Below are 72089 nucleotides of genomic sequence, written 5' to 3'. Positions count from 1 at the left end.
TTTTTCAGATAAAAATACCCCTAACCTTCATTCAATAGTTGCATAGTTTTCTAGGGACTAAGTAGTTACTGTTGAGGGTCAAATATTACATATCAGACCCAGTTGCTACATAGATTTACACGCATGATACCGCTTAATGGTCTAATTTAATTGTGTTTGTGATACAGAGTGTATTTACGAGAATGGACTGAAAAAGGGTGGTAAATGCAAGGATTTGACGCTCCAGGAGCACCAAGGCAAGGGACGGACTCCAGGGGACCAAGATCGACGCCAGAAATCCAAGAAAACCAAGAAACTGAAGCTCAAGTGGCCTGAAAGTCGGTCAGAATGAAAGATCACAGGGTTTTCACCATCTGTTCGGCTCAAAACTTTATACATGGCCTGAGGACCATAAATGAACCGTACACGTCGAATTTCAGCTCCTGGATCTCTGTGGAAGTGGCCCAACGGACAAATCAGCCAACAATTCATTTATCTGGGGCCCACCTGCAAGCTGGATATGCCTCGATTTTGGTTCCAACTGTTAAAATGATACAACAGATCGGATGGAAGGATTGGATTTCTCATATACATCACATCGGACCCCACCTTGAGTGGTGTGTGCATAGTGCACAAGTGCACTAGCCGTGTACGGCAACACCAAAGATGGTCGAACCGCCTTTGACTGTAGAAATTCGAAAGAAGGAAATTTCCTTCTTCGTGCACTTACGCAGCCCGTCCGCTGGGAGGGTGAGTGACCCACTTGCATTCATTGGACGACTGATCCAAACCGACCAGATTGTCCACGGGAGGGCGCCTACCAAAACCCAATAGATTCCAGGATTCCCATGCAGACAATCAAGACGGTAGCAGAAATTCTTCCTGATACATTGATTAATGGTGTGGCCCATCCGACACACGGATTCACTTCGAATTTGGACTCGTGATCAGGCATGAATACAGAAGCTAGTATAATGGATTTGATTCTCCATAGGATTAGTCAAAGTGGACCCCACCAAGCATCAGCGCCGACCACTTCCGCAAGCCCTGTTGCGCACAGCCGGAACTTCCGGGCCGTTCCGTGATCAGGACGGTGATCGGATCAGCAATCCGAATCGTTCATTCTCATCAACAGGGAGCCGTGACCACCTCCAAGAAGTCCAATTCTGCTTTTGGACAATCAGTCGTTCGAAATCTCTGTCCGAACACAAGATGCTTTTGCGTTTCTGCTGCCGCGCCTGGCTGCGTAAAGAGGAGTGTCTTCGCACCCTATTCCGGGTAGGACTCCCGGACGACAGTCCTGTATAAGAAGACGGAAGAAGGGGAGAAAAAGGGAGAGAGAGAAGCACGTTCTGGGGAGAGTGTTCTGCTGCTGCTGTACGTGGAAACGGTGAGGTTCTGCTGCTGCTGTACGTGGAAGAGTAGCAGGGACGTGGCTGGTGGCGAGCTTGTTTTTTTTAGCGGGGATTGGAGCTTGATTGGCGGAAGGTTTTGGATGTGGGAAGGCTGGAAGGGACGTGAAGACAGGTGCTCGTTCTTGGTTCTCCCTCTTCTTCCTCTTCTTCTTCTTCTTCTCTTCCTTGATATTTCTTTTATTTTATAAGACTTAGCCCATTCATGTGTGGCTAAACCTCTTAGCTAGGGCTAAGAGGTGAAACCTGTAGTGAGATGGGAGATTTTACTGTGTGCCTTTAATTCATAAACTGAATTTGATATATTTGATTATTAAAGGAATATTTTTCCTAGTCTTTTATGGTCTGTTGTGACTGAAATTACAATGGATTTGCAATGGCTGTGAGTATTTCTTTTCCTTTTTTTTATGAAGTCAGGAACCCCTGTTGTTCATCATTGTCCCATGGGCATGGTAGGATGACAGTACCCTTCCTGATCCTCATACATTGATGATTGGTTGGTAATTAGTTTAATCCTGTTGTTTGCTTTGTCTCCTGGGCACGGTTAGATGATGGAATCCATTCTAATTCATATACCTTTCACCCCTTGAAAACTATATCAAAGGAAATCTAGTAAATTTTCATGATTTCTGAAGCAGGCATAAGTTCTCCCTGATCTCTACAAGTGGATCCTCTGAATCCCTAGTTTCCTTCCTCTAAATTCCTTAAGTTTTACATTAATCTCTCACCATTATTCATCAATTTCTATAAGTTTTAGATAATTATTCCACAATTACTCCTTAAATTCTATTTGGTTTAGATCACATCTTAGTCTAGTTCTAGTTCTACTTGGTTTCAGACAACGTACAGGTATCAGTCCCTGTGGATTCGACCTCGGTCTTACCGAGTTTATTACTACATCACAACCCTGCACTTGGGGTGTGAACAGTTACATTGTATTTAATGCTAATAAAGTGATGTGTACGGAACCCTTTTCGCGCGTGGGCAAGGACTAAACTAGTGGGGCCCATATTAATATATGTGTATAATCCATGCCGTCCATCCTTTTTACCGTGTCATTTTAGGGCTAGGGCCCAAATATTAGCATAATCCAGAGCTCGTGTGGGTCACATAATAGAAAATAATGGTGACAATGGAACCTATTATTGAAACTTCTAGGCTCACCGTGATGTTTGTTAGAAGTGGACATTATTCAAGTCAAGACTTTTTGGGCCCACAGCGAGCTGACCGACAAGGTGGACAAAACGGATCTCCCCATTATTGGCCTCAGCCTATTGTAGCAATAGTTATCCTTTCTTTTGGTAGTAAAGGAAGTGAACATGTAACAACCGCGACCTGGGAAAACTACGACTCATGACAACTACGACCCATGACAACCACGACCCATATAACATGATAACTCTGACCCTTATTACATTACAATCATGACCCTTACCACATTACGACCACGACGCAGGTATGGGTTGTGGTTGCCATGTTATATGGGTCATGGTTTTCATGAGGAAAGGGTCGTGGTTGTCATGAGGTAAGAGTTTGGTTGTCATGCTATGCGGGTTGTAGTCTTCATTTTATAGGCCCTGGCAAGGAACAACTAGTGAGGCCTAAATTGATGTATGTGAATAATCTATGCTGTCCATCCTTTTTGTCATGTCAACCACGACCCTTACCTCATGACAACCACGACCCATTTAACATAACAAACACGACCCATATCACATAAGAACCACGACCCCATATTACATGACAACTACAATCCATGACAACCACAACACATGGGATTTCCCGTTGATGACTAGGGGCGTACCATTTCTGTCATTGAGCTACAAAGTTGATTGGGTAGTGTATCACAGGATATCTCCGACTCTCATGTTATATGGGTCATGGTTCTCGTGTTATATGGGTCGTGGTTCTCATGTTAAATGGGTCGTGGTTTCGTGTGATATGGATCGTGGTTCTCATTTCCTGCTCTCAAATTGCATGACAGCCATGACCCATACCTCATGACAACCATGACCCATATAACATGACAACCACGACCCTTACCTCATGACAACCATGACCCATATAATATAACAATCACGACTCATAAAACATGAGAACCACAACTCACACATGACAACTATGACCCACCACCATGTATATGTTTCATCCATGCCGCCCATCCTTTTTGCCATGTCATCTTAGGACTAGGGCCTAAATATCAGCTCGATCCAGTGCTCGTGTGGCCCACATAATAAAAAATAATGGTGACTGTTGAAAGTTTCTAAGATCATTGTGATGTTTGTTAGAAGTGGACATTTCCCAAGTTAGGATTGGGCCCACGCCGAGCTCGCCGACAAGGTGAATGGATTGGATCACCCCATTGTGGGCCTTAAGTTATGATACCAATGGTTTGATAGAAAAGAAATTAAATATGTTGAAAACCACTATCCACGCAATATGACAACCACATCTCATATAACATGGCAACTACGACCCATGCAAACCACGACCCAAATGGGCCGCGATTGTATGGATCGTAGTTTTCATGTTATATGGGTCTTAGTTGTCCTATTATATGGGTCTCAGTTGTATGGATCGCAATTGTCCTATTATATGGGTCGCAGTTATCCTGTTATATAGGTCACGGTCGCAATTGTCTGTTATTTGGGTCACAATTGTCCTGTTATATGGTTCGCAGTTGTATGGATCGCAACTGTCTTGTTATATGGGTCGCAGTTATCCTGTTATATGGGTAGCGGTCGCAGTTGTCCTATTATTTGGGTCGCAGTTATCCTGTTATATAGGTCGCAGTTATATGGATCGCAGTTGTCATGTTATATGGGTCGCCGTTATCCTGTTATATGGGTCACAGTCACAGTTGTCCTATTATTTGGGTCGCAATTATCTTGTTATATAGGTCGCAGTTATATGGATCGCAGTTGTCATGTTATATGAGTAGCTGTTATCCTATTATATGGGTCACGGTCGCAATTATCCTGTTATTTGGGTCGCAGTTGTCTTGTTATATGGGTCGCAGTTGTCCTGTTATATAGGTCGCAGTTGTATGGATCGCAGTTGTCATGCTATATGGGTCGCAGTTATCCTGTTTATGGGTCGCGGTTGCAGTTGTCCTGTTATTCGGATCGCAGTTGTCCTGTTACATGGATTGTGGTTGTATGGATTGCAGTTGTCATGTGATATGGGTCGCAGTTGTCCGGTTATATGGGTCGTGGTTGTCATGGGTAGTGGTTATCCAATCACCATTGTTTTCCTGTGGTGTGGTCCACTTGAGATTTATATCCTTCTCATTTTTGGGATAAAACTCCAAACTAATCTGTAAAAATGGATGAACAAAATGGATGTAACACATACATCATAGTGGGCTCACAGAGCATCGACCACCAACCACGGAGCTGTTAGCAGCTGAAGTGGCCAATCCGTTTCCGTCACGGATACGGACGTGGCAAGTTATGTTTGTCTAATCACGACCAAACCATCTATCCATTTGGCAAGTTCGTCTTAAGGCTTGATATGAAAAATAAGACAGATATAACTATCAAGTGGACCACACTGCAAAAAGCAGTGGGAGATTGAACGTCTACCATCCAAACCCTTTTTAGGGTCAAAGAAGTTTTGGATCAATATGAAATTTGTTTTTCTTCTTCATTCAGGTTTTTGTGACCTTACGAACAGATTTGATGGAAAATAAACGTTATGGTGGGCCCTACCAATTGTTTAATGGTAAAAATCATTATCTCTGATGCTAATTGTGGTGTGGTCCACATGATCTTTGGATATTATTCATTTTTTGGATGATGGTTTAAAATGATCTCTAAAAATATATGAATGGTGTAGATATAATAAATACATCACTGTGGGGCCATGTAACTTTGATCTACTTTGAACCATTCATGGAACTCGGAGCTGGAGCGTCAGTCCTGGCAGTCCTCGCACGACACGCATCTACAGGGTCTCGGAATTCCTGCGAAAGCCTTTCGCACCAAGATCCTGCGCAAGGATTCTTGGTCGGTCCTACTGCGATGTTTGTGAGAAATCAAATCCGTCCATCTATTTTTTGACCTCATTTTGAGATACGCTAAGATACAAAACTCAAGTGGGCCATATGAGATGAAACAGTGGGGAAAGGAATGCCCACCTTTGAAACCATCCAAAGCCCCACCTTGCTGTTTATATGCCATCTAAACCATTTATAAGGTCATTTTCACTCCGATAAAGTGAAAACACCAGAAACGTAGACCGTTACAAAACTTTTATGGCCATATAAATGTTTCAACGGTGGTCACTAAATCTTCATTGTTTCCTCTCGTGTGGCCCACTTGAGTTTTGGATCCTCCTCATTTTTGGTGTCACGTCATAAAATGAGATTAAAAACCAGATAGAGGGGTTGGATTTCTTACAAACATCTAAGTGGGCTCCACACAGAAACCTTGCCTGCGAAAGGCTTCCGCAGGAAATCCGCGTCCTACGATACAGGGACGCGAATTGAAATCGGATTACGTACTGAGTAACTATCGTACTGAGTAAACTCTGTTGGGCCCACCGTGAATGCGTGTGGTTTATCCACGCTGTCCATCCATTTATAGAGATCATTTTAGGCGTTGAGATCAAAATTGAAGTATATCCACACCTCAACTGGACCATACCACATGAAACAGTGGAAGTATTGGTTTCCACCGTTGAAACCTTTCTGAGGCACTCAGTAATGTTTATTTTTCATCCAACCTGTTCATAATATCAAACAGAAATGGATAAAGGGAAAATAACAAATATCAGCTTGATCTAAATCTTCTGTGGCCCCTAAGAACTTTTCAACGATAGAAGTTCAATTCAAACTGTTTATGTTGGTGTGCTCCGCTCGATCTTTTTATAGGCTTCATTTTTGGGTTAAAGCCCTAAAATTATCTGGTAAAATAGATGAACAGGTTGGATAAAATGCATGAATTAATATGGGCCCCACAGAGTTTACTCAGTACGCTTAGGGTACTGAGTAGTGAGTACGCAATCCGCTTCCACGCGGATCGGATACTGACAGGTTGAGTAGCGTGATTCGCTACTGAAGTGAGGTTAAGTATCGTGATTCGCTACTGAAGTGGCGTCACCAAGTTATGTGGGCCACACCATGATGTATGTGTTGTATCTACACCGTCCATACATTTTTAGAGATCATTTTCGGGCATGGTCCAAAGAATAAGACAGATCCAAGGCTGGGTTGGACCTCACTACAAAAAACAGTGGGCAGAATATATAGCACCCACCGTTGAAACCTTCCAAAGGTCCACCATTATGTTTTTTTGAGATCCAACCTGTTTATGTGTTAACGCAGACATGAAAGAAGGGAAAACAAGAATATTAGCTTGATCCAAAACCTTCTTGGCCCTTAGAACTTTTTAATGGTGGGCGTCACTCTCCCCACTGTTTTCTGTGGTGGGATCCTCTCGAGCTTTGGATCTGACTCATTCTTTATAACATGGCTTACTATGATCTCTCAAAATGGATGGACGGTGTGGATACAAAATATACATCATGGTGGGGCCACATCACTTGATGACGTCACTTTAGGAAATCTGCTGCATGGGCTCGGACGGGATTGCAAGCGGATTGGCTGGTGTATCGATGTCAGTAAGTTAAGTTCTGTAGGTCCCATGATGAATTTGTTATATCCAAACCGTCCATCCATTTTGCGAGCTTGTCGTAAGGTTTGAGCTGAAAAATAAGACAGATCTAAAGATAAACTGGACCACACTACAGAAATGTTGGATCAAGCTTATATTTATTTTTTTCCTTTTATCCATGTCCTTGTGATAATATAAAGAGGTTTCTACGGTGGAAATCACTATTCCAACTGTTTCATATGGTAAGGTCCACCTGATCTTTGGGTATGATTAAATTTTGGATCCAACTGCTAAAATAAGATGGAAAAACGGATGGACGGCATGGATAGACCTCATACATTTACGGTGAAGCCATGCGGATTAGAAGTTACTGGACTTACGTGTAGCTGTAGGAGTCTTCGAGGAGTTCAGATTCCGAAGAACTCAGGAAGACTATTTTAGTAAGTCACGTTATTCGACTTACGCATCCCAATATATGTAGAGATGAATGGTCTTATTGGGCTCATTGTGATGTATATATTTTATCCATGCCATCCATTCATTTTGAAAGATCATTTTAAGGAATGACCAAAAAAATGAGGCATATCAAAGGCACATGTGAACCACACTATAGAAAGCAGTGAAATTGAAAATCTACTATTGAAAACCTTTTGGGGGATGACAATCACGACCTATATCAACCACACGACCCACATAATATGACAACCACGACCCATATAATATGATAACTACGACTTGTGACAACCACGACCTGGATGATAACCACGACCCATAAAACATGACAACCACAACCCATATAACATGACAACTACGACCCACAACCATGACCCATATAACTTGACAACTACGACATATGACAATCACGACCCATATAAATGATAACCACGACCCATGTAACTTCACAACCACGACCCATATAATATGACAACCTCGACCCTTGCAACATGACAACCACGATCCATTCAAAGGGTCGTGGTTCACATGCACAATAGATCGTAGTTTTCATCCACAAAGGGTCATTGTTGATATTTGACCATACCCCTAAAATGACACAACAAAAAGGATGGGCGGCATGGATTATTCACATACATCAATATGAGTCAATTTGGGTCGTGGTTTGTATGGGTCCAGTTGTCATGTTATATGGATCGTGATTGTCATGTTGCATAGTTCGTGGTTTGTAACGTATTCACTTCCTTTTCTACCAAACCATCGGTACCATAGCTTATGGCCCACAATGGGGTGATTCGATCCAACCACCTTGTCGGCTAGCTCGCTGTGGACCCAAAAAGTCCTGACTTGAGCATTATCCACTTCTAACAAGCATCACATGAGAACCACGATCCATATAATATGACAACTACGACTCACGACAACCACGACCCATCATAACTATGACCCTTACCACATTACAACCACAACCCATATAATATGACAACCACGACCCTTACCACATTACAACCATGACCCATATAGCATGATAACTACGACTCATGACGACCACGACCCGGATGACAACTTCGACCCCTATAATATGATAAGACCCATATAACATGACAACCACCACCTATATCAACTACGACCTACATAACATGACAACCACGACCTATATAATATGATAGCTATGACCCGTGACAACCACGACCCTTGCTACATGACAACCACGATCCATTTGAAGGGTTGTGGTTCACATGCACAATAGATCGTGGTTTTCACCCACAAAGGGTCATTGTTGATATTTGACTCTACGCCTAAAATGACACAACAAAAGGGATGGGTGACATGGATTATTCACATACATCGATGTGGGCTCATTTGAGTCGCGGTTTGCATGGTCGTAGTTGCTATGTTATATGGGTCGTAGTTTTCATGTTGCATAGTTCGTAGTTTGCAACGTGTTCACTTCCTATACAGGTCGAAGTCTTCATTTTGATAGGCCTTGGCAAGGACCATCTAGTGGGGCCTACATTAATGTATGTGAATAATCCATGCCACCTGAGGCCAATAATGGGGAGATCCGTTCCGTCCACCTTGTCGGCTAGCTCGGCGTGGGCCAAAAAAGTCCTGACTTGGACAATGTCCACTTCTAACAAACATCGCAGTGAGCTTGGAAAGTTTCAACAGCGGGTTCCATTGTCACCATTATTTTCTATTATGTGACCCACACAAGCTCTGGATCAGGCTGCTATTTGGGCCCTAGCCTAAAATGACATGGTAAAAAGGATGGACGGCATGGATTATACACATATATCAATATGGGCCCTACGAGTTTAGTCCTTGCCCACGCGCGAAAAGGGTTCTGTGCACATCACTTTATTAGCATTAAATACAACGTAACTTCTTAGTCCCTAGAAAACCGTGCAACTACTGAATGAAGGTCAGGGACATTTTTGTCCGAAACAATTTCTAAAAGCTATCAGAAGGCCCTTTAGGGAATATATGGAGTGTCATAGCATTCGAGGTAATTTGCCCAAACTTCGAGGTGAGTACGGGCAATTTTCCTAAATATTATGCCAATTTCATTGGTCCAAAAGCTAAAGAAATCAACCGAGGACTTGATGTCGACCGAGGTCACCGTATCTGGCTTCGCAAGAGCCATTACCAATACAAAAGGAGTCCTTGCTGTAGAGTTGCAGGTAGGAAGCAACAACGTAATGACCATTTTCTTCATAATTGAGCTAACGATCAGCTATAACACGCTATTAGGAAGTGATTGAATCCACTCAAATTGGTGTATCCCATCGTCTTTACATCAATTCATTATCCTTTGGAACATAAGCAAAGTTGCGATCATTTGGGCAAACAAACAATCATTTGTTGTAAATTCAAACGTGGCCAAAGCTAATTTTTACAATGGAAGATACAATCCCTGCTACGAGTGGTTAGTCGAAATAAGAACTGGTAGCCAACAGGGTCACAGTTACAATGGATCTTGTTAAAGATCTTGATGTGATGATTGCCATAAATCTAGCCTATGATTGGGATTCTCTTATCACTAAGGTGGACTTCGCAAGAGTAACGAAAATAGAGAAGCCAAAATTACGGCTGGCTTGAACAATATCTCAACAGTACTAGTGATCACAATGGATGTCACTTCTGTTGGGGGCCGTTGCACAAAACCTTAAGATCTAGCCTCCCAAATACACCAGAATTATGGGATAATAAAGCAATGAAATAAATCAAAGCACAAACCACATGACACAAGGAATTTTTACGTGGAAAACCCTTAAAGAGGTAAAAACCACGGGACCTAGTCTAGAGCAACAATCTACTATGAAGTAGAATGTTACAATCGATCACAGGCACACACAACTTGGATCAAACCTTCTTCACTCACGCAAGAATGGATAAACAATAAGAGAACAAAAAAAAGAGATCTCATCGATCACGAGGACGTATAAGCGCTGAGATGTAGACTACGAAGTAGATCGCCTCTACGAGCAGAATCTCCATTCCACAAGCTTCCTCTCTCTCTCTCTCACACAGCTTTAATAGCCCTAAACCCTTTTAGAGTACCTTTAGAGAATCTTAGAACACCTTAGAATACACCCCAATCCCGCATACACCCCTTTATATAGATTTAGAAAGAAGAATAATCGGAATAGGAAACAAAAATCGCAGAATCTGTATTTCCACAAAAGAAACTGCGTAAACCTTCGATGTCATCAAAGGCCATCGATTATAACCTTCGATGTCATTCAAGGTCCTTCGATGATATCGAAAACGGACCAAAACTGTCCAGCGACCAGTGGTGAAAAATCTCAATAATACTCGATGACATCGTCAAGCTTTGAAGTCATCGAAGCTGGTTCGATATCATCGAACCCTGACTGCAATGAGGAGAAAATCCCCATCAAATGTCATCGAAGGCCTTCGATGATATCAAAGACGGACCAAAACTGTCCAGGGGTGAAAAATCTTGAAAATACTCAATGACATCGTCAGGCTTCGATGTCATCAAAGCTGGTTCGATATCATCGAACCGTGATTGCAATGAGGAGAAAATCCCCATCAACTTCGACATTACGGAATGCTGGACAAAGGAAGATAGAGTAGTGAAAAATGGAATAACATTCCATGAATTAGAAACGACACCAAGGTCGATGTTCAAGACACCATCATTGAGGTGAATCTTGGAATGGAAAAGGATCATTGGCATACATACATCAACATAGAACTTAATCCGCGAGCACATATGGAGATGATCTATCTCCTCAACAACTACGTGGATTGTTTCTCTTGGGATTACTAGGATTATATTGAAATAATCAGTTAAGAGTACCATCTCACAATCAAGGAGGGATTCAAACTCGGATGACTCCTAAGGTCACCCTCAAGATCAAAGAGGAATTCGAGTGACCATTGAAGGCTGGATTCATCAAGCCGATCACGTATGTAAAATGGATTTCAAATATAGTCACCATAATCAAGAAGAACAGGAAACTGAGGATTTGCATAGATATTAGAAATCTGAATTTGGCAACCCCGAATGATGAATATCCCATACCGATGGCAGATCAACTTGTTTATAGGGCTAAAGGCCATAAGATCATGTCATTCATGGACGGCCATTCCGGTTACAATCATATCTTTATTGCCGAAGAAGACGTTGTAAAAACAGCATTTCAATGTCTAGGGCGATGAAGACCTACTGCTAGGTTGTAATGCCTTTTGTGTTCTAAAATGCAGGCACAACTTACCAAAGGGTGATGAATATCATCTTCTATGACATTATGGGCAAGTTTATGGACGTATAAATCGACGATGTTGTGGTAAAATCAGTCAATCTTGGAAACCACTTCGCCGACCTAAGAAGATCATTTGGGCATATGAGGAGACATAAATTGAAGATGAACCTCTTAAAATGCATGTTCGGATTTCTCATAGAAAATTTCTTAGGGTTTCTCATCCATCATCGATGTGTCAAGGTCGATCGAAATAACATGCAAGCAATTTTAGAAGTTGCCCCTCCCAAGAACAAGAAAGAGTTGCAGAGGTTCATCAACTAAATAAATTTCTTATGTCGATTCAACTCGAACTCTGCAGGAAAGATCAACCCATTTTCACCATTGATTAAGTTGAAGGCTGACCAGGAGTTCATCTGAAAACCGGAGCATCATGCGCCCTCGACCAATTGATAAGGTATCTCATGAAACCTCTGGTGTTGATCCCTCCAAGAAAGGATCGGCCATTCAGGTTGTATATCTCAGCCATCGGCTAGTCAGTTGCGGCATTACTCGCACAGAAAAATAACGATAGGAAAGAGTAAGCGATATACTATTTGTCTCGTACATTACATAATGTTGAGCGGCGATACTCAGCTATTGAGAAATTATGCATACTGTTGTTTTTTGCCGCTACTAAGCTTCGCCACTACTTAATGGCAGGGACAGTACATGTTATCTCGTCGAACAACATAATCAAGTATACGCTTACATGACTGATTTTACGAGGAAGGATTGGCAAGTGTATTTGTCAAAGTTTTCGTTGATCACCCGATGAAGGTTAATGATCAAATCCCAATAGAGGAGTTGGGGATCCATGCTATTCACCTTGTCCCATGGCTAATATTTGACAGATCACAGACAAGGCGTTCCCCTGGAACAAGGATCATCATTATCTCCCCAAATGAGAAAATGGAAGATTACACCTTCTAATTGGAATTCGAGTGTATGAGTAACTGGACCAAATATGAAGCACTGATCATCGACCTAAAAATTCTAATGGGGCTAGGTGCTAGAAATATGGAGATTAATGGTGATTCCTTACTAGTAATAAATCAACTAGTGGGATGTACAAGTGTATGAATTAGGCTTTATTGCCCTACCATGGAACGATCATGCAATTAATGGACAACTTCGATGACATAGAACATCCCATGAGAATTTGATGTCGATGCCAATGAAATGGCACAAATTGCAGCAGGTCTGAAACTCCCAGAGGGATTGTCCAAAAGGTTTCTTACCGTTTAGAAACACTCACTGCCAGTAACGCAACAAGGGACCTTGACTGTTGAAATAGCTTCGTTGGAAACATCAGTGGATGACTGGTAGTTTCTAATCATTTGATACCTAATGAGGCTGAGAATCTATGGAGATAAACGAAGTTATCTATGAAGCACACCAGGCTGGCAAAAAATGTGGTGGTTGATTCGAAGGCATGGTTACTATTGACCAAGTACCAAGGGGTATTAGGCATGACCTGCTACAGCATGTTCCAGCATCAGAACTCCATCCCATAGTGAAGCCATGGCCATCTTAAGGATGGGCCATTGATATCATTGGATGGATATATCATCCATCTTCAAATTACTATAGCTTCATCATCATGGTGATGTACTACTTCACCAAGTAGGTAGAAGCTTGGCCAATGAAAGGAGTTGGATAGGTGAACGTCATGGATTTTATCAAGGAACATATTATCCACCAGTTTGGTATCCAGGGATCAGCATTCTAGGGAGTCCAGATTCAAGCTTTTGTCGCTACGTATAAATTTAAGTTCATCTATTCTACATCGTATTATGCTCAAGCCAACGGGCAGGCTGAGTCGACCAATAAGATCTTGAAGAATGTCATTAAATGGATGATAGAAGACAATCCACGGTCATGGTATACAACATTGTTTGAAATATTGTGGGCTTACAAGACATCACAAAGAACCAGTACGGGGATGACACCATTCACCCTGATGTATGGTCATGACATTATGTTACCCATGGAACTTAATATTTTTCCTTAAAGGTAGCCTATTCAAATAAGTTAACTCTTGAGAAATTTAACGAGGCTATGCTTTTGGAGTTGGAAGAGCTGGATAATGTCTAGTTGAAGGCTCTGGATACAGAAGGTTTACAAGCAAAAAGTGGCCAAAGTGTAAAATAAGAAGGTGAAGGGAAGTTGGTGTGGAAAATCATACTACCATTTGGTGCGAGAAATTACAAGTACAATAAGTGGTCCCCGACATGGGAAGGACCACTAAAATATTATAAGCAAGTTCTGTATGGAGGAAAGCATGAATCTTATCAACAGACGGTACGTGAAGATATAATACCCAGCGTTGTGGGAGTCAACGCAGACAAAAGATGATCAGCTTTGAAGCAAGCTAATCAGAATGAAGAGAAAAGCAGAGAAAAAGTAATTATCGGCCGTCACAGAGACCTCATACGAAACGTAGTTTTCTCTTGCAAGAAAATCTACATAGAAATTAAGAGAAACAAAATATACGTCTTTAGCCAATTGAAACCTGAATTTCATCATCATTCTTTGATAAAATAGTGGCCAAGCCTCGAGCTTCAGCCAACTCCCATTGAGAGCGCCATTTTTAAGTCTTTTTTGCTTCATGCATCCAGGGAGCATCCATGGTAGAAAGGCTAGTTTGATTTGAAGATGACAAATCAAAATAAGTCGTCACTATTCACCTTCGCATTAAAAGTTGTCAATCATGCTAGGTGATTTTCAAAGTTGGCATTAATGTGCACATCGGTCGAGAGTGAACCCATGCCACCACGGTCACATGTTAAAGCGGCTGCTAAAACTTGAATATCAAACATCCAATCGCATCTCCCGATATAAAGGGACATGTGGGGCATTGTTTGCACCCATTTTGGCTGGCCGACGAGGACCAATAGGAGGTTGTCACATGTTAACACAGTGTTCGATGCTGACAAATTTATACTCGCGTCCGATGATATCTTTCACCACCTTTTCCTTGGCGATGTCTTTCATTGTTAATGCAGTGGTCATATAAACGTACGCAAGCCTTTAAGGGATCAAAACATCAAATGACGTGTGGTCATTCAAAAGAGGAAGTGTACCCAACATATCTATAAAAGACATGCCAAGGCAAGGATCTTATAACGAATCTGTATATATAATGCTCGATAAAGCCGTCTCTCATAGTCTTTCCAAAATATGAGATTTTCCCAGAGACATTCGAAACTCTCCCAACGAATACAAAGATTCTTAATATCTAAAGATCGGACCAATATTTGAGTGGATGGGCATCAATAGATTGAACCCAAATTAATACAAATTGGAATAAAAAGAATGGGAGATCAAGATTTGGTGGATTCGGTCCCACCAGTTCCACAATCAGAAGGGACACGATAGAAGAAATGGTAGAGTTAGCTCTAATCAAGGTATTTTTAGATGGAGCATTGTTTTGAATGTCTCCAATAGTAGAGATCTATATAAAAGTGGAAATCTGAAAACTAATGGTTTTATATCTATTAGATCTCTTATGAGAAGACTACATCAAAAACTATAGATGCAAAACATTCTAAACTATTAAGGAAACTTATCGAGAGTGTTGTTGCCTAAACAACCTATAAAAAGAGCATGCAATGAAGAGCCTGAGGCTCACGCTAAAAATAATATATTTTTTCTTTACATTAATCCTAGCATAACTGTAAAATATCTACACCCTACATTGATCCATCTCGATCATCTGTTCATACAGATGGATCAGGCATTTATCTCTCGTTTTTGTTTCATTCTTTAGTTTATTTAATACTCCCTTAATTGTAATGAGCTTCATTCACATATTAATAAAATTAGCATTATTTCAACATTTTTTATTTATCCATCTATTTTTATTCTTTTAATAAATACATTGGTTGTAATCATTGGTGAAAGAAAATTCCTTAACGCAAAGCATAAAGAATCCACTGAGAAGGTCTAACCCCTACCTATAACATTAAATTTCCAAACCCAGTCTAACTCGATCATCTTAGTGGGGGCACCAACATTCAATCAAACGTAATGCCGAATACAACTCTGGCACGCACGCACTTTTTAATTGCACACGCAAACCATATACAGGCCCTCACAAGTATAGCATTGTGTTTGATTGAATTGTTCAAACACATGCATGTACTGCAGCCAATTAAATTAGTACAAGAGTAAAATCTATAAACTTAAGGCAATTTCCAATCAATGATTGACTATGTTTAAGTAACAAGGGTGGCCCACCTATAAAGGGTCCCTCTTTTCACCACTAAATGGACTAGAATAGTGGGTCCCATGGATAAGTGATCTTGACTGTTGGACAGATGGGCACCACCAAAAGTTCTCCTGAGGCCAGCAAATAGACGGTTAAGAAGAAAGTACAGATCATGTCCACACATTTGACAAAATAGAGACCAAATATTGAAGGTGACTCGGGTCCTGGTCCGTACCTATCGGGTCCCATTGAAATAGTGGTCTGGATTACTGATTCATGAGGCCCACTTCGTGCATTCTCGAGACTCAAAGGAGCCGTGCCCCCAAAATTCCCATTGTTGGGTCATCCAAGCCGTTTTGATCTCATGGACCCAATCATGGATGGACCACGTTCCCAAGTACCTAAATTGCAATATCCTAGCCATCGGATTTTAGCCTTTCTTGGCATGTTTGGATGGCCATCAAGAGGTTCAATTGTCCAATTGAAGATGTTTTTTGGGCATGGCCCATTGTTAGATACTCTTAACAATCATCGCTTTCTACCATGGGCCCCACATTGAGTGATGTAGACCATTGGTACACTTTGGGGGGGCACATCATGGGACCATCCACCAAAATCCACGCACCCAGTAGCAGGAATGGCAAAGGGCCAGGTGGCGCGGCACAGCCAAGGGATCCAACCCTTCAGGTCCAGGGCCTAAACTCAGCCAGAAGGCCGAGCCCTGGCTCGAAATGAGCCAGCCCTGTTCTAATGATGAATGAGTCAGTCCAGGTCATTGCCCAGATCCAATCATCAAGTGGGCCACCATTGCTTCTTTTTTGTTAATGAGCGGACGGTCTGAAACAGTTGTGAGCGATTCCTATTCAACGTACATGCTTAGTTTCAAGACACTTGGATTCAAGCCAATGTCCAACCATCCAAACCATTTATATGATGGGCAGATCATGTTTCAAAGATCGAAACCATTCATATGATGGGACTCATATGAGATGTAGGACCCCAAAAATAAATTCTTCCATTTCAACCATTTCAAACCTTTTGATCACTTAGACCTACAGCCAGGGCCTAGGGGACTAGGGCCAATCCCATTCCAGCACTAGCCTGGCCCATTGCCACCCCTACCATGTAGGGGCTTCGTGCTAGATCCAGACCGTTCATCAGATGGGCCTGTGGAAAATTTCAAATCCAGCTGTTATATCAAACTTTCCTGTAGTGTACTCTCTTCAGAGTTACATAGTAAAAGGCCATAACACATGACAATTACATCGTTTACATCATAGAATAATCTCCATTAGTTCAAACATGGCCACACTCGCCAACCAAGCATGCATGCAGGGCAACTGAGCCGTCATCCAACCCAAGAATCAGGTGGGCCACAAGTGTATGAACACGATGGACACTTCATGCAAATTGCCAACGGTCCCCATTCAGCATACACGCATTGCCCACCTGACAAATCTGCATCTCCTATGCAGTGGGGCCCACCCGATTAACCATTCAGATGTCCTAAAAACATGCGAGGCTGGCACATGCGGCCGCATTAGAGAAGCACTGACTCGATCTACCATCCACAAAATCAAGGGTAGTAAACCTATTACCTCTGAGGAGACTTGTAGAGAACCACAGTGACGTACTTGGCTAGAAACCGGTGGGTCGAACCAAGTGCCACCGCAGGCTGACCGCTCTTCCCCTTCTGCACGTACAGATGATTGAGCACCACATGTTGGGGCCTTGACAAAGGGGCCGGACCGTCCATGTAAGATGGAACGTTGAGCAACGTCAGCTGCAGGTGCGGTGGGACTGCAGGCGGCTCCTTCGCAAAGTCCTCTGAGCCAAGTTGCATGTTGTTGTAGCTGGACTCTGGCGACTGAGGAGGCTCGAAACCGGCAATGCTCCCCAAGTCCTCAGGCACGAAATCCTGCACCACACATCAAGTGGATTCAATTCTGATCTGGTGGGCCAGATCCTAAGTCTGAGACCTTTGAAATATACAATGTTTCATCAAAAGTATATACTCTGGCCAACCAGCTGTACATGTGGGGCCCACCTCTGAGTGATCCAAGTTGTGCTCATATGGTTGGCCCCGTGGTGGATTGCGAACACCCCAAAGAAGTCTACATTCTGGTGATCATAACTGCTTAACTGACACTGTTAAATGTGGACCCTTGGCTGTAATTCTCCATTTTCATCAGATGGCTGCAACCATCTAATAAGGGAGCTATTAGGGAATGGCCCATCCCATCATGGGCCCCACCAGATCAAACGCTTAGTCGGTTAATAGTTATCAGCAAAATATTTGGCGCCTGTTTGGTTGCCACGTAAAAATAAGTTACCTCGTTTGGCTAATCCTTACCAAAAAGAAGTGATTTCTAATACATAATAATGACTGACTAAAGCACGATGAACTCATTTTTAAGTAGGGCCACCTAAAACCACTTAAAAAGTAAGTTCATCCCATTTTAGCAAATCTAAACAATGTATTAGATCATGACTGTTGGTAATCAATGCTATTTTTAATCTTTACCAAAAAGAATGCGATCTCTAATACAAGATTACAATTAACTAAAATCATATAAACTCATTTTTAAGTGGGGTCCACTTAAAAATGTGTTAATTTCATAATGTACTAGAGATCACAATTGTTGGTTACTAAAAAGATGCGTTCATCTCATTTTTATATATTAGAGGTCATGATTGTTTATCAATACTAATTTTAATCCTTACCAAAACTAAATGTGATCTCTATTACATTATTACAATTAACTAAAATGAGATGAACTCATTTTCAACTGGTGCCACATAAAAATGTGTTTATCTCATTTTTTTTACTTAATCATAATTATGTATTAGAGATCATGATTGTTGGTTATTTTTTATCCTTGGCAAAAAATGAATATGATCTACAATACATCATTAGGATTAACTAAAACGAGATGAACTCCTATTTTTATGTGGCACACAAACAGGCCCTTAATAGTTCTAAAATAATTTTAGGGCCTGTTTGGTAGACACCTATCATTTTAGTTAATTGTAATTATGTATTAGAGATCATATCTCTTTTTGGTAAGGACCTATTTGGATGCAACTTCCGCAAAACCTTGTTTTCCCGCTAAAGCGATGTTTTCAGATGAATCACTGAAAACCAGTCTGATTTTGTCAAGTGGAGGATAAAATGGAGGTAGCGAACATGCATCCAAACACACCACTTGAGAAGGGGATTTTCTTAAGATGGTGTTTAGGCATCAAAACCCCCTATTGAGGCATCCAAATGGGCTCCAAGGACTGAACATGATCTTGATAGCCAACAATCAAGGTCTCTAATAGATAATTATGATCAACCAAAAATGAGATGAACTCATTTTTTGGGTGTCTACCAAACAGGCCCCTAGCCTGTTAAACCATACTGTGAATAGTAGAGCTTTAATGATCTCTTAAATACATACTCCAGTGAACCATTTCACACCGAAAAGAATACGTTTGGCGATTTGGAATTTTTGTTCCTTTGATTCCTACTCACTGAAGACTAAAAAGAAAAACAAGGGTTTGGTTCTCTTCAAATAAATGAGAGAGAAGGCGCATTGATCATGTTCTGAATGAGAAATGATCAGATACAGCGGCTGTATAAAAAGTAACGATACAGCCTTTCTTCTCCCGCCAACATGTCATGTGTAATATATCCAATCTGTGCAAACAGTGGGCCGCACCATGGTGATCACCTGATATGAAAATCAGGCTGATACAATAGCAGGTCATACCAATGGGTGATCATTGATTTTTTATGTCGTCTCCCACTTGATGAGTGGATAGACCTGGTTTTTATATCAGTTGGATCATCATTGTGGTGCCCAGCTTTTGCATGGATTGGATATTCTACACAACTTCCTGGCGCTTCTGATACATCCGTTATATCTGATCATTTCTCATTATGAATACCTCTCTAAGAATGAGAGAAGCCTATTTACCATGTCCTCAATACCCATACATAGACCTGATCCAAAAACAAAGAATCCAACCCAAACAAGGAAACCCAAGTTACCCAACAACAGAGAAAAGAACCATCCTGAACCCCTAGACCACTTTCTTGAATGCAGCCAAACAATCCTCACCTGCCTAAGCCAGTCAAACCAAATGCACAATGCATTGATAGCTGCCAGCAGATAAATATGAAATAGATCATCATCGTTATAATCTTCATAACCTTATCTTAGCTTTTTGCAGTCAGCTATAGGAACCCTATTCTGCCAATCATATTCAAAATGGGAATATTCAAGATTGCCCTGCAGAAGTCAAAAATAGAAGGATACAATTGAGTTTAATGGGTTGGGTCGGGTCAATGGTAAAATTAGACGATCCGTTTATTTAATAGGTCAGGTTGGGGTATAAGAGGACCTGACCCGAATTTTAATGGGTTGGGTTTGGGTACAGAATTCTGACCCAATTCTAAAATGGCTCGGGTCAAGACCCCACTCAACCCAACCCGACCAGACACATTTGCACTCCTACTGAAACACAGTGGTATGACCTGCTATGGAATCAACAAAGAATATTTATACTACTCTTCGAAATGAATATAATTCTTCTCTTTTGTTTTCTTTGAAAGCTGAGCCACAAAGGTCAAAGCACGGTATTCCGCAACAGTAATAGTGGCCGTAACGGCCACCACCTTTACTGTTATGATACGAGCGGCGATTACGGCTTCTTCTTCTCCTTCTTTTTTCTTTTTTTGAAAAAAACAAAAAAACAAAAAAAACAAAAACAAAAACAAGAACAAAAAAAACCTGTATCGGCCCCGTAACGGACCTTTATGGGGCCATTGTGGCCATTAAGGGGCCGTAACAGGCTGTTTTTCCATAATGAGTAGTGGTGGTCACCGTTACCTTTACGTAACGCCCGTTGCATAACCATTTTTGCATACCTTGGGTTAAAGTCTCTTAATATATAATTACACCATTCATCATTCTTTTAAAAATATCAGTTCTACATCAAGGGATTTGGAAGGGGGAATCTACTGAGGTGGATGTGATGCTCTTCAACAACATATTTGATAATGCCATCTTATTTTCTTTTTCCTCTAGTTGTTTCTTATTTGCATGTTAGAATACTGACTATTCATTTTTGCTATTATCTACATTGATGCCATCTTATATTTCTTTATGTATTTGTCTATAGGTGCAAGCCCCCCCTTCTTCGAAAGTCACTTGTTAACCTTAACTAGTATAGAGAAAAACTAAATGCCATAGGTAAATGCAATACTAGAGTGCAAACTTTTGGTTCCACTTGTCCAATGTTCAAAAAAAAAAAAAAAAAATTTTGATGGTTCCACACTCAATATCCTTTGGATGGTATCTATAAACACCCCACCTAATATGAATCATTCAAGCCAATTAAATCAGTTAATACTCAAGAAGGGTTCTGTCTCAATTCTCGAATTTTGCAGGAATATGGCTAAGTCTCCTCATTCTAACTAAACCCGTCCCAACCTAAACCCAAACTTAGCCCAAAACTTCATGCGAACCTCCCAGCAAATCCTTCCTGAACCAACCCGGATGACCCAGGAAAAGTCCAGAGGTGAGGGACCCAGCCAGCTTCAGTTTGGGGGCCACAGGTTTGTCATTTTCTTCGAGAAATCCCTGGGAAGTGGCAAAAGTTGTCCCACTTTCCAAGCTGTTTTATGTTGTAAAATACTCTCTAGAACACAAAAAGTTCGTCTGCATTGCAGAGAGTACCAATTAAAAATACCCAATCTTCTCCATCTTTTGGGCAAAGGATTTGCCTGGGTTTTCCATACCCAATCCAAGCCGGAGGATGCGTGATAGTTCCAGAGGTATGGAATCCAGACCAACTTAGGTCTAGGGCCCACACACTTGATATTTTCTTGGAGAAATCCTTAGGAGGCAGAGACGGTTCTTCCACTTTCCAAGGAGTTTCATGTATTAACTTTTCCACTTTCCAAGGAGTTACATGTTGTAACTTTTTTTCTTTTTTTTTTGAAGGATGAAAAATTGTTACAACATGAAACTCCTTGTAACATACTTGCTAAAACATGGAAAAAGTCTGTACGTGTCACAGAGAGTATCGATTACAAACATTCGATTTTCTCCATCTTTGGGGCAACAATTGCCTGGGCTTCCCACATTCAATTTCCCAGATCTTAGGTTCCATTTCAAAGCTCTTAAACAAGTCAGCTTTTCAATGAACCTAACTTGCGCTCAATCTGATTTGCATACGCCATATTGTGAGCAAATAAATGAAAGGTTCATGGAGATCAGTTAACTGTAACAGTGCAGGAAGCTAACTCAACTCTCTGAACCCATATCCCCTTATCCCTCGAAATTTTAAGCCCAAACCAGAACTATTAGTTACCTAGTTAGCTTTCCAACAAACCGTAGATCACCACTCATGAATTCCTACGCTTTAGAAAACTCACCTTCTTCGAAATTGAAAAGCTACTAGCCCAAAGCTCTACCGTAGATCACCACTCATGAATTCCTACCCCTTAGAAAACCCACCTTCTTCGAAATTGCAAAACTACTAGCCCAAAGCTCAACCTTTAGAAGAAGAAGAACCTCTATGAGGTGTCTTGCTACTGGAAAAGAAGAAGAAGCAAAAACCTCTATAAATTGAGGCTTCTCTCTTTGGGAGGTGTCTTGCTACTGGAAAATTCTAAGTCGCCTAGCCTGAGAATCATCCCCATCATGTACTTGGATAAATTCCTACAAATTTTAAGAGAGTAAAATACTTAGGAAGATGGAGAAAAAGGAGAATCCAAGCATGGGGAATAAGAGCTTGAGAATCTCTTCCCTCTAGTGGCAGAGTATGGCTTGGTGAAGGGGAGGGATGATTACATCCAAATCAATTCTGATATCACTCTTTCCTCATCTCTCACCTTCTTACCCTCCAAATTCTTTTTTCCTTTTACTTCTCTCTTTTTTCCTTTTTTTTCTAACTAATGCTTACACCAGCCATCCATTGAAATTCCTTCCTTGAAATTTCATTTCTCCCGAAGGAGTGTCTCTCACCTTCTTACCCTTCAAATTCTTTTTTCCTTTTACCCTTTCTTTTCTAACTAATGCTTACACCAGCCATCCATTGAAATTCCTTCCTTGAAATTTCATTTCTCCTGAAGTAGTGGCCATATACTTAAGCAAGTGGGAAAGGGTGCTTAACCCCTTCCCTACCCGTAACCAAGGCCTTCGCTCAGATATGACAACCAAAATAGGGGTGGATCTTCTAGAAGGGACATCACTTCTCTCGACTTCTAACATACAAGAAATACTAGCAAGGATTCTAGCCGTCCTTGAATTTTATTTTTTATTTTTTTTTTGAAAAGTCACGAAACTTATATTAAGGACAAAAGAGGATATAAAGAGAACACGGCCACAAAGGAAGCGGACCAAACTACGCTCCAAGAAAAAGAAAATTACAGCCCTTAAGATTATCTACATTTATAGCCCACTCTACCATTAGCTGTTTGACTCTAAGAATTATAAACTCCACCGAGTTGGATGTACCATTGAAGCATCTCCCATTCCTTTCTTCCCACATAGACCACCACACCACCAGAAGAGCCAATCTCCAAAACAACGTCCTATATTTACCCAATCTAACCCCATGCCAAGCCTTAAGAAGTTGACCTGCCGAATCTGAATGAGACCACTTAATACCGAAAGGGTTCAAAATATCTAGCCAAATTTGGTTGATAAAGGAGCAGTGAACGAAAAGATGATCAACCGATTCTTCATCTGCCATGCAGCAAAGGCATACATTTGTAATAATCATCCCCCTTTTCCTTGGGTTGTCAACCTTAAGAACTTTCTTCTTTCCAACCAACCATCCAAAGGCTGTAATCTTAGGAGGGGATGGGTATCTCCAAACCTGATTTGTCAATGACTCTTTTTTGAGGGAGGGAACGCTGCCCATTTGGTTATATAAAGACTTTACCAAAAATTTGCTAGATTTGTCAAGTCTCCAAATTAATCTGTCTTCGCTAAACTGATCCGGCTTGCTTTTGTAAATACGATCCAGGAGGGCAACATACTCATCAATCTCCCAATCTTGAAGGTTTCTTCTGTACATCAGGTTCCACTCGACTTTGCTCCCGAGGACGGAATAGCATTTGTCTACTGTTATAGCATGATTAGGGGTGAGGCGGAAGATGTTTGGGAAATCCACTTTCAAAGCTAAATCTCCCACCCAGATGTCTTCCCAAAACCGAATGTTATCTCCCTTCCCCAAATCAAAACCAATACTTTTTAGAACCTCCTTTTTATTGATAGCACACCTCTCCAAAGAGTCGATGCCCTATAGTTCGAAGAATCCTTGATCCGCCACCCTCTCTCCGAACTAGAACTGGGCAGAATCTGACCTGATCCGACGGATCCGACCTAATCTGAACCGAACCGAAGGCCTGGATCAGTGCGGTTCAACTAGGACCACTCAGATCCGATCGTACATCGGATCGTGGTCAATCCAGACTAATCCAATTCGGTCAGGTACAATATAAGTAATACTTTTTATTTTCATTTTTTTACTACCCACCTCACCCGAACAAAGACCTAATCCCTCCCTTCTCTTTCTCTACCCAAACGGCGCCGCACCCACCCATCTCTCCTCCTTTCTCTCCTTCTCTCTCCTCCTCTCTCCTTATTTCCCACATCCTTCTTTCTCTCCTCCTTTCTCTCCCTCTCTCTCCCGATCTTGATTCAGCCCAGTCCAAATCAACTGGACAGACTCAACTCAATCCGACTCGGTTCGGTTTCCCTGACCGAATCGGACTCGGTTCGGGTTGGGCTAACAAGGATTCGAATCGGATCAAGTCAGCCCTGCTGGACTCGGTCCCAGATCGAATCGAGTTCGAGTCAGGTTCTTGGAAAAATCAAATCAAGTCGAGTTGGACCCAATCTGGTCCGACTCGACTCGATGCCCACCTCTACTCCGAACTCCCATATTTACTTTTGACTATCGTGTTCCAAAGACTCCCATTTTCAGTCCTCAGCCTCCAAGTCAACTTCCCTAAAAGAACCCGATTCATGGTCTTCAGCTCTTTTACGCCTGCTCCACCATCTTGAATATGCTCGCAAACCTCCTTCCATTCAACCAAGTGGAATTTCTTCTTTTCTTCCTTCTCGTGCCATAAAAAATCACGTCTTAGCTTTTCCGAAGTTGCCACAATCGAAGTTGGGCATTTGAATAAAGACATGAAATATAAAGGAAGGTTTGAAAGTGCCGCCTTAATGAGAGTTAAGCGCCCGCCCAGAGATAAGAATCTACATTTCCATCTAGCAAGGTACATCTCGAATCTGTCTATGACTTTGTCCCATAGAGATTTTGGGGGTTTCCCAATACATAGTGGAAGGCCCACAAATGTTGTTGGAAAATGACCCACTGAACAATCAAAGTATTAGGCAAATTTCCTTCATTCTTCTTTCTCCATATTCACCCCAAACATCTTAGACTTTGTCATATTAACCTTTAGACCCAAAACCGCCTCGAAACACCAAATCGTTGTTCGCAAGTTGTTCACCTTATTCTGATCTACAACACTGAATAGCAACGTATCATCCGCAAACTGGATGTGAGAAATCGGTTTGTCCATGCCTTGAACTCTGATTCCACTTATGATTTCTTCTTTTTGGCCTTTCTTCATCATTCTGGAAAGAGTCTCCCCTACTACTAGGAAAAGGAATGGAGACAAATGATCGCCTTGATGCAATCCCCTAGAGCTTTTGAAAAAGCCTTTAGGGGAACCATTTAGAAGTATAGAGAAAGAGGCACATCCCACGCATTCTCCCATCCATCCTCTCCATTTGTCTCCAAAACCCATCCGAAGAAGCATATACTGGAGGAGGTCTCAATCGATATCCGAATTGCACCTCGACTTGGGCAGATATGGGTTATGTGGTCAGTCCAAAAGTATGTTAGCTCAATGATCATGATCAGCCAGCTTTTCATAGGTAATGAATGTGTATAGGTGCTCTTGTAACCATTTATGACATCAATGGTTGCTCGCCCTCTTCAGCTTATGGCTCGCCCCTGTAGTTGTTGGGCTTATGCACTCAAGCGCACAGTGGCAACTCCATGGCACACTTCTATCTCAGGTATAGTAGTGGGTTTGCTCATAGTATCCATATGACTCAAGCATACAGAGAGAGAGAGAGAGAGAGAGAGAGAGAGAGAGAGAGAGTAATGCATGGGCATTTTCACACCGGGCTCGAGTGGGGTTGCTTGTGGGATGTGGGGGCACACTTGGAGCGAGCGGCCAATGTGAGGCGGGTGACTCGTGTGAGGCGAGACCCCTATAATATGGGCCCATGTGATGTAGGGCCCACGAGGGGGTTTGACCGAGGACCTAACCCATGGGAAGTGGGGCCTGGGCTAGGAGATAAAAGGATTGACTCTTCACGCTCTATCAATTCGAGCTTTTACAGCAAGTGGTTAGTTGTCCTGCATCAAAGTAGTATCAAAGCGGGAGATCTCGTGTTCAAGACTCCTCACCCGGGGTGATTAATGCAGGGACATTTTCACTTTCACATCGGGCTTGGGCTCGATTGGGGTGGCCCGTGGGATCCGGGAGCACACTCGGAGTGGGTGGCCAGTGTGAGGCGGGTGACTCGTGTGAGGTGAGACCAATGTGATGTGGGCCCATGTGATGTGGGGCCCACGAGGGGGGCTCGGCTAAGGACCTAACCTATGAGAAGTGGGGCCTGGGCTATGAGATAAAGGGATTGATTCGCCATGCTCTATCAATTCCAGCTTTTAGAGCAAGTGGTTAGTTGTCCCGCGTTAGAGAGAGAGAGAGAGACTTGGGCATAGAGCTATCGCTTGCACTTGCTCTTCCACTCACATATCTACATATAGATAAGAGGTTGGGGTTATTCCCATGAAGAGAGAGATGAATGGGTTATTCTAATAAGATAAGGTATTTTATAGAACAGGTTATTCTAATAAGATGAAGTGTTTTACAAAAGGAGAAACACTAGAGTTTCTCACATGAAAATTGTGGGGCTCATGTGTCCACATGGATACCTTGGCATCTCAAGTCCTACTTTACAATATTGCTACCTTCTCCATAAATAAAAAATACCACAAGATAAGAGCAAAATCAATTTGTCATTGAGAAATCAATGATGGCGATCACAAGAATAAAGAGATGTCTGTCGATAAGGTATAGTTCAGCATTATTAATGACAAAGTGCTTTTCAAGCCTGGCACAGAAATCAACATCCAACACCCACTTCTTAGATGCATTTGGGCTTACATTTACTGGGTCTAGAGAGCTGCCAGCGAATAAGATAATCTCGTCTGGCATTACTAAAGGTATAGTGGGTTTCCAAGTCCAACGCAAAAATCTACATTCGCCGTCACGCACTTCTTAGATGGGTTTGGGCTCACCCGATTGTAGATGTGACCTGTTAAGTCAGGCTGAAAGTGATGTAAATCCAGCCTGACCCAACCTGACTATAAATTTACAAAAACCAAACAGCTTTAATCTCAAAACGTATTGATTAGCACTAATAAGCTTAAAAATATGGGTTGGCTAAGCAAATGGGTGCCACTAGGTGGAGTTTAGACCTAATTATTGGTTTGGAATTGACTGATATATTAATTCTAGACCCATCTTGGATATGAGTCAGGCATGGGTTGTGGTGCATGGTTGGGTCAGGCTGGAGTTTAAATTTTTGGTCCATTTAGTAATGGACTGGGCTCATGTTGAATTTCTTGGACAATTTAGTAAACAGTTCCAGCCTAGGATGAACCCAACCCAACTCAAACCCTACCCATTGTGACTAGAGGTGGTAATGGGTTGTGTTTGGGTCACTCAGGTCAGGGGTGGCAATGGACCAATTTTGGGCCGGGTCAGGCAAGCTCAAGCCCAGCCCAACACTTAAGGTCCAAGGCCTGATTCCAGCCAAGCCTGCATAGACCTAGCCGAGCAAGTCCAAGCCCCCAAAAAAAATTGTAGGTCCAGGCCCGACCCAACCCAACCTAGACCAAAAATTGAAAAAACCCAAATCTTCCTAATCTATCCGCTCATCAGGTGGGCCACATGTGCATAAAGAAATTGACATCTACAGGAATAAAATCAACAGTCTACATTCAAGATGCATGGGTTGCTTAGTCAAGATTAAAATGGCATATTTGTAGAATATAAGACATGCATACAAGTCAGGTCAGCTGGACGAGACCAAACCAAGTAAGGCTAAAGTGGCTTGAGCACAAGCCCAACCCGAAAATTGATCGGGCTATGCATTCTAGGCTCAAGCCCAGCCCATAGGCCAAGCTAATAGGTCCAAGCCCAGCCCAAAGCCGGGTCAGGTCGGCCTTAGCCTGGGCTCGAGCCATTTGGAAAACAGGCCAAGAAGTCAGACCCAAGCCTGAACTGTTTCAAAAATGGGCTAAGAATTCAAACCGAGCCAGACCCACTACCCATGGACCACAACATGAGCCATCTACTAGAAGGATCTTGAATGTAAGCCCACAGCCCCAACTCAAAATGATATTAGGCCCAAGCCCCACTCAACATGCTTACTTAGCAGGCCTAGGAGCAGCAATCAGCGGATCAGGCTGAAAATGTTGTTTTTCGTTGAGTTGAGGCATGGGCCTAATATTTTGTTCCATGCCTCATATTTTGTTTTGAGCAGGCCTAAACCCATCGAGTGGTGGATCAGACCAAGAATCTTGACAGGCGAACCCATTGCCATCCCTAACAATGCATAATCAATAGGGATGGGACCCATCTGCCACGTCAGATGTCAGAAACTGGTATGGAATACAGAATGTGTTTACCTGCAAGTCTAAAATGTTGTAAGCATTCCCCAGATCGTCACGCATCCATGGAAGGTCAGGCGCATGCCTCCATTCTCCATCAACGACAAACCTGTATTGGTAGAAACCCGATGGAAGCACCTTCATAATGGTGAAGTCTTTCCCTGATCTCTGCAAAGGCTTCCTGCCATGAATGCATCATGTTACGTAAATTACATAGCATCAATTTCAGACAAGAATACCATGTCTGTTTGCCACAATTTACTAAAAGTAGGATAACTCATCCGCATTACAGGCAGCATAGATGCATGCTAATCCAGACCATCCAAATCATAGAACGCACAGTGGATGAAACATAGCCCAAAAAAATATACTAGTCACATAACCATAACTGACCAATCAGTGGCCATGAAATGGACAGTTCAAAGAAAGTGGTTAGCATTCCAAATTGAATGGCCACAGCATGTATTGCAGTCGAAAGTATATTTAAACTAAAAGTGCTATTAAAAAACTGTAGCAGATCAGTCATTACTTTGTCTTCCAGTTATCCCATGATCCTTCCACAGCTACTTCCTTGCCGCCATAGCTCCATGTGATCATTGTTGGAATTCCTTGCTCACAAATCATATCTTCGTAATCAGGAGAGTTTTGCATCCACCCAGAACCTGAGATGTTCGGCTCATCAGGCCTCTGTAATGGCACCATCGGGACCTGAAAAAGAAAAAGGAACTGGTTCAGAGATTTCGTAGATTCATATAGTCAAAAAGAAATAAGTAGAAGAGGCTGAATCCAGGGGGTGATCAATACCATATCACAAATGGTATCAACCTTATAACTGATAAGACTGGTGACTGTGTTGGTCAATCTAAACCAGACAACTTATCAGCCACCTCATAAATAGGTGGTTGATAGTAAAACGTTGCGGCAATGTGCAAATTCTTTTAATCGTCTACAAACACAAATGTTTCTTGACCTTCCAAACAGGTAATGAACCTGATTCCAGCCATGTTTTGAAAACTCATATGCTATGAAACGGAACCGTGCAAATCATATCAGTTTAAGTTTGAATCAAAATAAGTTACCACGCTGATATGGCACCAAATCGATGCAAGCCATCCTGGTTCAATCCCCAGCCGAGTCACACTCCGAAACTGCTATTGAAATCCATGCTTACAATTGGCACAACTTTTGAGCTACATAACATCAAAGAGGTGGCCCACTAATTGGAAAGTCCAGAGCCCCTACCAAAGTGTATCAATCAAGATTTTTGGGTTGACGGAATTTAGTAAGTCGAATTGGATGTGCACTGGAACCTTAAACTAGAGACAGTCCCATATAAGAAAAACAAATCTGCCCTGTGTAGACTCTAACACGATGTAGCCACAACATGCGGTCCCTTATCAATCAGTTATTTTACCAAATGAATTGCCTCCTTTTGCATGCATGAGGATACGGTTTAAGGGCCCATAAGGAGGATGAGGGTAAAAGGACTTGGATCATGATGGTGAGAAGGTATATGGAGGCCCATTTAACAAGGATAGGACCTTGAATAGGAGTGACTAGCAAAACAGGATCTGTTAATAAGGGATATAAAGGCACTCACTTACTGATGCTAGGGCCTTACATAGGAATGATTCTCAAAACAAATCCCTCCCTCCCTCCCTCGTTGATCAATGATATAGATAGGGATATAGATATGTCATACACCACTTTCCAAAAGTAACTAGGGTTGTCAATGGGCAGGTTGGCCCGTCAGGCTTTTCAGGCCAGGCTTGGGCTGGAACACTAGGCTAGCCTAAAATTTAAACCCCATTTCCTAATTGGGCCAGGCTTGGGCTCTGTCTAAGAGCTAGTCAACACAGCACAAGCCTAGCCCAACCAAGCACATTTGGGGTTTCTAGGGCATTTTTTCCACAAATCATGCATGATGGGGCACGCCTAATGAACAACCGAGATCTTGCACAAAGTTGGTGGCTGGACTCAGGCTCAGGCTCAGGCTCAGGCTGGGCTCAGGACTGTTTGTTTTGGCCCGCCATAGGCTTGGGTCTAGGATTTACCATCAAGGCCAAGCTTGGACTGACCTTGTTCCAGCCAAGGCACAGCCCATTGACAGCACTAGAAATAACAAACAATACGCAAGCCACAAACAATAAGTGCGAGTACAAATTTCAATAACGAGTGGGTGACTTAACTGAGAAGAAGTTCCAATAGTTTATGAAGGCACTTGTTGATAGATAATAGAATGCATGAAACCCCACAGAAAAATGTCCATAAATAAAGGCTCAACATCGATCCAGACCCTCCAAGCCAAGATGGTAACAAAATGTTCCCTTGAACCATTGTTCAACAAACCAAACATGGCATCTAGTTTGCCATGTGCAAAACAGAACTTGATTAGGAATGAGCACCAATTGATCAGTTAGGCACAAGGTCAAGCGCTTAATACTGGTTGCAAAGACTAAACCAAATCAGGTAGCTGCTATGGACAACGAAGATTTAAAAGGAACCATAACAACAAAACGGCATAATCTTCAATTTTTCATGAGCCAAGATCCATTGGAACTGCGACGCATGCAACATCTATCAAATGGAATCAGTAACAACTAACACAACAAATCAACAATGAATAAAATCAACAAGACCCAACCAACCTTAGATACCATTTTAAGAATCAGAAACAAGAAAGCATGAAAATATCTAAAATTAACAGAGATGACGCATGCTCAACTTAGAGCTCCAAATACACAAAACAGAACATCACGACCAATTGAGATGCCAAACCAAACAACTTAAGCCCCTTTATACTTGTGGGAGATGAAGGAGACTCCGAAAAATAGCTTATGGGGAACTTGACCCACAAGTAATAATAATTAACACATCCAAAGCCGTCAAACTCAACATAATGTTGGCATCACATGGATCATCTTTACAGCCATCACCACCAGCAAACTTCCAGGAACTCACAGGTGCCTGTAAGCCATTAAAGGGTGAACCTCCCTAGCCAACATTACAAAAGTTTTTATTCATTTTTTTTTTCTTTCTTTTTTCTTTTTTTATTTTATTTTATTTTATTTATTTATTTAGAAGGATGCCATCAATTTATTGAAACGGAGAAGGGTAACAAGCATCATCCAGAATCTCAGATACAAGAAAACAAGCCCCCTGCCCCTTACAACAATCCCCTAATACCGAGCAGGCCGATACAAGGACGAGGCATTTAGCTCTAAGAAGCACTGCCTCAGAATTACAAGAATCTCGGAAGGCACGATTGTTCCATTCGAGCCAAACCGTCCAAAGCATCACGCATGAACAGAAGAATATAGGAGAGAAATCTTAATGAAGAAAGAAACTTTAAGAAGAAAAGCATATCATGAACCCTATTCGGCATTCCAATACTCTCAAAGGAAGAAAAACTAAGTGCCGACAAATCCAATCCCATCTATATCTTTCTTAGGTAAGCACACCATATATAATGCATGTGAAATACATTCCATATCTTAAATTAAGGTATATAATATACAATTAAGCATACCCCAACTTACCAAGATTTTCCACAGATCAGCATACCACGTGCTGTCTACTCGTATCGTGTATTGGTTTGCCAGCACACTTGATACCATGCCCAAGGGCTTAGAGTTAGACCCATCTACGCATTTTGACTTGGAAATTATGCACCACGTATAAATAATTTAAGGATCGCAACAAGAAGACATTCACAGGCTTTGAGATCCAAGGATGTAAGTAGGAAGTCTTGGCATGCTTATGACTTTTTTTTAAGGATGACAATTTATTGATAAAACGGCAAAGCCAAAAGGAATACAAAGAGAAAAAAGAAAAATTACAATGAACCCCAATGCTGGCCTGGAAGGCTACACACTCACAAATTCACAACAACCAAAGTCCATTCTATTACATTGGATTTCGCTTTAACAAAAACTCCCCTAGGATTCCCAAAAACATCCCTGAAACATCTATTGTTTATTCCACCCCATGGATACCAAAGACTTGCAAGAAGGGATATTCTCCACACCGCTTGACCCAAGTCTCCAATGCCTCCTCCATGCCACTGCCTAAAATCTCTTTGATAGACCTGGGCATTACCCACGTTACTCTGAAAATCCCAAAGGATTTTTCCCAAAACTCCCTGGAAAAAGAATAGTGCATGAAGAGTTGATTGGCCGACTCCTCACTTTGAAGCATGCATTCACCTTGAAGAGGACCATACAAAGAAAGAATGTGCTTCCCACCAACAGCCCAGCCACCGGTGAGTATATGAAAGAGGGATTTCACCGAGAACTTCCCTAACCTAACCATATTCCATCACATCGAATCAGCCTCCTCTGAAAGAGCAACCCTTGCTAGTTGATTCAATAAAGACACCAACTCTTCAAATTCATCCTCCTGAAGATTCTTCCAACACAAAGGAATCCAAATCCCATGAGACCCTTGGAACAAAAAAGCATCGGTCAACAATGATGTTAGAATTCGCAACCACATGAGCTAGATTGGGGTATAGATCTTGCAATTTCCGATCTTCTAAGCACGCATCCTTCCAAAAACAAACCCTCGAACCATCCTCCACCCCAAAACCCACCCCCTCTTTCACGACTTCCTTCATTCTCATGATAGCCCTCCACACCCCTGACACTTTGCCCAAAGAAGAACTATTAGGCCACCACCTCTCCCTTTTCACCCCATACTTCCTTAACTACAACCTCCTTCTATAAAGAACCCTCTTCCAAAGCAAATCTTTGAATCCACTTATGCAAGAGCGCCGCATTCATAAAATCCAAACTTCTAACCCCAATGCTCCCACTCTTTTGGCCTACAAACATCCTCCTACTTCATAAGACAAGAAAATCCCTTCTAAGCTTTTCCAACTTGTTAAGCACACCCTTTGAACATCCGAAGACGGACATAAAACATTACGGAAGGTTTGGTAGTTCTACCCCCAAAATACAAAAATCTTCTCTTCCATAATGAGGGTTTCCGCTCAAATCTTTCTATCAATGGATCCCATGGGTGCTTCACAACCTTGCCAACACATAGAGGAAGACCAAAATACGTCGAGGCAAAAGAACTCGGCCTACACCCAAACACTCCAACTCGAGCACAAACTTCCTCCCGTAATAACCCAATGCCTAGCAATTCGGATTTCTAAACGTTCATGTGAAGGCCCAACACTGCTTCAAAGCAGAAGATGGCTATCTAAATATTATCTACCTCATTGGCATCAGCTTCGCAAAATAAAATTGTATCATCCACAAACTAAAGGTGAAACACTTAGAATGCCCCTTTACCTTAAAGCCACTGAAATAAACTTTCAAAAACCCCTTTAGACAGCATGTGACTCAACGCCTCCACCACTAAATTAAAAAGGGAGGTAGGGGATCCCTTTGCCTAAGCCCCCTTACCAACTTGAAAAAGCCTTTCGGAGAACAATTCACTAGAACGGAGAACTTGGCCGAACTCACACACTCTTGAACCCGCCTTCTCCACTTTCCCCACGCCCAATCCACCTCAACAGTCAGCATATAATCTAAACAAACCTAATCAACGTGGTCATAAGATTTTTCAATGTCCGACTCACAAACAACACCACTTTTACCTGTCCTATGACATGAATTAATAACTTCATGAGCTATCAACAAGCTGTCCAATATCTATTTGCCTTCCACAAACGCCCCTTGCACTTTGGAAATGACATGACTTAAGATGACCTAAAATCTCGACGCCAAAACCTTAGCCAAGATTTTATATGGAGTCCCTATCAAATTGGCCAAAAATCTTTAAGACCACCCGCCCCTTCCTTCTTAGAGATCAAAAGCAAAAAAAGACACTCCCAACTCCACCGAAAGCTTACCATTTTTGCTAAACTTAAAAATAAATCCAATCTCATCTCCTTTTACCTCTTCCTAAAAATCTGAAATGCTGCAATGGGAAAAACATCATGACCTGGCTTTATCCCTCCCCAAATCTTGGAGTACAGACTTCACCTCCTCCTATATTATGATCTTTTCCAACGACTCTGCATCTTCTTCGGAAATCATCTCAAACTCCAAATTTTCTAGCCTTGGCCTAATGATTTGAGGGCCTATAAGAAGATTCTTGTAGTAACCCACTATCGCCAAACAGACCTTGGATTTACCTCCAATACTGACCCCCTCCACCACCACACTATCAATTCTATTAACATGAGCTCGGAAACTAGCCAAACTATGAAAGAATTTGGTATTGTTATCCTCTCCTTCAGCCAAGTTGACCTTGACCATTGTTTCCACCAAACTTCCTCCTTTAGGTGATTATTATAATCAACCCAAAGAGCATCCCTACGGCCCCTTTCTTCTTCAGAAAGATTTGACCCTTCCTCTATGATATATTGAGCTTGGATCTCCTCCAATACAAAATCCATTTCACGCTTTCTATTGCAAAAGAACTCCTTCCAACAAGCGATCTTACCCTTCAAGAAATGAAGCTTCTTAAATAGAATGAAACCCGACTGGCCTTCTACATGTAAAGAAGCCCACCACCCCTTGACCAGATCAACAAACCCCCCAACCTCAAGCCAAGCCAACTCAAACCTGAAAGGTCTCGGCCCCAAACTATCCATTTCCGCTTCAAGCATGATTGAGCAATGATCTAAAATAGGCCTACGCTGATCACATAGTGGAATTTGTCAAACCAACTTTCCTGACACTAGTTACCAATCTAATTTACACCGAATGGGCCTAACTTGTCCATTAGACCAAGTATATCTAACTCCTCCCATCAATGGATCTATCAAACCATTCCTCTGCGCCCACTTGAAAAAATAGGACATGCCAAATGAAAATCTCGGAACATTAAAATTCCCAACCACACACCAAGGGAACCCCCACCTGGTTCCAGTTGGGTCCAACTCCAACCACAGAATATCCCTAAGACCAAGGTTGTTCAGACCATATATTGCAGAAGAAAACCATCTAAACCGCGACGCCCTGTCACGTAGCAACAAGTTCAAGGAATATTCCCCAACCTAGTAATCTTCTTTAATCTGAGGAGAAGAGTTCCATATTATTATAATGCCCCCTTGATGGGGACATCACGCGCACTCACGCCACCCCCCCTACGCACGTACATACGTAGAAGGAGGACCCCACCATCGATTTGGCTCGATGATGACGTCCAGGGAGGGTCTCCTAGCTAGAAGTCAAGTTTTGGTTCAGAAAAGTGGCCCGATAGTCAAGAAAAGCCCACCATGGGATCTCATGATCGTGGCCCACTCGTCGGATTGGTTTTATATTTTAAATTTTGCTTATTTTATTATTTAGAACATCGTGAACGCTTTAGATTTCCTTATTTGGTTTTTATTTTAGTTTACTTCATCGCCAAATAATAGGTGTCGCACATGGTGTAAGTTTTTGGGTATAAGGCTCTCCCTATAAATAGGCACCCCTTGTAGTTCTTTTCATTCATTGAAGTTAATAAAAAATTCCTGCTTTATTTTTCTGCTCTCTTCGTGAGTTGTGGAAGAATTCAAAAGTGGGTGCGAAGCCCTCCCTTTTCGAAGGGCTAACTACCGTGGTGCGAAGCCACATCGATCCCAATTAACCCCCATCTTCCATCATCTTTTTTTTTTCCATCTTCCCCCACCATCCGTACTTCGAATTTGTCCTTTTGTTACATCAGATTTCTTCATTACAGCAGGTTTCCAGATTTCGGCCCGCAGGCGAGCTGAAACTTCGGCGGAGCACCACGCACAAACCGTACATCGGATCGAGCTGAGATTTGGGGGTTTTGGAGGCCATCCCTAGCCGACCAGGGCGAAGGTGGCCTTTTTCTAAATAGTGGGCCCCACACACGTGCGGCTGGAATCACACGCACATTCGTCTGGGCCATTGTTGTTGTCCACACGCGGGATCATCTTTTGGCTCAGGTTTTTATCCTCTTTTATCCTCTCATAGCCATTTTTTCATGAATCCTAACCCTAAATTACATGATCCCTAATTAATTTGCCCCTTTTTATCACCTTAGGGTTCCTTGAATTGAACTTAGGGAATCCCTTGGAATAGGGACTGATTTTTATGCATGAGTAGTTGATTTTATTTCCCTTTGACATCGTTTGATTTATAATTTTTATTGGTTCAGTCCTAACTTGTGTCGGCTTGGACCCGCATAGATTCCCCTTTTTAATTGAATGTTTGGATTTTTTTCATGTGGGACGTGGAATTTATGTGATTGTTTCTGAATTGGTAGGATCTAAGCCTGAAATCTTGCATATCATATTTAATTTTCCATGTCCTGCATCAAATTTGGTAAGAGAGCCTAGGGTTCTTGTAGGGGAATTCATTACATGTTTAGGGTTTGGTTGTTTATGTCCATTACGCATCAATTCTCATCATATATGGCTGTTTAGAGGTCCATAAACCTTGAAATAAGCTGCTGAAATTTTTTGTTATCCCCTTATTTGAATTATTTTACAAATTAACTTAGTTTTCTATTTCTAGGTTTAGAAACTTTCCTTTTTTGTTTTTTTTATAAACTAATTTTTTAGAAACTTTCTTAATCTGTTTTTAGAAACTAATTTCCTTTCCTTTTTCTTTTTTAGAAACTAATTTACTTTCCTTTTTCTTTTTTAGAAACTAACTTACTTTCTATTTTTAGCAACTTTCCTTTTTTTCTTTTTCTTTAGAAACTAGGTTGTTTTTTTTAGAAACTTTTCTAATATTTTTTTTTTTAGAAGCTTTCCTAATTTGTTTCTTTAGAAACTTTCCTTTTTCATTTTTTAGAAACTAGGTCGATTCTTTAAAAAAATAATAAAGTAATAATAAAATAAAAAATCTCTTATATTTTGACAACTATATTGCTGAATTTTGGTTGGCACCCTACACTAAACATGGAACAATTGGAAGAGTCACTAAACAAGTTGTCCCAGAAGTTGGAATTTATGATTAAGCACTTAGAAATGGACCAATGCTTTGAGCAGCTTGATGAACGCATTGCCCGACTAAAGACCATCGCCAGAACAAACCCCACCATTGGGGTAGATGTCCAATCTCAGGCAGGTGGCCTGAAGGATAGACCAATGAATGGAGTTGGCCAATGAATCAGTTATGGGCGTGCACCCGTGTATCCACCCCATGAGGAACATCAAGACCACTATTTTGAGGGGTACAACATGTGCAACCTTGTGACTGGAAAGAGTGCACCAAATATTAGTGTAGAGTTACCCACTGAGGTCATTCCGGTAATGGATGAGTTTCGTGATGTTTGTCTTGATGATCTACCGGATGAGTCCCCTAGGAGGGATATAGAGCACACCAGAACATGGGACACCGTAATACCTACAACCGAGTTTACGTTGAATAATTTTGTCGATAGGTCCACAGGTCTAAGTTCTTGTGAAGTCGTTACTGATTATAAACCTGAGAAACTTATTGATCTTGTCCCTATGTCACTGTCTAATAGGCCGTCAGAGTCAGCAGAGTCTTTTGCGCATCACATTCATTCATGGCATCAAGATATCAGGCAGAAGATTATGACTAATAATGAACATTGCACATTTTCTACAGACCAATATAAATTTTTCAAAGGATTCAATATTGGGGACTCTGTGATGGCCTGCATCAGGCCCGAGCGGTATCCTTCGAGGGCCGTTCGTAAGTTATACGCGTGTAACGCTGAACCCGTCAAAATTATAAAACGAAACGGTCTCAATGTGTATGAGATAGATCTTCCACCTTCCATGGAAATTAGTTTCACATCCGATGTGAAGGATTTAGTTACTTTTCAGGGGACCACTGATACTTTGTCCGGCCCTTCGTCCACCCATCCTGATTCCCGATATTTATCCCTTGAACCATGGCCCCTTCTCAACCCATTTTTCCAACCTTTACCCCCCATATCTACTTTTCCTAACCTTTCTTCCCAGCCTTTACCTCCCATATCTACCCTTCCCGACCCATTTTTCCAGCCTCTACGTCTCATACCTACCCGTCCCAACTGATTTTCCCAGCCTCTACCTCCCATATCTACCCTTCCCAACTCATTTTTCCAGCCTCTACGTCTCATACCTACCCGTCCCGACCCATATTCTCAGCCTCTACCTCCGATACCTACCCGTCCTGACCCATCTTCCCAGCCTCTACCTCCCATACCTATCCTTCCCGACTCATTTTCCCAGCCTCTATCTCTCATACCTAACTTTTACACACACAAAAAGGAAATAAAGGATATCCTGGACCATCAGATAGTTTCAACGTCGGACAGCAGGTTTCAGAAGTACGTGGTTAAATGGAAGTCATACCCAGCTTCAGACAGCACGTGACTCACTGAGAAAGAGCTTCAGAGACTTGATCCTAATATCCTGGAGCCGTCCAGGAGTTTTATTTCGCCAGTGGCGAAATCTTTGCAGCCGGGGAGAATTGATGGGGACATCACGCGCACTCACGCCACCCCCCTACGCACGTACATACGGAGAAGGAGGACCCCACCATCAATTTGGCTCGATGATGACGTCCAGGGAGGGCCTCCTAGCTAAAAGTCAAGTTTTGGTTCAGAAAAGTGGCCCGATAGTCAAGAAAAGCCCACCATGGGATCTCATGATCGTGGCCCACTCGTCGGATTGGTTTTATATTTTAGGTTTTGCTTATTGTTATTATTTAGAATATCGTGAACGCTTTAGATTTTCTTGTTTGGTTTTTCTTTTAGTTTACTTCATCACTAAGTAATAGGTGTCGGACATGGTGCGAGTTTTTGGGTATAAGGTTCTCCCTATAAATAGGCACCCCTTGTAGTTCTTTTCATTCATTGAAGTTAATAAAAAATTCCTGCTTTATTTTTCTACTCTCTTCGTGAGTTGTGGAAGAATTCAAAAGTGGGTGCGAAACCCTCCCTTTTCGAAGGGCTAACTACCGTGGTGCGAAGCCACATCGATCCCAATTCACCCCCATCTTTCATCATCTCTTTTTTTCCATCTTCCCCCACCATCCGTACTTCGAATTTGTCCTTTTGTCACATCAGATTTCTTCATTACAGCAAGTTTCCAGATTTCGGCCCGCAGGCGAGCTGAAACTTCGGCGGAGCACCACGCACAAACCGTACATCGGATCGAGCTGAGATTTGAGGGTTATGGAGTCCATCCCTGGCCGACCAAGGCCAAGGTGGCCTTTTTCTGAATAGTGGGCCCCACATACGTGCGGCTGGGATCACACGCACATTCGTCTGGGCCATTGTTGCTGTTCACACGCGGGATCATCTTTTGGCTCAAGTTTTTATTCTCTTTTATCCTCTCATAGCCATTTTTTCATGAATCCTAACCCTAAATTACATGATCCCTAATTGATTTGCCCATTTTTATCACCTTAGGGTTCCTTGAATTGAACTTAGGGAATCCCTTGGAATAGAGACTGATTTTTATGCATGAGTAGTTGATTTTATTTCCCTTTGACATCGTTTGGTTTATAATTTTTATTGGTCCAGTCTTAGCCTGTGTCGGCTTGGACCCGCATAGATTCCCCTTTTTAATTGAATATTTGGATTTTTTTCATGTGGGACATGGAATTTGTGTGATTGTTTCTGAATTGGTAGGATCTAAGCCTGAAATCTTGCATATCATATTTAATTTTCCATGTCCTGCATCACCCCTACTGCACCCATTGCATCCTTGGCTACCCACTCTTTCACATTACCTCTCCAGATGTAGTCCACTAATCTCTTGCCCATTGAAACCACTTTCGTTTACTGAATAGCAATCAATCGAACCTTGTATCTTTTACAAATGACCCTAATTTGGACTCATCCAAAATATAAAGGAACTCAACAGGAATTGATCTCCAAGAACCCTTCTTTGTTTCAACTTACAGCTAGATCCTCTCATCCAACACACTACATGCAGACTCCCTCACCCTAATGTTAACAACCTCCCAATACAAAAACTAGGAAGCCACAATCCTTTTTTTTTATCCCCGCACAATGCATCCCAATGAAATCGAATAGTGCTCCCATCACTATCGACGCTAAAAGGACTTCTTGGATTTCCATTAGACCTCCCCCCATCTATATGGCAAACCTAAGTAGCTTCATGAAACTAACACAACACTTAATCCAAATACGAAAAACCATATCCTTTGCACAAGCTAGCACACGCCAATTCAATATTTCCATGTTCACAATGCTCTTCCATATTAAGTTATGTCCAACGAAAAAACATGGGCATTTTGAAAGTCTTATGGCCTATGCTTTCATCATCATCATTTAAGCCTTATTCCCAATTAATTGAGGATCACTATATGAATCCTATTCCGCTATTGTCAGGATTCATGAAGAAAGTTATGGAAAAAGTTCCACGCCGGCTGCCAACCTGACAGATCCCAATACTTTCATCCATCTGCAAAAGTTCAAACTAATTACTTTACATACGCTAGTAGTAATGAAATCTAAATTTCCAAAGTCAACATTCAGACGCCAAATACACATTAAGTGGATGTGGCCTTTCTTTTCCAGCTTCAAGGACAATTCAACATCCACCATGCAAACGATCTCAGATATGTTCTTGAAACTCATGATCAGGACTTCACAATGTATATCATACTATCTAATAGGAGAAGGGTTGTCACGTGCCAATCGAACGAGCCTGAGCCAAGCATATCCAACTAGTTCAAAATCCAGGCCCAAACTGGCCCAGCTCATCAATGGCCAAAGTCATAGGCAGTTACTATTATTCTAGGGAGCCCAACCTTACTTGCACCTAACTCAATCACACGTCCAGCTGTAAAACACACCAATTTCTCACACAATCCTTGAATCCATACTGAAGGCATGGCATAAATTCCAAAGTGCCTCGCCAGACTCCTCTAGAAGGGCCCAGGCCTCAGCTATGTGCCCCCAATGGGCACAAGATTTTCACTATTTTTCACAAATATAACCACAACAAAATAATGGAGAATTAAAATTATTCACAAAACCAGTCCAATATATCCTTCTAAACACATTTCGTAAAACAGTAAGTGTGCACCCGAAAAGAGCTTATGCTGACAAAAAGACAACTCAAATCACAAATGAAACATACAAGTTGTACCACGAAAATCTATACAACTGTTTATACAATAATTTTTCAAAGATTCACCAAAGATCTACTCAAAAAACCATCTGTGATTCCCTTGCCGCGTCTTAAAAAAGTAAAACAAAGCTTCTTAAAAAAGTAAAACAAGGCTTCCAACAATGTCCTTTGAATCACCTTAATAGACCAAAGTATCAGGCTGTCAAAAGAAACAAAAGTGTTGCTCCAACCACTTACCATTCAAATAACAAACTCCTGAAATTCCGACCACAACATAGAAACGCGGTGCATTCATCTCTCAAGTCATGCAAATTGAAATCAAGAACAAGAACAATTGAAAATTTTATTTAAGGAAAAACCAACAATCCAAAAAGAAAATAAAAATAAAAAGACTGCCTCCAAGTTACACAATCAAACTTGGAAAAATTAAAATTAAAATTTCCAAATTATTCTACTAATTGTGATTTGGGTCCTCTTAAATCCCGAATTCGAGCTACCCCATCTCACGATGCTGCTCATTATCAAAAACCCAATATCAATATCAAAAGATCATATACATTTCTATCAACAAAAGAAACCAAATTTCATAGAAAAAAAAAATGTAAAGGAAAAGGGGGAGGGGGTACTGACCTGGGGAGTGAATACCAAAGGCGACCGGGTCGCCATGCCGGGGCTATGAGGAGGGCTCTGGCCCATCAACTCCTCTGACCCCCCATGCCCATGATAGCCAACATGTGCCCCGCCTGGCCCTGGGTGGTATTGTCCTTCCTCAACTCCAACTCCAGATGGACTCCCTCCTTCCTCTCTAACACTAACGTTACCCATCACTCGAGGAGGAAAAAAAAAAATCTAACTATTGTTAAAAGGCAGTCCTCAAAAAAGAGGGAAAAACCCAATTCAATGAACAAATTTGAGAAACATAAAATAACCAAACAAACCCATCTCTAACAGTGACATTGCCCAAAGGAAAAATACCTACAAAAATCTAAAACGAAGGTTTCAATTACCCCTCAAAGTAGCTAAGGAAAAAACCAATTTTTATGAACAAAAACAAAATACATACAACAACCAAACAAGCCCATTTACAACACTAAAAATTACCCATAAATCCCCCAAAAAAATTGAAAATTGAAAAGAAAGGGGCAAAAAAAAAAACACTTGGAAAAATACAAATGGTTTTCAATCACTCCCCAGAAGAGAAACAAAACCCATTTTTAAGGACCGAAATCAAGATACATGACACAACCAAACATTCTCTCTCTCTCTCTCTCTCTCTCTCTCTCTCTCTCTCTCTCTCTCTCTCTCTCTCTCTCTCTCTCTCTCTCCACTTAGAAAAATCCAAGCAATGGTTTTTAATCACCCCTCAAAACACCAACAAAAACCCATTTCTAAGAACCAAAATCAAGATACATGAAGCATCCAAACATGCCCACTTCCCAATCAATCTCTCTCTCTCTCGCCCTCCCTCTCTCCCTCTCTCTCTCTTCGTGTTACCAAACACTTTCTACCACTTCTATATGTAAGGAGTGGCACAAACTGAAGTGGGAGAGGGAGAGAGAGGGGTTTGCTAATTCCACACGCGTGTCTACCCAATGTACATACATACGCATGTGCACGCCTGCCAATAGTTAAAACGTACGAAAAATCTGAGCTTTCCATCTGGTTTCAGATAATTATTATATATTATTATTATTTTTATCAGACAGTCTCATGTGCCTAAACTGACGGTTGAAACAATTTTTATAGCTTTCATCCATATTTTGTCCTTTTTGTGGCCTTTCTGAGTAGTGATATGTCTTGATTTTTCGTCCACCATATCAACATAGTTTTTCCCACCTGATTGAAGGATTTGATCTATAAATTTATTCTATTTTTCTTGATTGCTTGCATGTATACGTGTGGACGTGCAAGGCTTCCACACGGGAGAGGATCTAGCAGACTTGGAAACGGATTGCCTGAGAACCAGGGATATCCCTGATGTCAAGCTCTGTGGGGTCCACTGTAATGTATTTATTTTATCCACTCCGTCCATCCATTTTTAAATATCATTTTATATACTTGTATAAAAATTGAAACAGATACAAATCTCAAGTGGACCACAGAAAAAAGCGATGGTTGAACGCCCACGATTAAAAACTTCTTAGGGGCCACGAAACTTTTTATCAAGATGATATTTTTTCTTCTCTTCTTCAATATCTATGTGACTTTATGAACGGTTTGGATGTAAAATAGACGTAACGGTGGGTCATAGGAAGGTTCCAACGGTGGGTGTTGTTATCCCACTTTTTCTTATTGTGTTGTCCAACTGATCGTTGGATCTGTTTCATTTTTGTCCTCATGCACTAAAAATAATCTTCAAGAAATGATGGACGGCATGGATATAAAACCTATACATCACGGTGTGGCCCATAGCGCCAGGGTCATAAGGGAATCTGCTTCCGGAAAACTTGGGGAGAGAGAACCTCGTAATAATTGCAGGTGCCCATATTTTTGCTTTGATTAAAAATATATATATAAACAAATGACTCATTATAATGTCCACTTTGTAAACATGGGGCATGTTTTGGTGATCTGAACCGTTGATTTTAAAGCCTCGATTGTGGGATTGTTATTGTGGACCGTTGTTGTGTTTTATCTCTAGCTGGTTATATTGTAGGTTGATGATCCAATGGTTATATTCATATAAGAAGATTCCTACGGTGCGGTGAACTTTTTACTGCGCAGATGTTGGCCACCACATGGAAGATGTAATTGGGTCATGTACTCTGAATAAGAGAGGGACCTTAAGTAGACCTAAAAGCAACTAGGGATTTGCTTGGTGATCCTAACCCTATTTAGTTGGGTGGTTGGACGACATGACACAATTTTTGTTTGATTCAAGTGTTGTTGTCGGAGATAATCAAATGTAAAAATATATTTTAAAGTTGCAAGTTTAATAAATATCAAGCAATACTTAATTAAGCATTTTTCAAACAGCAGCATGTTATCCAATCAATAATGAATATATGTATGTGTAACCCTCCAACGAGAATGTTGATTGTGTGGTGACCTTCTTATAGCAAACATTTCTAAGTGACCTAACATGGCAGGTTATGATTTTGCCACGTGTCATGGTCAAAGATGAAACTTATACAAAATGTGTTTGAAAGAACGTTAGCCCAATCAAATCTCACCATGTTGGGTGTGGTGACAGAAGGAGAGATTTGATTGAGAGCCACGTACCACCGACAAGAAGGGTGTGTACTTGCCAACTTCCAAACCAGTTGGGACCAGCACTATAGAATCCATAGAGATGTCTCTAACAAATTCAATCCATCTATCTATTTTGAAAGGCTATAATAAGATATAATTCTATGAATAAGGTAGATGTAAAAGTAATTTGGTGGGCCTGACCAAATGAAACAGTGTAAATGGATATATCCATCATTGAAACTTTCTTGGAGATGGCCATGATGTCTCTATGCCATCCGAACCGTTCATAGGGTTATTACCCCGCAAATAAAACTATATCATCCTTCCTTTTTGTTTCACACACGCGCACACACCCCCACACACTCACACCTTAGTGGGATTTCACCACCTATGGATGCTCGAACCCTTGACCGGGTGTTGAAACTCATTAGAGTCTACCACTAGAGCAAGAGTAAGGAACCAGTACAAACATCATCCTGATACAAAACTTCTATGTATCACCCTAGGCATTCAATCCCTACTCAATGTGGTATTAGCCACATTAGTTTTGGATCTTCATTAATTTTTATACTCCTATTCTATTGTGATCTTACAAAATGGATAGACGGAGTGGATTTGTCATGAAATCTTCGTATACTCCACAAAGCTCCAGGCATAAGAATATATGCACTGACCCCTTCAATATTGAGCTTGGTACCGGTTGGTACTTGTTAAAGCTTTTTAGGCCCCACCATAATGTATTTGTTTTATCATTTTTGGGCATAAGCCCAAAAATAAAACAGATGCAAAGCTGAAGTGGACCACACCATAAGAAGTAGTGGGAACCATTGAAATCTTAATGCAAGTGGCAAAAGACTTGGATCAAACTGATTTTTGTGTTTTCCTGTCATCCATAGTTTTTGGGACTCTATGAACAGATTAGATGGAATATAAATATCACAGTGGGCTTTAAAAAGATTTCTATGTTCTATGCTCTTATGGCATGATCCCGCTGTTTCCTACAGCGGTCCACTTGAGCTTTCAATTTCATTCATTTTTTTATATAATATAAAATGAGATGGTAAAATAAACGGACAGCCTAGATAAAACATATACACAGGCACCTCACTTGCACCTTACCAACCAGAAAGTCAATAGTAGAGGAAAGGGATTGGCTACTCCACCTGCCACCTGGTGGTAGGTGCTATGCTGGCCCTAACATGATGTATGTGTTTCATCCATGTGTTCAAATATTTTTTCATATCATTTTATGGTTTAAGATAAAAATGAGTGTAGACCATTAAAAATCTTCTTAAGGCCATAAAAGTCTTGGATCAAGATTATCTTTGTTTTTTCCCTTAATCTAAGGTACGCATGACTTAATAAACAGGTTGGATGTCAGATAAACGGTACAGTGGGCCTTAGGAGGATTTTAATGGTGAATATCTAATCACTATTGTTTTCCCATGGTGTGGTCCACCTGAGATTTATATCCCTCTATTTTTTTGCATCGAGCACTAAAATGATATGTAAAAATGGATGAACGGAATGGATGAAACACATACACCATGGTGGGTCCCAGATTGCACCGACCATCAGCCACCGGGCCGGTAGCAGGGAGAGTAGCCAAGCCGTTCCCGGTAGTAGAACGGTCACTGCAATGTCCGAGTCCCTTATAAACGAACATGCTCTCACCTCTGACAGGTGGCTCAATCAAATCCTACCACGTCAGCCCACCATAAATGGTCTGTGGTGGCAGGGTCACCACAAAATCTTCATCATCATTCAAAAGTAAATGGCCCATCCGAACACCATCCACTCGCCGATGGGACCATAAAATTCTTTTATGTTAAGAGTTTACCACCATTTTAGAAGATGGCGACTAGTCACCGTATGTAGAGATCCTAACCGTTTGAATAATGGGACACAAACCCGATGGATGTAATCCAACAATTTCACAGGTAGGGGTAGATGCTGATCTACTGCTCACGTGGAGCATGCAAGGATGGACATCCTCACCGTCCAATCAGTGAGAACTGTATACTGCTGAACGGTCGAAATTCAATGGACAAGATGGTATGATTAAAATCTTCTAATCAAAATGATTTGATTTAGAATCCATCCATGATACGTCCCATGATCTTGTCCGTCCGGATTTGCCGTGCATGGATTCCATGTTTATGGTTGATGAGTCACCACCATTTTGAAAAGATTGCTAAAAAACAAGGGATTTCTTGAAATTGATATTTATATCCATCCTTCTCGACAAATGCACCTTTTCTTCTACTTTTCTTGGTATAAAAGTTTAAATTTGTACATTTTTATTACCAAAAAGTATAAAGAAAACGTGTATCTATCAATAAAGGTTAGTTACAGCCGTTTCGAATGAGAAACGCGCAAGTGGTATGTTGAAGACATCTGGCCACACACATGGCGACACGTGGAACTTTTATGTGATCAGATCCGTTGAGGACCTTATCAAAGTTACTCGGAAATGAAATTTCAGGCTGGTCCAGTCATCATAAAGGCCACGCATGTGTAGGAAAAATGGACGGATAGGAAAAAATGACTCACACTTGTGGCCCACTGCGTGATTGACTAGCCTGATATCAAGATCATCTTTTGTACCACACACCAGTTATATAGCTGCTGTAGGTACGTGTCGTGCGAAAGACGATCATCGACACTCCCCAAGCTCCGAGTTGTTCAAAAGGTACAACGGGAATCAAAGTTACACGCCGCACAGTATTGCATTTATTATATCCAAATTGTTCATTCATTTTTTCGAGCTCATCTTAGAGTATTATCCAAAAATAATTATATCCAAAGATCAAATATACCACAGCATATATATATATACCGGTGGGGTGGGAATAATGATTTCACTGTTAAAAATTCATAGGGCCTACTATAACATTTATTTTTCATCTAATTTGTTCATAAAGCCATGGAAACTTAGATAAAAAGTCAAAATAAATTTCATATTAATCCAAAAGTTCTATAACCCTTAAAAGGGTTTCAACGATGGTTGATCAATCCCCCCCTGCTTTTTGCAGTATAGTCCACTTGATAGTTACAACTATCTTATTTTTAGTCTCAAGCCTTAAGAAGAGCGCTCCAAATATATGTGCGGTTTGGATATAACACATATCACATGATGGGACTTATAAAACTTTTTTAGTCAATACACCAGCTATATAGCTGGTGTGTGCTAGGCTAGCCAATTCGCTTCCTCTTTTAGTGGGCCCCACTTGATGAAAGGATTGGATCTTGTACACGTGTGCCACGTGTATGTATTCTAAAAGTGTTTTTCTCATCGCTGCTTTCCTTTCTTTTTTCTTTTTTAGTAGAAAATGATTTATTCTCCGGTGAGTTTGGAAACTGTCGCCGAATCATGCGTCTTTAAGGAAGACTTTGGTGTGCCGGACTATGAAAGTTGATACACGGTCACTAGGATATTGTAGATAAAACGTACAATTAGCTCTAATCCAACCGTTAGAATTTATGATCTCAACTGATATGGATTATAATAAATGAATTAAAACTATTTTAATTTATAATTAGGATATTTTTGGGCATCTTATGGACGGCTGAAATGAAAGCTGCCAGACGGTGCTAGTTCGTGATCAAGTATCCACGAATCAGGAATTGGAATAGTTCAGTCACTCTGATTTTGAGGCTCCAACCTATCTACGGTGGGACCCACAATTTGGACAGTGTAATTGAGTTACTACGTGAAGCGTGTATAGCTTATCAGTGCCCTGCGTATGAACGATGACCCCCTGCGAGAGCATGAAATAACTCCAGTTATGTAAAAAGTAAAAAATGGTTTTCGGTCTACCTGATCCCTACCGTGACGTGGTTGTGTCAGGAGCCATGTACCGAACAGATTAGGGTATTCTAACCTGAAATTACTTTTTTATATCTTAAAGGATTAAAATGTCCACTTGGCACGGGTGCACTTCGCGGGCTCTCGAGTCATAAAATGAAAGGTGATGTGGGCCCACTCAAAATTAAAATTTGGACCATCATTTAATCAATTTCATTTATTTTATTCGGATAGTGGTGAATTCACATAAGGGGCTTCTCAATTTTCTATTTGAAGGTATTTATAGCCCACAAATACATTAACTTTGTGCATTAATTCTGAATTATTTATTTCGGTGTGGTATATCTATAATGAGATTTGTTCTAAAACTTGTACTAATGACATGAAATTAAAATCCCTACTTATAAACGGGTTGGATTTGCTTCAAAACAATCTAATAAATTTTACAAAAGATGTGGATAGATTTAAAATGTAAGGCTCTTGCTGCAAGAGGCCATTTGGTCATATCCTTCTTCCTCTTTTTTTTTTTTTTTTTTCATTTATTGGGACCACGCAAAGTCAAAGCTTTTTCAATAGTTGTTAGTTGTGCGGTCATATTTAGCATTATTCGGGCAATGTAACACATTGAATTTTCATCATTTTGAGTCTGCCAAAAATCCTTAATTTTTTATTTTTTTTAAATAACTAACCACATCATCACTTATGAACCATTGACACTCGAGGGGAGCTTATACACGGCTGGTATCGATAAAGAACCATACAAATAAGATTGATCAACTGTAAAAAAACCAATGAAACCAAGTCAACCCAGTCACTCTTTTAACCTAAAACTGACAGTTTAGAATGATCAGGACCGAATCACCATTTTCATTAATTTCGAGTAGGCTATACTGTGAACTTATTCAATCCATACCTCAACAGCTGTACCCAAGAAATCTCCCTACTCAGTTTACTCCAGAAATGACTCAATTACCCGAACAAGATCTAGACTGCCCGTTAATGGGCCACTAGCTCCGAAATTTTAGAGCAATGTCTCCCTCACTGGGCTTGTGGTCCATCGCGGACTACGGATTTAGATGACACTTGGAAATGAGATTCTTGCATCGTCCAGTCGGCACTTGCCAAGTGCGACTCGCCATAATCTTGGCCTGAGACTTGAAACTCAAAATCACTGGCTCTTTTCTTATATTAATATAGGGCATTTCAGCCGTCGGATCTTTTCTAAATTTACGTTGAAGGCTGAAATTAATTCCCCACACTCATCCGCAGAGTCTGGACCCCGATCAGGGGATGATGACCGTTGATCGCAAATCGGACCCGTGCGGTAAAACTCCGCGTCCGTTTGCTGTCAAACTTTATACAACCCTTCATCGGGTCATGGAACATTTATCTTACAAATTTCATGGCCAAGGGGGCATCAGGGTGGCCCCAACAACCAAAACTGGGCCCCGCAGGGTTATTTAAAGATCAGACCCATACGGAAAAACCCCGAGTCCGTTTGCAGCCAAATTTTGCACAACCCTTCATCGGGCTATAAGGCACCTATCCTAAAAAATTGGTGGCTAGGGGCTCATCAGGGTAGCCACAACGGCCAAAAAGGGGGTCCCACGGGGCCATTAGAAGGATATTATATAACTTAGGGCCATCTGGCCCAAATCCAAGAAATAAAACCTTTTAACACTCCCTCTCTCTCACTCACTTCCACAGCAAGTTCCATCAATACGAGAGAGAGAAGAGAGAGAGAAGGGAGAAGGAAGAAAAAGAAGGAGAGGCAGAAGGAGGTGGGGCCAAGGGATTTAGTAGTTTGAAAGACCTCATACCTTTCCTCCATAGGAACCTTGCATTCACCACCACAAGAGCAAGATTTTCAGGTAATCACCATTCTTCTCCATATATACATTTTGTAAGCTAGGCCCTTGCATGTATCCTAACATGTGGGTGCATTTAACTCAAGACCTCGGCAAACCCTCACGCGAGTCCAAAACCCCTAGGACGATTTCGCAAGCCATCGGCGACCTATAGGTGCGGATCATTATCCTTAGGTGGCCAAGTATCAGTTTTAAGATAGATTTAATGAATATGGATGCTAGATTGTTGTGCATGTATAGCTTAGAGAAAAATCTGATTAGAATCCTGTCTGATAAGTCTACCTAACATGCATGTGCCAAAATTTAATGTTTGATTTGTCTCCAACTTGTTTAGACCTAAAAATTTAGCTGTATGTTGTTTGTGCATCTAATTTTCTGCATCCTCCCTTGTTGCATGTATATTTGTTTTCCCCTGCAGTATGTTTGACTTGCAAATTCCTTGTCCCTTAGGCAAATCCGACACTGCATGCACACACGACTATTTTTTCGCCGCTAGGAGTAGTTTGCATTATTTTTATCCTGGATTTTATGTTTTGATTAATCACATGTTTGTTTCCATCTGTTCTTGAGTATGAATCTTATCTGTTTAGAATTATTATTGAATATAGCCCCTTCTCTGGGTTGGTTAGGAATCTGTAAATTAAAAGGGCGGCCCTGTTGACTGGGTCATCCTGTGACTAATCCGACTGATTTAGGTGGATGCGAACGGGCGACGGTAGCGAGACTACATGGGTTGCTTGCACCCGATGTCGTGCGTTGCGTGCTTGCCTGAACGTGGGCGATCTAGTCCACTGACTAACCAACCATGTTTGTTAACCATGTTTGCATACGCCTGTTTGAAACCTGGAATACCCCTCGCCCACTGACGCCCATTGACAACAGTTAAAAACTGATCCACAGTCTCATGACCCGGGCATGGTAGAATGGGACACTATGTTCGAGCTGTTAGCCTACGCTGGGGTGACGAGCCTCCCCATAGTGACCGCGAGCGATCCCTCTTCCCAGCACTCCCCACGTACTTGCAATCGGGGGTGGGGACTCTGATGGGATCAAGAATCGCGGGGTCTTGGCCTCGCATGTTGAGGGGTCCTGACCTCGCAAATGGATGGGGGCATTGATATTGTCAGGGTGTACCAGTTTCCCCAACCTGCTGGATGAACGAAATTAATTAAAAACTTGGCTAATACATTATTCATGCATCGCATTAGCTATGATTTGGTGACTCAGCAGTTAAGGTTGCAATGAGGGAATGTTGGTCATGCACGACCGTGGGATGAAGTTGCTCGAGGGAGTGTTGTGGGTGAGGTCATGCATCATACATAACTCATGTATACGCATTAACAAATACTAGTTAGTGATTTATGAATTTATGCTTTTCATTAAATTCATCATGGAATTTTTATTTGATGTAACTTATGGCTAATGACACCCATTGAGTTAACTACTCACTCCCACTCTGGGACGGTGTTTTAAAACACCAACTAGACACGTCATTAGATGCAGGTGAGGTAGAGCTCGACGAGCTGAGCAGGGTGAGCATGGATGAGGAAGATGAGCTTCCCTGCTTCCAGAATTTCGGCGGATCCTTCTAGTCTGAGTTCGGGCTACCGCGGGGTATGGGCCAGGGCTCTAGTCACTTTGGGTCATGTATGGGTGGGACTAGTTCCCTATTTAGATTATTTTGGATTTGTGGTTTGGATATTTTTATATTTAGTAACACTTGATACTGCTTTATGACTTATGCTTCATGTCTTGCTAAACTCTCCATTGTTTATGAGATCATCCAAATGTAATTAAAATCTGAAGCCCATTAAGGCACCCGTGGCACCTTGGAATTCGGGAGTCGAGTTCCTACATGACCCCTGAAAACCCGGGGTGTTATAGGCAATGACGAAAAAAATCTTGTCAAGCTCCGATGAACTTCAGACAACTTCCGAAAAAAATGAATTTTTTTTTTAAAAAAATTGGTTATAATCTCCGAAGTAGAAGCTATAGTGAGCAGAAGTTATTTTTATTTTTTTGCTTATTTGCTTTGTCTTTATTTACGGGCATAAATGGTGGGAGTAGGTGAAAGAAAAGAGTGTGTAGTGAGAGTTGTGAAAGGGAAGTTGTGGTAGTTCCTTTATAGATGTTATGGATTTTTCTTATTATTTGAATGGTATGAGTTTATAAAAGGGAGGAGAGTGTGGAGTCCTATTTTTTTGTTGTATGAATGATGAAACCATATGCATCACGAATATTCAGTGTTATTCACTATGAATTGCAGATATTTACATACAACCGCTGATATTCACTGTAAATTGTGGATATTCATATATGACCACTAATATTCACTATGAATCATGAATATTCACATAGAACTGTTGATATTCACTGTGAAACGCAAATATTAAAAGAGTACCATTGATATTCATCATGGTTCATGAATATTGTCAAAGGATCGCTAATATTCATAAATAATATCAGTGGTTCTCTATAAATATTCACGAACCATAGTGAATATCAACGGTTCTTTGTGAATATCCGCAATTCACAGTGAATATCCGTGATTTACAGTAAATATCAACGGTCTTATGTGAATATGTAGAATAGACAGTGTCTTTGGATGAATTGGTATGATTATATTTAAATATAATACTTTCTCTTTTATCTAATATAGAATTCTTTTGTTAAGTGAGGGAACCTGGCCTTTGCCAAAACTACCACAGCATAAACGTATCCCCAAAGTGCTCGACACATTTCTTAGTATTGGGAGGCATGATTTCAACGATTGCCTTATCAGGGGAAGATGTTTAGGAAGACCCAATTTAAATATCTTATTGGTTTCAATTAAGAAGTATGGAGGACAAATGGACATTTGATTCATTGCCTAATGCAAAGGCACGTTAGTGACATTTGCTTTAACTTCAAAAGGCACCATTCTCAGCTTCAAAGAGATGGACTATACATTGATTATAGGTTTGAAGTAGGGAATACCACAAATATCGAAGCAGACCGGTAAAGGATCATCGTAGAAAAATAAAATGAGTATTAAGGATCAAATTTTCAAGGATAAGAACCATATTTCAAAAAATAATTTGCTTAAAGTATTTGAAAATCTTTGTGAGAGTAACCATCACGGTAAGGCTGTGAAGGTAGCACTGTTGATGTGCGTAGAGCATTTATTTCTTGCCTTGCCCTTCAATAACGCATGCTCAGATGAGTACTTAGATTTAGTGAATGATTCTAATGCATTTAATAATCATCCATGGGGGAGTGTGACATACAATACATTAAAAGAACAAGCAAATGTTATAATTAAGAAATACATGCCGAACTCATACGACTTCCGTGAATGTCCATTTGTTTTACATGTAAATAACTTTTCCCATGAGTTTCAATGAACTATAATGCCACTATTATTTGTCTATTGTAATATTTATTGTTTCCCTCCTTCAACAAACATGGGGATATGAGGTTTTTCCCACTCTATCTGATCTGGATGGGTTTTTATTAGATATAGTTCGATCAGAAATCCTGAAATTTTGAATTGAAAGTCAACTATGGTAGCAAATACAAGCGTATGTCCAAAATTTGTAGGAATGTACGGGTAAGTTAAATTATTATTTCAAACTTGTTTTGTTCATTTTGTATTATAACTAGCAGAAAGTGAACAATGCACTATTCAAGAAATCAGTTGTGTTCAAATATGGAAGTAGTTGAGACCTTTAGACTTGTTTTGCAATCTAATTTTATATTAGATACTGATAAGAATTTTTATATTTCATATTTTTCCATAAACTTCATTTCAATTTATAGACTTGTACCTTATTATTTTAATTTTAATTTTGTTGGTACTACCTTTAATTTATTGAAAGATCTTGTTATTGTTAATATTGAAACACTTAATAATGAGTTATATAGACTTCATTTAAATCTAACATTTGATTATAACAATTTAACTATGCATAGTAATATTTTCATAAAGCGAAGTGTAATGAATGAGAAATCTTCAATGTTAAAAGATTGGGACATATCTCCATAAAAAGAATCAAAAGGCTAGTAAATGATGGAATCCTCAAGACTCTTGACTTCACTGACTTTGGTATTTGTGTGGACTGTATAAAAAGAAAATAGAACAAAAAAAGATGTCAGGAAGAATTTTAAGATACTAGAGATCATATATACTGACATGTGTGGACCTTTTCGTACTCCATATTTGAATAGTCATAAATACTTCATCATCTCTTTTATATATGATCATACATGATTTATATCATGATTTATGTATCTCTATCTACTATATGAAAATATTATGGCACTAGATGCCTTTAAAATATATAAAGCAGAAGTAGAGAGACAAAAAAAAAAGGTTTAAAATCGTAAAATCAGATAAAGGTGGAGAATATTATGATAGGTATACAAGCACGGGACAGAAATCAGGACCATTTGTAAGGTTCATTAAAGAACAAGGCATTATTATTCAATATACAATGTCAAGTGAACCACATTAAAATAGTGTAGCTGAAGTTAATGGACATAATAAGAAGTATGATTAGTAAATCCACTCTTCAATTATTCTTGTGGAGTGGAGCCTTAAAAATCGTCATGTACATCCTAAATAGGGTTTTTACTAAAGCAGTTTAAGAGATACTGTAAGACCCGTGTCCTAGCCCGTACCGTTCCATTGGCTTCTACGGTCCTCCCAGTCGAATTCTGGCGACCCGCGACCTGTAGATTTCATTTGCGCTTGACCGCGAGTCACACCCTATACACCCGAGTCGGTTCGACCCGAGACCTATGCCATTGCGACCATGTCGTCGCTACGATTCCGATGCCGCGTCTCATGCGTCAATCCGACGTATAGATCTCAAGATATGACCCGTGTACGATCATAGCGGTGGACCGCACGTTGCGGGCCATGGTGTACACATTTTTTCATAATCATAATGAGGATGATGTCATCTTAGGGATGACATCACCCTATTCTACAACCTAACCTACCCCCCTTACCTAGCCTACCCCATAAATGCTCTTTTTTTTTTCAAAACTCATTATTACACCTCTTTTAACCCATCCTTTCACTCTCTCTATCCTCTCACTTTCTCTCTCTTCTTCTTCACTTCCATTGCTAGCCATGGACGTCCTAAGCAAGCTCCATTTCCAACCCTCTTACCTTTAGATCCCTCCTAATCTAACCCTTAGAAGCCCATCTCCACCATTGGAAGGAGTCCTGGAAGGCTTATGAATCCATGGGAAGAAGAAGAAGAAGAAGATCAAGTGGGTGTCTCTCTCTCTCTCTCTCTCTCTCTCTCTCTCTCTCTCTCTCTCTCTCTTTCCCCTCCCTAGAATGAAGTGGGCCCTACTACATCATGTTAAATTCACTCCATTCATTAATGGTGAGGCCCACCACATTTTAGGTAAAATACACCATCCGATGGGAATATATATATATATATATATATATATATATCTATATATATATATTATACTAGTATCATGCTAATACATATAAATATACATGTATATATAAATATAGTTGGTGGGCCACATCCATGTGGGACCCACCACAATGCATGTGTTCATCCATGCCGTCCAGCGTCACTGGACGCTGGACGGGCAAGGCGTGGAGTGTGTACTAATGAAGGTAAAAAAAAAAGGGGGGGGGGGTTGCTTTTGAAATAGCCTACCCATGTAGGCTCCATCTTGATGTATGGGGCTGATCCACGCCGTCCATTCAATTCTTCAGCTCATTTTAGGCGTTGAACCAAGAAATGAAGCTGATCCCATTTTCTGGCAGGCCATACCATAGGAAGTAGCGGTGTTACCATTAAAATCCACCCTGACCCTTCTATTCGCCAAAAACGGGCCGCATATTGGACTCTTTTGGTCGGTCTTGGACCAAGGAATCCAATGGCTGGAGTGGATCTTACTGATGTGGGCCCCATCTACTAAAAACCACTGAAAAAAAGAAAGAGATAATAGATAGCAGCAGCTACTGCTGTCAGTGCACGTAGCAGGCGCTGCCTGCGGGTGACGGACGGGCGGACGGGCTGGGGCTCACGGCCCCAGCTGTGGGCCCCACCGTGATGCGTTTCGAAAATCTACTCCATGCATTTGATGGGTCCCCTCGGACTAGATGACCATCTCAAAAATCAGCTGTATACAGAACTCCGGTGGGCCACACCATTTAAAATCATGTGAAGACATGCCTAAACATATAAAAACACTTGGTGGGGCCTACCTGAAATTTGGATGCAGCTGAAAATTGGTCTGAACGGTCAGCCAAGTGGGACCCACATAATGGGTGGGCTGGATTTGTGAACCACGTTTAGGTGGGCCCCACACCCACCGCCAGGTCCAAGTGACCTTATAAACAGGTTGGACGGCATATGTATATCACGGTAGGCTCCTGCCCACGTGACCACCCAACCATTTGGTGGCAAATAAACATTTCAGTGGGCCCTACCCCCTGGCCCACATGACCTTATGTACAGGTTGAATGTAAATAAATATTACAAGTGGGCCCAGGTGGGTGGAAAATAAATATTACAGTGGGTCCCACCCTGGTCCACATGACCTTATGACCAGTTGGTCGAAAAATAAACATTACTGTGGGCCCCGGTCTGAATGACCTTATCAATGGGTTGGATGGGAAATAAACATTATGGTAGACCCCACATGGGACCCACTTATGTATGTATTGAAAACCACACCCTCCATTAGAGCGGGCCCCACCATGATGCATGTGTTTCATCCAATCAATCCAATCATTTGGAAATTTTTTTTAATACCATGCTATGAGGCCCATTGTAATGTATACAAGGCCCACTGGTGTGGCCCACTTGACGAATGCAAGGCCCATGTGACTAGACCCATCTTGATGCATTTGTGGCCCGTCATTGAGGCCCACCTTGATATGTATATACGAGACCCATGTATGAGGCCCATTTGATGTACTGGAGGCCCACGAGTCAAGGCCCAATAGGACGTACATAAGGCCCAATGTAGTGTAATTCCACCATGGTATGTGTGTTGATTTTGTAATGGGCCACGCCTTGGGAGCAATGTTGGTTTGACGTCCACATTGAATGGATAATGTTGGTTAAATGTCTGCATTATAACTCTCCCTAAGGCCCACTGATAGGCCCATACTTGTGGTAAGTAGGCCGTCTAGGCCCATCTCCGTTATACACAGAGCCCATCTCTTTATATATGTTTAGTATAGATCCATGATTCATGATCATTCGCATCATATGTATGCCTGATGTGAGGAGTGACCGATCATAGCATATGCCTTCGGGCAGATTGTTTATGGGCTCCCTGATAGGCGGAGTTACCCCATATAAGTGCATGGTACACGCAGGACTATTGCATGACTGATAGCGTGATTCATGCACTTGCATTTGTGTGATTGTAGTTACTGTATGCCCTAGCGATATCAGGGCCATAGTCTCCACAAACACATCGTGGATGGCAAGATTGGATACCAAAAATATTTGGTTCTAGCATATGGGCGCCATAGATGTCCCTGGGTGAAAATTCCTAAACCCGATGGTACCAGAGGATGACTCCAACGTCGAGACCGAGTGGATATATGAGTGCATAAGGGCTGAATACCAGGAGGCCGCGTCTCCCACTGTGTCGTGATCGGTTAGAAAGGAGTGTGGCCTTACTCGCCCGAGGGTGGGGGGCAATACTAGGCTGAGTTTGACCAGCTCGTGAATGGGTCCACTATCGACATGTCAGATAGGTATTGGCAGACTATTGGCCAGGCGGATAGTGAGGTTTCTTACGCTCACTTGGACTGTGCTGCTAGGAGAGCGATAGTGCCATTTAAAGTGTATTGAACCCCGGTGATTATCTAGGATGAGAACTGTACTGATATATGACGAGGATTGGCATGCTTGAGTTGCATCTCGCATCGCATGGCCATGTTATGGCCGATGGCATTCATATCTTGCACCGCATAGCCTTGGTACGGCTGATTGCATTCATGTACTCATCACCATGATTCCGCATTACTCTGACCTTGCGTTCTGAGCACGCTTATATTGCACACACACTTACACCACCCTCTAAGCTTCCTATAAGCTTATGCACGATTGATGCGTGCAGGTGACGCCAGGACGCAGCCATAGCATAGTAGCAGCAGGACCGTGCAGACGAGCTTTGAGTTTCTCTCTTTTACATTATCTTGTATTTTTTCCCCTTTCAGACACATTGTACTAAAAAGTTTTTGATCATAGTGAATCTTGTGGTGGTGTTCTTGTGGTTATTGTTCGTGGGTTATGCTTTTGTTATGCTCATTATAATTGAACTGATGATTTGAAATCCTCCTTGTAGTATCCCAGGATCGGAACCTGGTGAATGGGTGCCGGGAGCCAAGAATGGGGTTCTACGGAGGCTGTCAGCGCAGGATTCGGCGATCGGGAATTTTGTGAGCCCGGTTTCCCAGTTCGGGGCGTGACAGACACCCTTGGAACTATGAAATGATTGGAAACCAAATTTAGGACATGTCTACACATGGGGTTGTCCAATTGAGGTCAGGGTGTACAATCTATAAAAGAAAAAGTTGAACTTAAAGACAGTAAGTGAATACTTTATTGGCTATGCAAAAAAGTCTAAGAGATTTAAGTTTTTTTGTTATTCTCGTACATAAAATATTGTTGAAGTACGAAATGTTAGGTTTCTTGAGAATAGTGAAATTACTGGGAGATAACAACCTTAAAATTTATTTTTTAAGGAAATACAAGTTCTAATTATTCTTTCTACTCTTATGGAATAGTCAACTATATTTAAAAACAATCCTTAAAATGTCACTATGGAAGAGCAACCGGTTTTAGAAGTGCCACTTCATGAAGAACAAATTACCATGGAGCTTGCTGTTTGATATCCATATAATGTAGATGTTGAGATGACATTAAGAAGATCCTCAAGAATAAGAAAACCTATAATTTCTTTTGACTATGATTTTGGAGTTAAAAATGATCAATTCACATTTTCACATGTCATAAGTGAAGCTAAATCTATTTTTTAGTATGATGCTATGAAAGAGAAAATTGATTTAATGACTAAGAACCAAGTTTGGGATCTCATTGAATTGTCTAAAGGAATCAAGGTCATTGGGTGTAAATGGGCCTATAAGACCAAAAGAGACTCAACCAGCAATATCAAATGATATAAAACCAAACCTATGATGAAAGGATTCATTCAAAAGAAAGGTATTGATTATCATGAGGCATTCTCTCTAGTCTCTGAGAAGGACTTATTTCAGATAATTATGATATTAGTAGCTTATTTAAATCTAGAGTTATATTAAATAGATATGAAAATGACACTCCTCAATGATAACCTAAAGAAAATGGTATACGTGACTCAACTTGAAGGATTTTGTTTAGATAAGAAATATCACTTATTTAACAGACTTAAGAAATCCATATATGGGCTAAAACAAGCTTCCCGTCAATGGTATTTAAAGTTTAATAATGTAATTTGTTCATTTGATTTTATGGAAAATATTATACAATAATGCATATACTTTAAAGTCAATAAGAGAAAAATTATATTTTTAATCTTATATGTGAATGATATCCTGCTTGCCAATAGTGATATAAGCTTGCTACATGACAACAATCAATTTTTCGCACAGAACTTTAATATGAAGGATATGGGTAAAGCCTCTTATATTATTAGCATAGAGATTCACAGAGACAAATCTCAAGGAATATTGGGATTATCTCAAAAGACTTGCATTAAGAAAATTTTAAAAAGGTTTTGAATGAATAATTGCTCGTCTAGTGTTGTACCTATTATCAAGGGTGACAAATATAATTTAGATCAATGTCTAATAAATAATATAGAGGGAACAGATGAAAAATATTTCTTATACATCTGTAGTTGAAAGTCTGATGTATGCTTAAGTTTATACAAGACCGGACATCGGATATACAGTCGGATGTTAGGCAGATATCAAAGTAACCCATGCATTGAACATTGGAGGGCTACTAAGAAAAAGGGACTAAAGAATACATGCTTACATATAGTTCATCAAATCATGTGGAAGTGGTTGGATATTTAGATTCAAACTTTATAAGATGCCTTGACTCTAAGAAGTTAACATTAAGATATATCTTTCTATTAACATGAGGGGCTATTTCTTGAAGGCATGTAAAACAATCATTGACTGCTTCTTTTACTATTGAGGTAGAGCTTGTGGCGTGTTATAAGGAAACTTCACAAGCATTTTGATTACAGAACTTTATCATAGGACTTAGAATCATGGACTCTATTTGTAGGACATTAAAGATTTACTGTGATAATTCTGTAATAGTTTTCTTCTCTAAAAATAACAAAAGTGGTAGTCGGAACAGATATATCGGGAGAAAGTACGTCGTTATTAGTTGTTAGAGAGAATGTTCATAATTATCGAGTTATTATTGAGCATATCAAGAATGAACTAATAATTGTGGATTCCATGACAAAAGGGTTATCACCTAATGTAACATCTCGAATTTTTGCCAACTTGGGAGTTAGATATCCTTGGGCGTTACCTTTGATTTCTAGATTTGAGTGCATGCTCGTGCATGTATTCACATGTATTTGGGACCAAAATGAGTTATGTGGGGTCCACCAAAACAACCTAAAAGAGTGGAAAGTCGAATTTTACAGAGTGTGGATCGACTCCGACGGTGCCATCGTCACCCCAACGGTGCCACCGTAAAAAAATAGAATTTCTGGATAGACCCTGATGGTGCCATCGTCAAAATCTATATGAAAATTGATGTTGCCACCGTTGCATCCACGGTGCCATCGTCACCCCTTATTCAGCAATATTCTGCATGTTACGATTTTGACAATTTTGGTATACTGACTTTAGAAATTCATATCTATTTTTCTACAACTCCAATTGAGGTGATTCAAAAGCCAAATTAAAATTTGATGAGTCAAGTTTTATATAAAAATAAATAAATAAATAAATAAATAAAAATAAATTATAAAATTGTTAAATTTATGACTTTTTATACATTATAGTGAAAATCATTAGTTTCAAGCAGTTAGTACTTTTGAAATTTTTAGAATTTTTTTATAATTCAAAATATAATAAATTTTGGTGGGGCTAAATTTGACTTGATGATAAATTATCATAAAAATTATAAAAATAATCTAGTAAATAAAAGTATAAAAAATATTACAAGTAATAAACCTATTGAAACTGAAAATTTCTTTCAACTTTATGTTACTAATGGACTGCACATGTCATTTTCATCTCAGAGTTTTTGCATTTGGTATCTTCTTAGAAATTACTTCTAATTATACTAGGAATCATCCTATATGATTAAATTAGAATTTTCTATTTTTAGTATATTTTATTAATTCGGGTAGTTTCTAGCATATTTGAAATAGAGTTCTTGATTAGGGTGATTAGAACTGAATCATCGTTTATGCTAATTATGAATAGACTGCGCTATTAACTTAGCTAATCCAAATTCTAGTTACCGTGCACAAGAAATGTCACTATCCAATTCAATACAAAAATGCCCTGATTTTCTGGAAAAGCTTTAGACCACTCATTAGTGGGCCATAAAAGCCGATGCTATAAAAAGACATTCGTCTTAGTAAGCTTGTTGTCCATCATGGGACATCGAGCCGAGATCGCGTCTTGAATCCCTTAAATTGGACTCACACGGCCAGTGCATGAGATGTGTGATTATTCTTGAAATTAATCAAGAATTTAATTTAGTTGTTTGCATTCGATCTTTACCAAAGTTGTGGCTTTCTGACCATTAAATGATAACTAAATTTAGGGCACTGATCGAGATTATTACTCTGCTCACATCCATATAGATATAGACCCGATCAATGCTCGATGACTATCGATTTGAGTTAGAGCCTTTCCAGTTGATTGACACGTCCCATCATCAGATAGTTGTGTCTAAATATAGATCGCCTAGTGAGACAATGATTTTATGACTTAGATTGACCTTTACACCTCATGTTGAATCCTATAGGTTGGAAACAACCTCCCTTAGTGTTAGTATAATGAATAGAGGGCTATTGGGGCCATTTGTACACTTTTTGACACTATAAATACCCATTCATTTTACAACCCCTATCCCCATATGATTTTTTAGTCATAACTTTGAAGAAAGAAGTGGAAGAGGAGAAAGGAGAAGAGATAGAAAGCTTGGAAGTGTGAGGATTTGTACACTTTCATCCTCTCATCCTCTCTATAGTAATCTTGTTTGCTCCCGACCTTCATCGCTATCGATTTAGTGATAATTGAAGGAAAGTATTGAGTCATGTTTGTATGTTTAGGTCTTGTACGTAATTCCTTCCAAATCTTGCAAGCTTGCATGCTTGCTTAGGTTCTCGACAATCTTTCCTTAATACCATGACCATAGGGGTGCCTTGAGTTGGACAAATCATCACAATGTACAGACCATTATTCTTAGGTTGACATTTAATGATTTGTTATTTATAGATATCTTGGTGTGTGCTAACATGTTCACATTTTGATTTAATAGCAATATGTGTTATTGGTTGTTTATGGATGCTCACATATTTGATGGAATGCATAAGTGATTGAATGTGTTGTTCTATTGATGCTCACATGTTTGATGGAATGCCTATGTAAATGTGTAGTATTATTGATACTCACATGTTCGATAAAATGCCTAAATGATGATGTCATATTATTGATACTCACATGTTCAATTAAATGCTTAAGTGATTGTGTTGTTAAATTTAGGCTTCATATGAAATCTCATTATGATTGCCTAATAAATTATCAACCCTTAATGATGTTAAGAATTTCTTAAGATGTTGGGGTAGTTTATAAATTGCCCGAACCAATTGGTGGCCCAAGTTAGGTCGGCCACCTTAGGCTTGTCCGCTCGACCCGAGTTGAACACAGATAATCGACAATAACTGGATTATACAGGATGCTTGTACCCAATGCTAGTTGCACCGTAGTTCTCCTAAGTAAATTAAATTAGTCTAACAATCGACTAATCATGTATGTTCATAATGTATGACAAGACCAAATGGAATCTATAATACCTAATTCTCATTGAATGAGTTTACTTATAACCATTAGCGGTATGATCCACAGACTCATGAGCTGAGAATGTTGGTATGGGACACCGTGTTCGAATTGTCGGCCTATGTTGGGGCGACGAGCCTCCCCGTAGTGACCATTGAGCAATCATGAATGCTGCAAGCCTACTATCATCATAAATGGAATGGATGTCACGACCTCATCACAATTGTATTTGGATGACAACTCTTGCATCAATTGTGGTCATCATCCACCATATCGATTAGGTGATTAACTTTGTGTCATTCGGGTCCTTTGAGATCGATCGGGCCAATCGATCAGGCTTCTGTATTGGATGGAAAGTCGTCGCTTAGGTGATGAACCCAAAAATGGATTAGGGGACAGGTGAGGAGCTGTTCACTCCCCAAGTATAGGGTTGTGATGTAGTAATAAACTCGGTGAGACTGAGGTCGAATCCCAAGGACTGAAACCTGTACGTAACTCGAAAATAACCAGAACTAGAATTAGAATAAGATAAAATCTAAATCAGGGAAATTTGAGGAATAATGGTGAAATAGTAAACTAAAATATATAAAATTCAGAGGTAGGGAACTAGGGATTTAGAGGATCCACTTGTACAGGTCAGGGAAATCTACGCTTGAATCATGAACTCAACTGGACTTTGAGTCCCATCTTCATCTAGTTGGAGGGTATATCACTAAAGCACAATCTGAACTTCCTTTGATCTAGTTTTCAAAGAGATGAAGGGTATAAGAATTAGATATGAATCCATCACAAATCCATGCCCATGAGACAAGGTAAACAATAGAACTAAACCAATCCACAACCAATCAGAAGATATATGAATGTTAGGAAGGATTCTATCATCCTACCATGTCCAAGGGGCAATGGTGAACAACAGGGCTTCCTAACTGCATAATCACAATAAGGGAATGGACATACTTAAAGCCATCGCAGATATATTGTAGTTGAAGTCACAATACATCATTAAAAACTGAAAACATTCCATAAAATCAACTAGCATCAAAATCAATTCAACATGAATCAAAGCCATAAAGTCTTCCCATCACGCCACAAGCTTCACCTCTTAGCCCTAGCTAAGAGGTTTAGCCAGCCATGAATGGGCTAGAACTTGAACAAAAATAAAAATAATAAGAAACAAACTCTCTTCTCTACTCTCTCTCTCTCCTCCTTTTGATGCACATCCGAGCTCCTTTCTCTCTTCTTTTCTCTTCCTTTTATAGCTGAAGGAGGCTGGTGGCTGTGAAGACGAGGGAGGTAATTTCCGCCTTAGTCGATGGTCGTGTAAGCTGGTTATGCAGAGGGAATTACGCAGTGACAGATAACGCAAATGGTTTTGCATTTTTCTAGCATTATCGGCCTATGAATGTTTAATACGCTAGATCCAAGCCATTCAGGCTCCTTGAGCTTGAACGATGGTCCCTTGGAAAGATTTTGGGCGGACCAGATGGCCAGACCAATCCCTGCCATGATCGTAGAATGGCCCAGACCGTTCCGGGTCTTTGGACGCACGCAACAGAGCCCTCATTCTTACAACTGTGTTGACAGTGGGGCTCATGATCGGGCTTTTCTGAGAAATCCAATCCGTCCATTGGAAGCTTCACGAAAAATCATTCAGATATGGTCGGTTTTGGATCGTCTTTGCTACGGTCCACCTTGATTGATCATGCGGCGATCATCAGACGTTCAACATGGTGAGCGCGATCTCCGGTTTCATCTCTGGCACAGTTTTCATGGTCTAAGGTAGCACGTTCGTTCGATTCCAGTGGACGGTCCAGATCGATCATGAAGATCACGATCGTGGTCCATAGACTCCAACCACGATGCTCTGTTCGAGCGTTTCGCAAAGCGTGGAAATAGGAAAACGGAGATTTCCATTTTTTACTTAGATTCAATCGGTCAAAGATCATATGACCACTTTTATTGGTTCGGTGCACTGCTAGTGCACATGTCATTCAAGGTGGGACTCAGAGTGATGCTTGTGGAAGATCCGATCTGTCCATTCCTTTTCTCATCTCATTTAAGATGTCTAGGTCCAGTTTGAAGAATATCCAGATCTCAGGTGTGACTAAAATCAATGGTTTATGGGCTGATCTATCCGTTGAGCCACTTCCACAAGGATCCAATGGATGAAAATCGACGTGTATGGTTAATTCATGATCATCAGGCCTCATATAAAGTTTGGAGCCAATCAGATGGTGGGAACCCCATGATCTTGCATTATGCATGTCTTTCAGGCCTGTTTGAAGTGAGTGACTAGAATTTCTCTGATCTCTGGTGTGTAAATCCTCAATCTTGGTCCCATGGAGTCCCGTCCAATGCCTTGGTGATGCCAGAGCATCAAATCTATACCTTTAGCATCGTTTTCAATCCATGCTCATCAATTCTCCTTGCATCACAAACACGATTAAAATAGCCTATTAAAACAGTATCATGTTCGTAATTCAGGTAATAACTGGGGTCTAATATGCAATATTTAACCCTCAACACAACCCCCAACCAGCATTTTGCTAGTCCCGAGCAAAGTATGCGAAAAAAGTAAGTTGAGAATCACGAAACAATTCCTGTGGAACCGAGTGATATTTTGAAAAACCCAGATACGAGAATTCTAAGATTCATGAATGTTAGGTATTACTTTCTTCTAGACTCAAGCGCACGGTAAACTTCATAATCAAGTTCAAAGTATTACTCCATCAATTAGAAAAATTCTAAACATTATGTTTCATGAGTGTATAGTGTAATCTCGACTTATCATCATTAAAATTCACTTCTTTATTTCAGGATATCATTGGTAACCAACAAGATAATTCATGATAACCAAAACTTAAACCAAAACTTGCCTCACAGATCATCTTTTCATTTTTTCAACTTTTGATTTTTCTAGTAAAGGTAACGCCAAGGAGGGGAATCAAATCCTCACCTATAGGGAGCAAACCTAAGGTAAAGACTGTACACCCAACTCCTTTTTCAAATATCATCCATGGGGAATCGAATCCTCACACATAGGGAGCAAACCTATGGTAAAGACTGTTTGCCCAATCCATTCAATTTTTCCAAGTTGGTTCCTTTCATGTTTAGTGATTACCAAGTTAATCCTTCAATATCGAACTAAACCCTTAATGTGCAAGCGAGATGTGTTTTGTGAAATCATGACTCAATCAATGTTTATAACTTTTAATTCCAGATTAACCATTCAAACTTAATTGTGAAATCTAAAGGATACTGAATCCAGGAGTCATAAATTACCAACATTACGTTTCTTGAAATTCACAAGAAATTCCAAAGAAAAAATTAAAAATTTTCACAATTTTTGCTCAAAACCAAGAGAACACTGGTTAGGAAACCTAACCTCCCACCTGTAACCTAAAATCTACATTGTCCTCAATGTAAAAGAAATAAGCATGCAATGCATATGGGACAACGAAAATATAAGAAGAGTGATGGAAAGATAGTACCTGGATGAAAGAATCAAGAGGCTTTCCAAAAATATCTACGTAAGAGCGGGTCAGCACAAGAGAGAAACCAACAGAAGTAAAATAAAAATAACAAAAATAAAATCTTACTTACACTACTTTCATAGGTATTCTCGATTGTATTTAGCGTATGCAACAAGCCTTTAAACCCCTAGGTTGCCTCTAGTGGACGAGTTGTAGTCTCGTGAGGGTTTGCAACAATGTTACCCACAAACATTAAACTAACTAACTAGGAAAAAGAAACAGAATGAAAAGCTGGGTTGGCTCCCAGGAGCGCTAAGTTTACCGTCTATCCTAAAACAGCATAAAGGAAACTATCCTAGTCCTATGAAAACAGGAAACTTACCTATACCTCCATCAGACTAGGAGATTAATCCTAGTAAACAGGATCAGTCAGAGGTATAGACATGTCCTCTGAATCAAATTTATCAACAAATGGCTTTAAGTGATGTCCATTTACTTTAAACTCCTTGCCATTGTCAGGATCTCTTATCTCGACGGCCCCATGAGAATACGCAGTAACCACAATGTAAGGGCCGGTCTAACGAGATCGAAGCTTACCTAGAAAGAAATGTAATCGAGAATTATACAAAAGGACTTTTTTACCAGGTGTGAATGATTTTCGTAGAATACGTTGGTCATGAAACGCCTTCATTCTATCTTTGTAAATTCTCGAGTTCTCGTACGCATCGTTCTGGATTTCTTCAAGTTCATTTAATTGAAGTTTACGTAGCGAGCCAGCATTGTCCAGATTGAAATTCAGATTTTTGATCGCCCAGTACGCTTTATGTTCTAACTCTACAGGCAAGTGACAAGCTTTCCCATAGACAAGTCTACAGGGAGACATTCCAATAGGGGTTTTAAAAGCAGTATGGTATGCCCATAAGGCATCAGTCAATCAGATTGACCAATCCTTACGATCAGGGTTAACCGTTTTCTCTAGTATATGTTTGATCTCCCTATTGGAAATTTTAGCTTGTCCACTTGTCTGTGGATAGTATGGGGTGCTCACCTTATGAGAGATATCGTATTTCTTCATTAAGCTCTCGAATGATCTATTACAAAAGTGTGAGCCCCCATCACTAATGATGGCTCGAGGCGTCCCGAACCACGAAAGGATGTTCTCTTTTAAGAATTTAATGACCGTACGATGGTCATTATTTCGGCACGGAATTGCTTTGACCCATTTAGTGACATAATCTACGGCGACCAAAATATACAAATTTTCAAATGATTAGGAGAATGGTCCCATGAAATCGATGCCCCAACAGTCAAATGCTTCTATGATAAAGATGGGATTCAAAGGCATCATATTTCGACGGGACAATGCTCCCAATTTTTGACAACGCTCACAAGCCTTGCAAAACTCCTGAGTGTCCCTGAACATAGTGGGCCAGTAAAAGCCACACTGCAAAATCTTGGCCATGGTCTTTTTAGCAGAAAAGTGACCACCACAGGCCTGTGAGTGACAAAAGGAGATGACACTCTGATGCTCATCGTCTGGCACACATCTCCTCAAGATTTGGTCTGGGCAATATTTAAACAAATATGGATCGTTCCAGAAAAAGTTACGTACCTTGGTGAAAATTTTCTTCTTATCTTGCGCAGTCCACTGTGTCGGTATGGAACCTGTGGCAAGATAATTAATAATATCAGCGAACCAAGGTGAATGGGAGACTCTGAACAATTGTTCATCAGGGAACATGTCATTGATATGTGTCATTTCAAGGGAATCAGAGGAATTAAGGCGAGAAAGATGGTCAGCCACTACGTTCTCTACTCCCTTTTTATCTTTTATTTCTAGGTCAAATTTCTAGAGTAAGAGGATCCATCGTATCAGGCGGGGCTTAGCATCATTCTTAGAAAGAAGATACTTAAGTACCGCATGATCTATGTAGATAATGATCTTGGATCAGATCAGGTAGGACCTAAATTTATCCAAAGTGAACACTACGACTAGGAGTTCCTTTTCTATAGTCAAGTAGTTCACTTGGGCAAAATTTAAAGTTCTACTTACGTAATGAATGACGTAGGGCCTCTTATCTTTTCTCTGGCCTAGAACCGCCCCAAGAGCATAATCAGAAGCATCGCACATAAGCTCAAAAGGAAGGATCCAATCGGGTGGTTGCATGATAGGTGCAGTAGTTAACATACCCTTAAGCTTGGTGAAAGCTTCCTGACATGTCTCAGTCCACTCGTATGGTACATCCTTTTGAAGTAGATTACACAAAGGACGAGAGAGGAGACTAAAGTCCTTTATGAATCACCTATAAAACCTTGCGTGTCCTAAGAAGGATCGCACATCTCTGATATTCTTGGGTGGAGGTAGGTTAGAGATAAGATCAATTTTTGCCTTATCCACCTCGATTCCTTTGGAAGAGATAATATGTCCAAGGACAATTCCCTTATGAACTATGAAATGACACTTCTTCCAATTAAGTACCAGGTTCTTCTCTTCACATCTTTTCAGCACACATTTAAGACTCTCTAAGCACTCGCTGAAAGATGAATTGAAAACAGAGAAATCGTCTATGAAGACCTCTAGATATTTTCCCACCATGTCAGAAAAGATACTCATCATACATCGCTGAAAGGTAGCAGGGGCATTACATAATCCGAATGGCATCCTTCTCGAGGCAAAGGTGCCGTAGAGACATGTAAATGTAGTCTTTTCCTGGTCCTCAAGGGCGATTTCAATCTGATTGTAGCCCGAATACCCGTCAAGGAAACAGTAATAGGAATGACCAGCTAGCCTTTCTAAGATTTGATCAATGAAGGGCAAAGGAAAGTGGTTCTTCCTCGTGACGGTATTCAGCTTCCTGTAGTCAATGCACATTCTCCAACCAGTAGTAACTCTAGTTGGCACGAGTTCATTATTAGCATTGGCTACGATGGTGATCCCGGACTTCTTAGGAACCACTTAAGTTAGACTCACCCATTGACTATCGAATATGGGGTATATGATACTCACATCTAATAGTTTAAGAACCTCGGCCTTAACCACTTCCCTCATGTTTGGATTTAGTCTACGTTGTGATTGCCGAGCGGTCTTAGCATTATCCTCAAGATAAATGCGGTGAGTACAAATTGAGGAGTTGATTCCCTTGAGGTCCGCTATCGTCCATCCAAGGGTTCCCTTATGCTCAATGAGAGTAGATATGAGCATACTCTCCTGTTCTTTCTCCAGGTGGGCAGAGATAACCACCGGGTATGTCTCATCTTGACCTAAATAGACATATTTCAAATCAGAGGGCAAAGGTTTTAGGTCAAGCTTTGGTGGTTTAAGGTTAGACGGTAGAGGCACTACATCAGTTTGGGGCAACTCTTCAAATTGTGGCTTCCATCGGTTAACTTCAAGTACCGGTGCCTTATCAAGCAAGGCACACGTCTCCCCAATCATGTCATCATCAAAATCATGGGAGTGGGCCAGGCACGTCTCTAGAGGGTCAGAGGATAAGGTTAGAGGTGTCGTATCTTCCACTAAAGAGTCAATCATATTAATGTCGTGGAAATCATCATCATCCTCTAAGTTTCTGCCGTTATTGAAAAAGATGTTTGACTCCAATGTCATATTCCCAAAGGACATAGTCATGACACCATTCCTGCAATTGATAATTGCATTTGAAGTGGTAAGGAATAGGCGACCAAGAATGACGGGAATCTGAGTGCTCATGTTATTGATGGGTTCGGTGTCCAGGATGATAAAATCTACAGGGTAGTAAAATCTATTAACTTGGACTAACACATCCTCAATTATCCCTCTTGGTACACGAACAGAGTGATCAGCAAGTTGTAGTGTGGTTAGGGTGGGTTTTAATTCACCCAAACTTAACTGTTTATATACCGAGTAGGGAATCAGATTAACGCTCACTCCTAAGTCAAGAAGTGCATGATCAATTCGATGGTCCCCGATTACATATGATATGGTTGGGCTACCAGGATCTTTGAATTTCTATGGCACATCTTGCTTTAGGATGGCACTCACTTTCTCGGTCAAGAAGATCTTCTTTTGAATATTCTGCCGTCGTTTAGTCATGCATAAGTCTTTCAGGAATTTGGTATATGAAGGTATCTGTTTTACGACATCAAGTAGAGGAATGTTGACTTTCACTTGTTTCAACACCTGTAGGTTATCCTGAGAGTTAGAGAGAGGTTTTGGTGCGACCAACCATTGGGGAAATGGAGCAATTGGTTTTTCTACAAGTTCCGGTTCTAATTTTTGTGGGGCCTTACTAGATCCATTATTGTTGTCCTTTTCGGTTCTTGAGGCTTTTCGGGCCTAACTGGAAGGGTTTTATCAATGATCTTCCCACTCTTAAGAGTGGTGATAGATTTAGCGTGCCCCATTTGATTTGAAGAGCTGGGATCACTTATCTCGTATTGTGGTTTAGGATTGGGGAGCGTTTATGCAGGAAGCATCCCCTTTTCTATAACCGTCATACGTAAATCCATCTTTTGCATAAAGTCTCGCATTGCATGGGTCAGCTCTTGCATGAAATTTTGAACCGGTTCTTCTTGAGTTTTCCCCTGATTTGGATTTTGATTGAAGAAACTTTGAGGGGTAGCAGTTTGTCCATTTCTCCAACTAAAGTTTGGATGATTTTTTCAACCAGGATTGTATGTATTAAAGGTTGGTCCATTGAAAGGTCTTTGATAATTATTTACGGCATTGGATTGTTCATTCAACACTTCTCGAAAGGCGGGTATTGTAGGACAATTTTCAGTTGTATGAATGTTGCAATCACAGATGCCGCAAACACTTTCATTAACCTTATCCTTCTTTCCTTCCATGGCCTCAACTTTCCTTATGAGCGTAGTAACTTTACACTTGAGATCATCCTCTTCTTTCAAGAGATACAATCCACCTTTATCCTTTAATTAAGTCGACCTAGACATGGTGTTCGACTTTGGGTAATAGTCCCATGATTGTGTTTTTTCAGC

The 72089-nt window shown here is 40.7% G+C and overlaps 1 protein-coding gene across 1 annotated transcript; it reads right to left on the bottom strand.

Annotated features, from left to right (window-relative positions):
• Positions 1–17115: 17115 nt before the first annotated feature.
• LOC131219457 (SNF1-related protein kinase regulatory subunit beta-2) lies at positions 17116–43232 on the bottom strand. The gene is made up of 5 exons (XM_058214594.1): positions 43130–43232; positions 42378–43027; positions 29241–29419; positions 28730–28892; positions 17116–17861 (listed from the first exon to the last, which is right to left on the bottom strand). Exons 2-5 carry the CDS (start codon positions 42570–42572, stop codon positions 17538–17540), a joined length of 861 nt encoding a protein of 286 aa, XP_058070577.1. The 5' UTR covers positions 42573–43027; positions 43130–43232; the 3' UTR covers positions 17116–17537.
• Between the last annotated feature and the right edge of the window lie 28857 nt (positions 43233–72089).

This window comes from Magnolia sinica, chromosome 11, assembly GCF_029962835.1.
Source record: "Magnolia sinica isolate HGM2019 chromosome 11, MsV1, whole genome shotgun sequence".
Taxonomy (NCBI): Eukaryota; Viridiplantae; Streptophyta; class Magnoliopsida; order Magnoliales; family Magnoliaceae; genus Magnolia; species Magnolia sinica.
This window is presented reverse-complemented; position numbering and strand designations above follow the sequence as displayed.

Excerpts from the sequence above, each read along its gene's own strand:
- LOC131219457 (XM_058214594.1), bottom strand. The coding sequence starts at position 42,572 with ATGGGTAACGTTAGTGTTAGAGAGGAAGGAGGGAGTCCATCTGGAGTT. Across the intron at positions 29,420-42,377 it reads CTTTGGTATTCACTCCCCAG|GTCCCGATGGTGCCATTACA; the intron begins GTCAGTACCCCC and ends TTTCTTTTTCAG. Across the intron at positions 28,893-29,240 it reads TGGGATAACTGGAAGACAAA|GAAGCCTTTGCAGAGATCAG; the intron begins GTAATGACTGAT and ends CATTCATGGCAG.